This window comes from Arvicola amphibius, chromosome 2 (assembly GCF_903992535.2).
Source record: "Arvicola amphibius chromosome 2, mArvAmp1.2, whole genome shotgun sequence".
Classification (NCBI taxonomy): Eukaryota; Metazoa; Chordata; class Mammalia; order Rodentia; family Cricetidae; genus Arvicola; species Arvicola amphibius.
In genome coordinates this window covers 185378844-185439791 of record NC_052048.2, presented here as the reverse complement: position 1 = coordinate 185439791, position 60948 = coordinate 185378844, and the positions used below count along the sequence as shown (strand labels likewise).

Genomic DNA, 60948 nt, shown 5'->3' with positions numbered 1-60948 from the left:
TATATATCTATGAAAAGGTTATCTGTTCATACACTTATCTGAGAGAAGCCTCCAGTTGAAATGCTTCTCGTCAGAATTCTTCAGGATCTTTTAAGTGTGCATTAATGTTTTGCCTGCATGTGTCTGTGTGAGGGTGTCAGATCTTGGAGTTACAGACAGTTGTTAGCTGCCATGAGGGTGTTGGGAATTGAGCCCGGGTCTTCTGAAAGAGCTGAACCATCTCTCCAGCGCCTCCCCTCAGAATTCTTAAGGCACTGTAATACATTTGTAGAGCTGCAATTGAGATGCCCAGTGTCATCTACTAATCTGTTCATTTGTTACAGTCACTGCCCGCCAGACCCTTGAGTTTCCATTGTCTCTCGTGTTCTGTAGTCTCTTTTGTTCTGTTGACACCCTGGACGGATGCTAGGCAGAATTTCAGTCTCTGAATGGTATTTGTCCTCACACAGAGAGCAAAATACTTAAAACCTAGATTCTTGTTTTTGAATCAACATTTAAACATTTATTATTGTGTGTGAGAGATTCATACATGTGAGTTTGTGCATGCCACATATGCATGCGAAGTTGGGAGCACAACTGTTGTCAGTCCAGTGCTTCCACCTTCACATGGGTTCCAGGGATGGAACACAGGTCACTACAGACTATAGAGAAGCAGTTCTCAACCTGTGGGTCACGACCCCCATTCAAAGGAGTCACCTAAGACTGTTAGAAAACACAGGTAGTTACATTACAATTCAAAATAGTAGCAAAATTACAGTTAGGAAGTAGCAACAAAAATGCTTTTATGGTTGGGGTCAGCACAGCAGGAGGAACTGTATTAATGGCTGCAGCATTAGGAAGGTGGAGAGCCACTGCTTTAGAGGCTAGCACTTTTACCTGTGGTGCCATCTTGCCCCAAGCTTCCTGTTTAAAAATAAATACATTATGCCAGGTGGCAATGGCACCCACCCTTAATCCCAACACTCAGGAGGCAAAGACAGGCAGATCTCTGAATTTGAGGCCAGCCTTATCTATATAATAAGTTCCAGAACAGCCAGAGTTACACAGAGAAACCCTGTCTTGAAAAACCAAAAGAACAAAAAAAAAAAAAATAACTTCATTATATGCCCCCAAACCCCTTATTATAAATATAATTCTACGAGATTTGATAAATGTGCAGGCATGGTGACTAACATATACATGTTCCTTAACGTCCAGCCATTTTTCATAATGGCTTGTAGTCACTTATTCAGGTGATAGTAACATATTAGGTCATACTCAATGGTCTTGTGAACTGTGAGGCACGGGGTCTTCATTGACACTACTTGAGTGTCTTCATGGCCTTCTGTTGGACTTGGAAGGACAATTAGTAACTACAGTAACTACACTGCACTCAAACCCAGCTAATAGTCACATCACTACCATTGAGTCTATACCCATAACTGCCTACTTCTGTCTTTTGTTTGTCAAACAGAAACAACAGCAAAAGCTCTTCCAGTTCAGAAACTATTAGAGGGGTAATGTTTGGCCTTGTTTTATTTTTTAACATGGGTTCTCATGTGGCCCAAGCTAGCCTTAAACTCACTAAGTAGCTAAGGATGACCTTGACTTATCTTTCTGCCTCCACCTCCCAAGAGTACTGGTATTAGAGAGTTAACCGCTGTGCCCCAGTTTGTACAGGGCTGGGGGGATGGATCCTGGGGTCTCATGCATGTTTGGTGAGCGCTCTTCCAACCGAGTTACATCCCTAGCTCCTAACAGAGACATATTAGCAAAAGTCCAAATTGAACTGCATAGGCACTGCTCTTGAAGTCTGTACACATACATGTCAATACACACGAACGGAGCCATACTTTTGTGTTGTGCTGTTGTATACAATTGGAGACTTGGTAGATTGCAAATACGGAAATAACAGAAACACGTTTTCTCATAGCTCAGGGTTCCAAATTCAAAACAAGGTGCCTGTTTCTGGGGTGTTTTTGCTAGCCTCCTGCCCCACCTTTGGTTCTTTTTTTTTTTTTTTTTTTGACAAGGTTTCTCTGTAGCTTTGGTGCCTGTCTCGGGACTAGCTCTTGTAGACTAGTCTGGCCTTGAAATCAGAGATCCACCTGCCTCTGCCTCCCAAGTGCTGGTATTAAAGGCATGCACCACCACCACCTGGCTGGTTCATGTTTTTTGAGAAAGGTTTTTGCTATATAGCCCTGACTGGCCTAGAACTTTCGCTGTGTAGACCAGGCTGGCCCTTGAACTCACAGAAAATCCACCCATCTCCTCTCAGTGGCTGGAATGAAAGGCACGTGTCACCACACCTAGCTCCCTTTGGCTTTAAAGACAAGGTTTTCACGGGCTGCAGAGATGGCTCAGCAGTTATGCACTGTTTTTGCAGAGGACTCAAGTTTGGCTCCCAGCACCTATAGCGAGCGACTCATAACTGCTTGCAGTTGCATCCCCAGGGGATTGACGCCTTCCTCTTACCCTGGAGGGAACCTTACTCACTTGTACAAACCAACACAGACACACATGTATGCACATAACTTAAAAGAAGACTGAAATCTTTAAGGGCAGGGTCATGTAGTCACGGCTGTCCTCAAACTTGTTACATAACTGAAACTATCCCTGAGCCCCTTATTTTCCTGCCTCTAGCTCCAAAGTGCTAGGATCGAAGTGTGTGCCACCATGCCCTGTGGCTTCTTCTTTTTTTTTTTTCTCATGGTTTTTTTTTTATATTTAAAATTTCCAATCTCCTATCCCTCCTCCTCCCCCTTCCTCCCCTCCTCCTCCCCCTTCCCTCCCCTCCTTCTCCCCCTTCCCTCCCCTCCCCTCCACCCATACCTCCCCTCCCTCCCTCTCAAGGCCAAGGAGCCATCAGGGTTCCCCACTCTATGCTAAGACCAAGCCCTGTGGCTTCTTGCTGGTCCTTATTTGGTGAAGGACAGAAGAGTAGGCTCTGTTCATAGCACCCTCGTCCCATCCTTAGGATATATTACCACATAAACACAGGAAAAGGGAACTAATCTAGGAGTTTCCAGGGATACATTCAAACAGGGACAACATCAAATGGTATTTTTGTAACCCATTTTTTCTACTTAGCAATGTGGCCTGGAATTATTTCAATAGTGTGCTAGTTTCTCGAGGCTGCTGACAAATTAGAGGCCACTGACTAAAAGCAACAATCTTACAAAGTCAGAAGTCTGAAAAGAGGCCTAATTGGGCTAAAGTCCTTGGCAGGGTGGTAGCCCTGTCTGGAAGCTACAGAGGAAGCACCAGCTTCTAGAGACCTTCAGCCCTTGGCTCCTAGCTCTCTTCCTCCATCTGCAGAGCCATCAGCATTGGCTGAGATATCCTTAAGCTGCCACCGTGGACTCCCACTTCTACCCCCCCTTTGTTTTCAAGGTAGGGTTTCTCTATGTAGCCCTGGCTATCCTCGAACTCTCTCTGTAGACCAGGCTGGCTTCCAACTCACAGAGGTCCATCTGCCCCTGTCTCCTGAGTGCTGGAATTAAAGGTGCGTACCACTACCACCTGGCTCCCCACTTCCACTTTTAAGGACCTCTGTGATTACACCGGGTCCAGCAGAGAATCCTGATAGTTCCCTATGTTAAGGCTGGCTGACTAGTAATTTGTAGCATGAAAGTGTTTGGGACTCGCACACCTTTAATCCCAGCACTAGGGACGTGGAGACAGGAGCAATATGGCTGGGTGGAGAGAGGAGTGTAAAAGGGGAAGAGACAGGAACTCACAGGAGTGTGGAGGAATCCGAGGTTTGGTGGAGACACAGTGCAATCTAGGCAGTCTGAGGACACCTCTTCAGTCTGAGCATTGGTAGAGGTGAAAGGTCTCTACTGGCTGACTGCTCTGCTTCTCTGATCTTCAGCTTTAACCCCTGTATCTGACTCTGGGTTTTGATTAATTAAGACAACTAGAATTCATGCTACAGGAAGTCTTTTTTTTTTCTTCTGCAACCTTAACTCTGCTTGTGACTCAGCAGCCACAGGGAAACTAGAATTGGCTGCTAGCCTATGTGGCCTCTTCCCATGCCAGCTCCTGGCTCCATCTTGGTAACCTGTACTGACCTCTGTGCTCATCCTCCTGTTTCCTTTCCAGTATCCGTGTCCACTTTAATCATCTTTAACTTCAGGAAGGTTATTTCTGTAAAGCTCAGTATTGCTAGGTTCACTCTTACTGCTGCAGGCGCCTGTAATGTGTGCTGTATAGTATTCCACTGGGATGTCTCAGAGTTTATTCTCTCATCTTAGCCAGGGCTATGGGATTGTGTTCAGGCTGCTCCTGAGAATAGCAGTTCAAAGTAGCATTCTTGTGCATATTGTGATTGAATAGAATGTCTCTTGGGCAAGTAGCTAAAAAATGAAATTGCTAGGCTATCCTGTGAAAGCTAGTATGGAAGGGCATGCATGTTGTTTCTTCTTTCTTAGACCAGGCTGGCCTCAAGCTCAGAGATCCACCTGACTCTGCCTCCAGAGTGCTGGGATTAAAGGCATGAACCACCATGCCTGGCTCCACGTCGTGTCTTAAAGAACTCAAATGACCTGGAATGATGGATGGCCCATGCCTGTGATCCCAGCGCTTGGGAGGTGGAGGTAGAAGGATCATAAGTTCAAGTGCATCCTATCATGCACTTAAGGGTTGCATGAGACCCCTGTCTAAAAGTCAATTTAAAAAAATAAAAGAATTTAAATAAGCAGCTAATCATGGTGGCTTGCGCCTGTAATTTTAGCATTCAGGAGGTAAAACATGCAGATCTCTGTGAGTTCCAAGCTAGCCAGGGTTACAAAGGCCCTGTATATAAAATATAACGAATAAAGTATATCCACAGTCTATCTCCTCTCACCTGAGCTTAGCCTAAACCCCCGAGCAGCCTTTAGGTGTACATAAGACATTCAGATTTTTTTTTTTGTGTGTGTGTGTGTGTGTGTGTGTGTGGTTTTTCAATACAGGATTTCTCTGAGTAACAGTTCTGGCATCTGCTTTGTAGATCAGGCTGGCCTCAAACTCACAGAAATCTGCCAGACTGCCTCCCAAGTGCTAGGATTAAAGGCTTGCACCACCACCACCTGGCTGACATTAAGATTATATTTAAGAAGTTTCTGACGCTCACGTATTTGCAAACTTGTCTAATATGACACGTAAGACACAGGTAGGGAGTGGAGAGATGGTTCAGCAGTTAAGAGCATTGTCTGTTCTCCCTCAGGATCCGGGTTCATTTCCCAGCACCCACATGGCAGCTCACAGCTGTCTGTAACTCCAGTTCCAGGGAATCTGACACCCACACACAGACATACATGTATGCAAAAAATATCATGATGAGAACCATATAATAGGGCTGGGTAGATGGCTCAGTCAGCAAAGTGCTTGCTATGCATACATCTGAATTCAGGTCTCCAGCACCCACATAAGAACCAGGCATACCAGCATGTGCCCATAACCACAGCAGTCAGGGAGGAGAAGACAGCAGATAGGAGTAACCCAGCATCATGCTGGCTAGCCAGCACTGCCAATGAGCAAGTCCATTTTCAGTGAGAGACCCAGTTTCAAAATATAAGGTCAGGAGGCTAGAAGATGGCTCAGTGGTTAAGAGCAAATACTCTTGCAGAAGACTACAGTTTAGTTCCCAGCACTCATGGCAAGCAGCTCACAGAAACCTTAAGTCCAGCTCCAAAGGAACTATGTACTCTTCTGGCCTTTGTGGGCACCTGCATTCATGTGCACAAATCCACATACATACATATAATGAAAGCTAAATCTTTTAAAAATATAAGGTGGAAAGAGATAAGACACTCAACTTGACCTCTGACCTTGACATATGCAAGCACACCTATATAAACATAAACACACACGAAAAGAACCAAAAAATAAAATTTAATTTAAATATAGTACAATAGTATATAATTCTTTTGCAATACAAAAATAACTGTAAAAGGTTTTTTTCCATTTCTAAGTATGCACTACAGATTTTAAATAGTACATTGATGTTATAGACTGTGCACATTATACATTCCCCATCCTGGAGCCTTTCTCCCCTGGGCTGTCATCTGTGAGAGAACATAGCCATGAAGCCTGGGAACCTGTTCAAACAATCAGAAGCAATTATCCCTCCTAACAGAATTACATGTTGACTCGCTTTAACTAGCCTTCATGTTTCTGTCTCAAGCCTGTAGATTAAAAACTTTAAAAACTAAAGTTCTGCTGTTGGGGGAATAGACATCCTTCCCTCAAGACTGAAAAATGTCAGACTACTGAGTAATAAACTCAAAAAACCTCACTGGGAAGTACATCAGCATGAATGAAGAGCTAGACCTGAACAGCAGTTCACTGCAAAATGCCCATAGCCCCCAGGAGTGGCATCTGCCCTCCCACTACTCTGCTTCCTTTTGAGTAACTAAGTTTACAAGAATGTTTCACACGAACTATACCAAGTTCAGCACCCATCTGACCCACCTAATATCCTTGACAGTGAGAACCAGCTATTATGGAAAAGTAGGAACAACAAACAAGAAAACAAGACGCTCTGGCATAAAACGGCTTTGTTTCCTGGAGTTCTTTTAGACCAGAACGTGATTTGTGCTCTGTACTGATCAGATCTGGACCTATGTAAAAGATGGCATACTGGCCCTCTTCTAGAGCAGAGCTCCAGACCACCTTGGGGCTGGCCAGAGGGGAAGGCCTGTGTTCACTGCTCCGTTGCTTTGCGCTTGTCTCTCTGAACGGGCTCCCCTCTTCTAGCTGTTCAGCATTATGCCACCTGCAGCAGGAGGCCATGGCGCAAGGAAGAACCAGTGCTGCTTCCAGAAACTCCTCCATTCTCCCCGCCCACTCTCTGCTCCCTGAGGATGAGTCTGCGTTGTTCTAGCCATGACACTGCACCTCAGACTTACAGAAGAACATTATAGGGCATAGAAACCAAGGTGATCTGATATAGGAAAAGATGTGTCTGTTCTCTGAAAGTGGGACATAGACCCAAGAATACTTGGTTGTAGAATGACGAGGGTTACGTAATGACAGCTCAGAGACATGAGGCTGAGATATAATGGAGATGTTAGCCATTAGGAGTTTTCGTCCAGGGACCCTTGTTTTTAACTGTATTAATCTATTATGTGTGCATGTGTGATAATTTGCCGGGTGATAGTGGTGCACGCCTTTAGTCCCAGCACTTGGGAGGCAGAGGCAGGTAGATCTCCAAGTTCGAGGCCAGCCTGGTCTACAAAGTGAGTTCCAGGACAACCAGGACTACAGAGAGAAACCCTGTTTCAAACGACCCAAATCAAAAAACATATACATATATTTTATGAAAACCTTTGCAGCCCTATGTTCAAACTGCTGTTTGTTCAACTGATATATGAAGAAGTTTGCCCTGGTTTGTTTCCTAAATACAAGGCAGTAGCAACTTGAGATTGGTATGCCTTTAGAGATGCCACATTTTTCTTTTCCCTCGCCTTTAAAGAATTTACACTACTCAACTCGCCTCACTGTAACAAGCTATAGTGGGAGTTCACTTACTGAGTGATCTCTAAGCCTATTCTCTGCTGTTGACCGCACAGTGTGGTAGAGAGTCTCACGGCCATCCTTAGAATCACACAGCTGGGAAGACTTCTCCCGGGACTCAGAGATGTATTCTTCATGGATGAGCTAATGTACAAGATGATGGAAGATTGATCAAATGACAGTAATTCTTTAGTATGAAAGTACTTGTCACTGCAGCTAGGAGAAAATGTCCTGAAATGCTAACAGAAAAAGAAAAAACTATTATCTACTCTTAAAAGCCAGGATATTATATGAGTATTCTGAGTGATTTTGGAAGAAAGGCACCGGGGAAGTTCAAAATCCTTTCATGTTAGATTACATGGGTAAAGAGCAGGGAAATCTGTGCCGCCGGATGTAAGTCCACACATACCAGCCACTCATCCTGATGTGCTAACAGCAAGGAACAAATGTCAGTCAAACAGGGTCCTGGACCACATATTCAAGTACAGGAAACAGTTCCAATGTGATGTGAGAGGAAACTGGTCCCTGGCCTGGGGCTCAGCTGTTCAGATAGGCACTCTGTTCTCCTTGGCCCACTTCTTCATGATCCTGATGATATACTCCACTTGGGTGTTTCCCGTGCTTCTCAGTAAGTGTAGCACTTCTCGGAGGGTCTCTCTGGGGAAAGGGTTTGAAAGACACTGTCTCAGTAGAGAAGGAAGCTGGCAGTCTCTCACTGTTACACTGTATCCGAGTGAGGCATCCCTGTTCACCGGAGCTCCACTGAGCATAAACCAATTACAAAGTTGCTAGTTTTCTAACCCATAGCCAAGGGTGGCTTCGTCAACAGATTTGTTTAGAAAGGGTTCACAAATATTAAAAATATAGATAAGAATAGCAGTAAGGACTGAAAATTGGTGAATGCACAGCATTTACACTTTAATTAAAATATCTTAACTTGCCGGGCAGTGGTGGCGCATGCCTTCAATCCCAGCACTCGGGAGACAGAGGCAGGTGGATCTTTGTGAGTTAGAGGCCATCCTGGTCTACAAGACCAGTCCCTTTGTGTAGGTCTGTGTGAGTGTATTTGCACATGTATGCAGGTGCCTGAGAAGGACAGAAGAGTGTCCTCCTTGGAGCTGAAGTTACAGGCATTTGTGAGCTGCCTGACATATGTGCTGGGATTTGAACTCCAGTCCTCATGACTAAGCGGCAAGTGTTCTTAACCGCGAGCCATCTTGAGCTCCAAATTCATTAAAATTAAGGCTTGGATTTTAGGTGAGGTGGGCTGAAGCTTCCCTGCTGTCTCATCAGAAGTTGGCAACTGATTCTGGGTGGCTCCCCTTGTAGTCTTGTTTTCTATCCTGTTCTCTCTGAGGAACCTCCTGCACCTAAGTGCTTTTATTTGGTATTGTAAATAGACACATGCAGGAGGTAAATTTTGATAATTTTGATTTTCGACACAGGGTTTCTCAGGTGTAATAGCCCTAGCTATCCTGGAACTAGCTCTTGTAGACAAGGCTGGCCTCGAACTCACAGAGCCTCTGCCTCCCGAGTGCTGGGATTAAAGGCGTGTTCCACCACCACCCAGCAAATTTTAGTAATTTGCTTAAAAAGAGTATTACATTTCTCTATGTATGCAGTAAGCAATGAATATATTGTGTAGAGTTATTTTTAGAGCACTGAACTAATGAATGAATTTTAGCAGAGGCTAGCCGTTCTGGACTTGAGCCCACAATTCTGCTTCAGAATCCCATGTGCTAGGAATTTATTTTTAAAAATTTTAATTTTTAATCACACAGAAATATAAGCATCTTAGTTTTACATAATCAAATACCTCTGCATTTCTTAGAATATGAGAAGGCAGAAGCAAAAACAGAATTATCAACCACGTCTACTCTGTTCCTATTTCTCTGAGGCCTAAATTAGACAACAGAAGGAAAAGCCAATAGGCGGAGAAGAGAGTGGAGACATGAATGACATTTGTTTATGGAAATAGCTGTTCATCAGATGTACATCTTGCCCTGGATTTGGAGGCTCTCGTATGCTTAGTGTCCCCAGTATGTGTGACTTATAATCATTTGATTCCATAAAAAATAAGACATTTCTGGAAGAAATGATCATACCAAAAGTATTGCCATCTCAACGTTTCTCTCCCTACACTTTCCCCGGGCACCCCGTCACAGGCGTGCCTGAACAGAGCGCCTCCATCTATTTGTGTACTTACTTGGGTTCTCTCCCAGCCAAAATCATCTGGAAAATGCCCACACAGGCACCCCTTTTGCCTTCCCAGTATTCAGGGTTGGGATCCAGCCTCTCTAGGACATCAAAAGCTTTGGCTGAATAGTAGAACTGGCCCATCTGCACAAAACAAAGCATGGTGGTAGCACTAACATTTAGACAAGAGGTGGAACAGAATGGAATATACAAAGTAAAGAATAAGAACAGAACAGGATGAAACAAATGCACACACACACACACACACACACACACACCATTTTGAGGTAGCAACTTAGGTGCATTTCAATTCCTGTCCAAAATAAGAGGACCACAGTTTAAGTGTATAGGTTAGTTTAAAGCCACATGCCCTTTCTTTCAGCAATAGAACATTTTGTCTATATACTGTTGAATTACAATGCCATCAAGACAGTTGTTATTTCTTCTCATTCTAGTCTGCTCTTGTGAGAAACCAATAGCTGTTTTTGTTTTGTTTTTAGGTATTTTTAAGTCTTTTCAGTACATTACTCTGATCATATGCAACTCAAAAGACTGATCTTTTCCCAAGTACCCTAAATGCTTAGAATTTCTGGGCAGTGACAAGTCCAAATACAAAAATCTCTTAATTCAATTCGACAGACATCTTTTCCAAAGACATGACACATTCCCTTGGCCTCAGGGACATGCTGAGCACAACTGAGCTGGCTCTTAAGGCTCCTAGTTGCTGGGTGATCCTACTCACTGTTGATGTGGTTATCCCTCCAGCCTCCTTCTCAGCCATAGACCAGTCCTTAAGTCTATACTGCAATTCTTGGGATTTATTTATTTATTATTTACTTTGGTTTTTCAAGACAGGGTTTCTCTGTAGCTTTGGAGCCTGTCCTGGAACTAGCTCTTGTAGACCAGGCTGGCCTTGAACTCATAGAGACCTGCCTGCCTCTGCTGGGATTAAAGGTGTGCGCCACCATTGTCCTGCTAATATTGATTTTTTTTTGTTAATTGTTTTTTGTTTGTTTGTTTGTTTTGTTTTTGATACAGGGCTTCTTTGTGTAGCTTTGGTGCTTGCCCTGGAACTAGCTCTTGTAGACCAGGCTAGCTTCAAACTCATAGAGATCTGCTGCCTCAGCCTCATGGCAAATTCTCGGCTTTTATATACGACAAAGAAAGCAAACTTTCTCCCCACAGAACAAATTAACCCTTCCCTTGTCCCATCTTTCTTCCTGTGTTGCAAACAAGTGTTCTTCCTCTTCTCAGGCTAACCTTTCTGTCTTCACAATATGTTAGATAACCAGGTAGAGCCATGTGGAGACAGGTACAACTTACTATGTGTGAACACAAGCGGACCATCACCGAGGTCACGGGATGTGGAAACAAGACCTTTAGCATATCACCTGACAATGATCCTTGGCTTCTTCATTACTAAGCAACAATTGCTATTCCCACTTCCGTTGCTCAATCCTTAGACTTTCTTTATACTTTTATCTTCTACCTCTGCATCTTTTTAAATGATTTTTAAGTTTTGTGTTGGGGGAATATGTGTGCTTTACTTATTTATATGTGTGGACGTCAGAGGAAAACTTGTGGTAGCCAGTTCTTTCCTTCCATGTGGGTCCCAGGTATCAAACTGAGATTCGCTATGCTTAGAAGCTAGTAATTTTAAATGCTGAGTCATCTCACTGACCCTCTTTGCATTTTTAAATGATATCATCAAATTTTGCCTCTCAGGATTTTATCTATATGAAATACGTTGTCTTGAATTTGACTCACAATTTTAACATCCATCTATATTATAACATATAGTACTAATTATTTACTTTTCTAAGGTTATTTTATTTGTATGTTTTTATTTCATTGTTTGTTTACCCTGCACACATGTCATGCAAACATGGAGGCCAGAGGACAACTTTGGGAGTGTTTCTCTCTTTCTGCCATGGGGTCCCAGGCAATCACAACTAGGCTGTCAGGGTGGGCATCAGGTGCCTTACCCACAGAATGATCTCATTGGCCAAGTTTTAGCTTTATTTTACATGTAGGGTTGTTTGGTCCACATTCATGTCTGTGGACAGTGTGGATGCCTGGTGCCCCCTGGTGCCCATGAATGTCCAAAGGAGGCATCAGATCCTGAGACTGAAGCTGCAGGTGGCTGTGAACCACCAAGGCAATCAAAATCTGGGTCCTCCGGAAGAGCAGCAAGTTGCTCTAACTGCTGAGCCATCTCTCCAGCCATTAACACCCCAGTTTTATTGTGAAATAGTTACAGATCTATAGGAGCTGCACAGACAGGATGGTGTCTCCTGAGCCTCTCACAGTTTCTTTCTCCCAGTGCCTATCGCTTCTATAGCTACAGTGAGAAGACCGGAACCAGGAAGCTTACGTGTGCGCTGCTTGAGGTGACGGTCCTCCACTACCAAGATCCAGATTCCTCCCTCCCCAGAGATTTCCCCTTGTTTCCAGGCCACAGTGACTTCAAGCCTTCCCTGTTTACTGAGCATCCCTAACACCCCAGCCCACCAATCTTTCTTGATAATATTGTCATTGATAATGTTATAATTGCAAGTAATGTTTTATATATGTTATAAAACACAAAAAGTTTTCTTTAATCAGCATAATGTATATGATATTCCTTATTCATTTGGGAACCAATTGTTTTTACTATGATCAGCATACAAAAGTGGGGATCCTCCCAAATTTGGCTTGGATGTTTTGAGATCGATGATGGCCCTCCCTATAAGGAGTATGAAAAATGTTTTCTTATCTGTAGAACTGAGATCAATAAATTAATTTCTTTATTGTGGCACTGTGGTTGAACTCAGGGTCTGGAGCATGGTTTAGGTAAATGCTCTACCAACTCATCTTCTATGTTCCCAGCTTCACAAACTCCAAAGGGAGGGAGAGACACAGGCATTGAGAAGGCAGGAAAGGTGTGTGTCTGCCTGTGTGTGCGTGAGTGCCCGTGTACAACGTGTGTGGCGTGTGTGAGAGTGGCCCGTGTACCACAGTGTGGTGCGTTGGGTGAGAGTGCCCGTGTACCAGCAGTGTGTGCTTGTGTGAGAGTGCCCGTGTACCACAGTGTGTGCGTGTGTGTGAGTGCCCGTGTACCACAGTGTGTGTTTGCCCATGTGTGTGTGAGTGCCCATCTACCACAGTGTGTGTGCCCGTGTGTGAGTGCCCGTGTACCACAGTGTGTGCATGTGTCTGTGTGTGTGCCCATGTACCACAGTGTGTGTGTGTGCCCGTGTGCCACAGTATGTGCATGTGTGTCTTTGTGTGTGTGCCACAGTGTGTGCGTGTGTGTATGAGTGCCTGTGTGCCACAGTGCTCATCTGGAGGTCAGAGGAGAACTCCCAGGAACTGGTCTCTCCTTTCACCATGTGGGTTTCAGGGACTTTACTCACATCATCAGGTGTCTTGGTGGCAGGTGCTTTTAAACAATAAGTCATCTTGCCAGCTCATAATCTCACTCATTCTGAGGGCTCCATTTTTCTCTTTCTCTGAAACAGGATCTTTTTAGGTAGACCTGGTTGGTCTTGAAACTAGGCTGCCTCCAAACTTGTAGTGACCCTCCTGCCTCTCCTTTCCAAGTGCTGAGATCAGAGGTATGTGCCACCACACCTAGCTAATCAGAACGTAAATGCTGATGGTGAGTCCTAATCTGTTTCCAGATGACATGTTTCTCAAGTTTCAGAACCAAATTTCTGTCCATCAGCTGAATATTTCTACCTAGATACCAGCTGAGCTTTCATGGCCTTAGAAATCAGAGACCTCCTTCTAAACATTGTTCATATGCACATGAAACTCTGGAATACTAGCCTATCCCTGAGTTCATGTAATTCATAAAAAGGGTGGCAATCTCTCACCAATGGCTAGTCAGTCTCTAGGACTAACGTTTAGCTGAGGAATCGTGACACTGATCCTGTTCCCCTTCCCGTCACACAAGCTCACCTTGTAACAGTCATTGGCAATGAGCTGTAGGAGGCTGAAGGACTCGCCGGAGGTTTCCATCTTGAGATAAAGTTCCCAAGCTAGTCTCGGTTTTTTGTTCATGATATCTACAAAAGGAAACAAGTATATTATTTATATTATGACAATGTCTCAAGATATTACCTAAGCTGTTGCTCAACTCGAGCCTCCAGCCTCAGCCTTGAGCCTCTCAAGTGATGGGGTTTTATAGGAGTATGCCACCTTGTTTGTTAAAATTTGTGTGTGTGTGTGTTTGTGTATGTGTGGTGTGTGTGTGTGTGTGTGTGTTGTGTACCATTGGAGGCCAGAAAAGGGCACTGGATGCCCTGGAGCTGGTAGTAACAGAAGGTTGCCAGCTGATTGGGTGCTGGAACCTGAATTCTGTTCCCTTTGCAAGATCAGCAAGCACTCTTAGCCACGGAGCCATCACTTGGCCCCCAGGCTTTTTGACGTTTTAAGAACAAACCTCCTCACTGCGGCTTGTCCTGTGGACTGGATTTATAACCCAAACACAAAATGGTGATTATTGCCATCTAACTGGCTCCTTACCAGAATTAGAATCAAACTTAAATACTTAAGGCTTAATTCCTCCTTTATACTGAGTTGGCTTCTAGAAATGTCCACTTCGCAAAGACAAGTCGTGATTCATCCATGCCCACTCACAGTTTTCGCCCATCGACAGAACCTGGGCTGACTAGGGGTGGTGGCCATGCCTTGTAATGCCAAGTTTTTAGAGACTAAAGCAAGGGAGCAGAGTTTAAGGCTGTCCTGTGGATACAGAGAATTAAGAAACGGTTGCCTCAAAAGACTACTCCTAGCACAGGCCGGGCAGTGGGTGGCGCACGCCTTTAATCTTAGCACTCGTGGGAGGCAAGAAAGCAGGGCGGATCTCTGTGAGTTCGAGGGCCAGCCTGTCTACAAGAGGCTAGTTCCAGGACAAGGTTCTAAAGCTGCAGAGAAACCCTGTCTCAGAAAAAAAAAAAAAATCTCCCCACTCCTAGCACCACCAACAAAAAGAAATATGATATTGCTAAAAGTCTCCTGTGACTACAAAACTGAATATTGTCATGTGGTCCGGTGTTTGCGTTTGGGGTTGAGGGGCACATGCCAGGACACATGTATGACAGTCAGAAGACAAACCTGTCAGTTCTCTTCTTCCACCGTTTACGTGGGTTTCAGAAAACAAGCATCCACCTACTGAGTCATCTCAGTGGCCCTGGGTGCCTATTTTTAAATCTGAACTGAATGGTAACAATGGCTATGCAAGAGACTATATAGACACAGGCCTGACACTTGGCCCAAATAAGGCACCACAGACTCTGAACTCCCACTGAGTTCTCTTTCCTTCACTCTGTGCTTCCCTATTTAATATTTATTTTAACTTAGTAGACTACCTCTGTTGTGCACTGTTTATTTCTTATTTTTTTAAAATTTTGCTTTTTAATTTTATTTTAAAGGTTTATGTTTTATTCAGGGACTGGAGTTTATATGCCCTGTGAGCAGTCTGATGTGGATGCAGTGATCCAGTCAAGTCCTCTGGAAGAGCAGTGAGCCCTCTACCAAAGGGCTACTAAACCATCTCTCTAGTCCAGATTAGCTATTAAAAAAAAAAAAAAGATTTCACAGCTGGGCGGTGGTAGTGCACACCTTTAATCACAGCACTTGGGAGACAGAGGCAGGAGGATCACTGTGAGTTCGAGGCCAGCCTGGTCTACAGAGCTAGTTCCAGGACAGCTGGGTGTTTACAAGGAGAAACCATGTCTTGAAAACAAAATAAAACAAAAAACACAAAAGATTTCTTCTGTAGCCCTGGAGGGCTAGAACTCTAGGTAGACCAGGATGGCTTTGAACTCACAAAAGATCTGTCTCCCTCTGTCTCCCAAACAGCTTTATTTTATTTTTTTAGACAAGATCTGGTGTATCCCAGGTTGACTACAACTCATCTTGTAGCTAAGGATGACTCCTGAACTTCTGATTTTTCTGACCCCCCTTAAGTATGCTGGATTTTTTGTTTGTTTTATTCTTGTTTTGATTTTTTTAATTGGCATCTCAAAGAACATAAGTAGACCTATAACTGTGGGTCTCCTGGTTTAAGTATCTGATATGATTCCATTCTCCTCTCAGCTGAGATGACTTATCTCCTCTATTTTTATTGTTCACCCTTTCTATTTACTTTTCTCTCTTACTTTTTTCTATTGCTCAAACTAATTATTAGGCTTATGCAGTTTATTTCCCTTCTATCCCTACCATTAATAACTAATATCATATACCATTAATAACTAATATCATAGCATACAATGTACTGTCCTTGCTCCTTTACTCTCCTAAGATTATTAAAATTGAAAAGGCAGCTGCTTTTAATTAACTGTTGCTGCATTTTCTTCTTTTTTCTTTGTTTTTTAATTTAACTTCATTTTATGTTCATTGGCATCCTCTGGAACTGGAGTTACAGACAGTTGTGGGTGCTGGGAATTGAACCCTGTGTCCTCTGGAAGAGCAGGCAATGCTCTTAACCACTAGGCCATCTCTCCAGTGCCCTCTGTTGCTGCATTTTCATGGTAGATGCAGTCATAGAATTGTTAATACTGCTCAGTTAATATTCTACTCTCAGGGCAGAGCTGCATATTGGGCCTGGTGCTCTGGGCACATAGGCTGAGGTTTTACTGCTGAGCTACACTCTATGATCAGAAGGGAGCAACCTACATTAACACTAAAATACTTTCACTGAAAGAATACAAGTGACTGAAAGACAAAATCCAGCCAAAAACACAATTCCAGATGTGAAAAACCCAATGCAGAGCCAGGTGTGGACAGCACTTGGGAGGTAGAAGCAGATGGATCTTGGTGAGTTTGAGGCCAGCCTGGGTCATATAGTGAGTTCCAGGACAACTAGAGCTACATGGTGAGACCCTGTCTTGAAAAAACAAAACAAAAATCAAAAACAGGTCCCAATTCACAAACGTAAAAATCATGAAAAATAAAGATAATACAACTACTCTAAAAATTCATAATTTCACAGTAATGGAGCTCAGTGAGAGTGAAAATGAGTTGGGTGTAATCCCAGACAAAGACGGCAAAGAGTGAACAGGAGATCATTCGTTGAAATCAAGCTAGCTCAGTGGTTAAGAGCATTGGCTGCTCTTCCAGAAGACTCAGATTCTGGTTCTCTGACCCACAGATGACCCACAACTGTCTATAACTCCAGTTCCAATGCTCCCTTCTGGCCTCCACAAACACTGCATGAAGACTGTACACATTCATGCACATAAAATGTTTAAAAAGATAATTGTTAAAATAATTAAAAATTCAAAATAAGATATAAAAGATGAATTCATAAGAAGAAATACTAGAAAAACTTAACTTGAAATTTTGTAAGTGAAAATTCAGTAAGCGATACAAACTTCAGCGGGAGTCCCTCGCCAGTAGAATGATCCAGTGGAAGACAGTATCAGGACATGGGGAGAGAGGGTATGGATACGATAGCTAATCTTGGCTATGTATCAGAATCAACTAAAACTCAAGATTCTGGACATGCCTGTGGGGGTCTTCTTAATTATTTAAGGCCAAAGCACCCGCCCTAACATTTGGGAAAAGGAAGCTTTTGCTATCTACCTGCTTGCCCTCACTCTCACTGACAAGGCCACCCGCCCTGCTGCTTGATACACCCCTTTGCCTCTACTAGAGCTAATCTCTCCAGGAATCCCCTACGACTCCAGTGCCAGACTGGGAGACTGGTGAGACAATCCATCCTGGGGACCGAATAACTACCAGATTGTCACCTTTCCATCATCAGACAGCTATTGTTGGACTGTCTGGACCCTAGCTTGGAAGCCAGTATAGCAAATTATATATATATATATATATATATATATATATATATATATATATGTGTGTGTGTGTGTGTGTGTGTGTGTGTGTGTGTGTGTGTGTGTGTGTGTGTATGTGTGTGTGTATGCATTAAGTGTGTGTGTGTGTGTGTGTAACAGTCTCTGTTTTATTACGTTAGAGATTAATACCATGATTAGAAAAGTCATATAGCAATAAAAATAAAGTATTAATGGAAGATGAAGAAATGAGATATATGAATGATTAAAAGATTAATATATGATTCATGGGCATAGAACAGAGAGACTTGAAGACAAAGGCACAGACATATATTCAATAAGATCCTAGTAGGAAAATGTGAAGGTCTAGGGAAAGAGATACCCATGCAGACACAGGAGGCCTTTAGAATGCCAAGAAGATAGGACCAGAAAAGAACTTCCCATGCAATCGTTAAAACACTAAACATGTAGGGCCCAAAAGAACATTAGAAGCTTCAAGGGATAGGCATGAAGCCATATGTAAAGACAACTCCATCAAACAAGAGTAAGTTTTGCAACAGAAAACTTTAAAAGTTTATGGAATGACATATATCAAATTCTCAAGGACTATTGTCGATTATTATCGCCAACCCAGGTTAGTATATTCAGCAAAGCCATGCTTCATACTGAAGAAAGAAAAACTTGTCATGATAAACACAAACTAAAAAGAATTGTGGGAGGAACATACACACTGAAGGAGACAAACATATCCATGGAGGCATAGGAGAAATTAACACAGCAGATGGTAAATAAGCAAGAGAGAAAAACCTTGGGGAAACTCAGACTTTCCACCAAAACCCAGAATGATACAAAGGTGTCTATTTTCTCCACCCCTTAAAATATTTTCAAGTTTTAAAACTTTTCTCTACTCTTATTCTTTGAAGTTTTAACTAGAGCAATATGACAAGAGAAACAAATAACACAGAAATAAGAAAGAAGTCAAATTATCCCTACTTGCAGGTATGAACTTACACACTGGAAACTCTGAAAAATTCTACCAGAAAACTTTAAAACCTGATTACACTTTCTACCAGTATATAAAAATCAACCAGAAAGAAAAAACAGTAGGTTTTTTTTTAATATACCAATTACACACTTGCCAAGAAAGAAATCAGGGAAACAGTCCCATTTATAATAGCTTTAAAGACACATAATAGCAACTGGGAATAAACTTAACCAAGGAAGTAAGAGACCCAAACAATGGAATTTTAAGCACTAAAGAAAAAAAAAAGACACTAGAAAAATAAAAGAGCCCCTGTGGTATTGAGTCAGCAAAAATAAAAATGGCTATATTACCAAAAGCAATATGTAATCTTGAATTGCCACAAAAATTCCAATGTCATTCTTCACAGTAACAAAAAAGGGAAAAAATGCTAAAGTTCACATGGACATACAAAAGAGGTACAGGCACAAAGGCAAACATATAACTCAATGGAACAGAATAAAGAACTCACAATTAAATCTACACAGTTATGGCCACCTGAGTCTAACAAGAGTTTCAAAACATAAATTGGGGAAAATATATTGAAAATATATATTCAACAAATGGTGCTGGGGAGTGGACATCCACATGCAGAGGAATGAAATTAGATCCCTATTATTGGATAGGGATCTACTTAAAATGTGGATCAGAGACCTTGACCTACAGTAAGCTGAAACGCTAAAACTGTTAGAGAAAATACTCCCAGATAGAGGCATAAGCAGGTCTTTCTCAAAAGCACACTAATAGCTTAATAATGAGGTCAGGACTTAACAAATGGGACTTCACGAATTAAGAAGCTTCTGTGTGGCCAAAGAAACACCTGAGTGATGCAGCAGCCAACAGAAAGGGCAAAAATACTATTTAGCAATGTATCTGATGTAAAGAGCTCCAAAAACTCAAATACCACAAGTCTAAATAACCCAGCCAACAAATGGGCTAAAAAATTAACAGTTCTGAAAATAGAAAATAAAATGGCCTGTAAGCATATGAAAAATGTTCACCAACCTTAGCAATCAGAGAATGAAAATTAAAACCATATGAGATTCCATTTCATCCCGTCAGAATGGCCATCAAACAAAACAAGTATGGAGAGCGTGAAGAGAAGAGACGATATCTGCTGGTGGGACTATAAATTAGTTCAGCAGGTTCAAAAGTTTGTTATCAAAGGTCCTCAGAATCTCACAATGGGGGGCTGGGTTAGAGCAGAACAGCACCAGCCTGTCACACAAGGACCAAGACTGATCCCTGCCTAGAACAAAACTACACTAGGATTCCAGGTCTTTCTATCTCAGGCACCTGGACAGCTATGTTTATTTCAGCACTATTCATAATGGCCATGCTGGGGAAACAGCCCAGGTGCCCACCAGCAGATGAACAGATAAAATAAAGTATACACACACAATACAAAGAACAATGAAATTATGTCATGTTTTAGGAAACATACAATTTAAGAACATCATATTAACATATGAAAACTCAGGCAAATAAATGTTTTCTCTCAATTGTAAATCCTAGATTTAATACAGATCCAAAAGACCATTTCTCCATAGGACATGAAAGCAGAGGAGATGGGGAGTGGAGGAAACTATGGGAGGGTATGTGGGGTGGATATGGTCAGAGTGTGTGATATACTTGAAGTTGTTTGATGAAACCTGGCACTGTATAGTGACTATATGCAAAAAAATCTAAGAAAAGAGATCTGAGAGACTACTTACAGGTGAGCAATGGACAGAAATTGCATTTTGACATGTTGCCACTTTTCAGGCTTGACAAATGAAAAGGTAAAACCAGCGTGACAGCACCATTTCTCTAATGGCACTGAGCACAAAGCCTGCAAGCTTGAACAGAGCTGAAAGAACCTGACATTTGCTGCACTAGCGGCGGTACGCCAGTGTAGGATGGGGAGCTAATCACATCACAGTCACATGGCAGCTCCCACCAAACAGCCTTTCATTCCAGCATCTACTCACTCTACACAACACAAAAGTGGAGAAAATGCTTGACGTGATTTTCCAGATTACTTAATGGAAAAGAAAAGAGGATCCTTGTTGTAATGTTGAGAGAGATGACTCACAGCAGCGAGCTAGCCAACTGAGGTAAATGTAATCATTTTTCAACTTCTCGCTTTGGATCAAAAGGAAGACCTATGAGAGAAAAGAAAGGGAGTAAACATGAGGCCGGGTAAACAATAACAATGGACACAATTAACTAGACCAGGCCTTATTGTTTACTAGAAAAACTGAAGTTAAAGGAAAACATTAATTATTATAAAATCTATATGTTGTTCAACACTGTATTTTTAAGGCTTATTATTTATATGTATGCATGTGAGCCCACTTGAATTTATGCACACCATAAACATGCAAGAACCCACAGAAGAAGAAGAAGAAGAAGAAGAAGAAGAAGAAGAAGAAGAAGAAGAAGAAGAAGAAGAAGAAGAAGAAGAAGAAGAAAGAAGAAGAAGGTATCAGATCCCCTGGAATTTGGATTACAGGCAGTTGTAAGCTACCATATAGGTGCTGGGAACTAAACCCTGGTCTTCTGCAAAGGCAGTAAGTGCTCTTAATGGTTGAGCCATCTCTCTAGCCTGATACTGTACTTTTTAATGTAAACCATAATGAAACAAATTATTTACTCTGTGTATGTTTGTGTGTGTGCTTGTGCACATAGGAGTATGTGGTGCATGTTTAACATGATAAGCACATGGAGGTCAGAGAACAACTTTCAGAAGCTTGTTCTTATTTCCCACCCTGCTGAAGCAGGGCCTTTCATTTTCTGTTGTAAGTGCTGCACATCAGGCTGGCTGCAAGCTTCCAGGTAGTTCTCCTGCTTCTGCCTCCCCTCTACAAGAATGCTGCCACAGCCAGCTTTCGTTTGTGGGTGCCAGGGATAAACTTGGGTCAGCAAGCTTGCATAGCTACTTTCTTGGCCCACTGAGCCATCTCTCTGAAGTGTTTTGGTTTTTTGAGGTAGGGTCTTGCTATGTAGTTCAGGATCCTATGCTACTAAGTGCTGGGTTTATAGGAATGGGGTATCAGTCCCTAGCTAAATCAACCTATAATAGTCCTTTACCCTTGGCCATTTTATTTTAGTCAGAAGAAGCTAAGAATTCTTTCAGATATGATCATTCAAAACCTTTTCAAAGCAGGCACCTGAATAAGTGTCATCACTTATTGATTTTGTTTTTGTTTTCCTGGACAGGGTCTCTCTCTCTCTCTCTCTCTCTCTCTCTCTCTCTCTCTCTCTCTCTCTCTCTCTCTCTCTCTCTCTCTCTCTCTCTCCTCTCTCCTCTCTCTTCTTTCTTCTTTCTCTTTTTTCTTTTCTTTCTTTTTTTCTTGAGATAGGGTTTCTCTGTAGCTTTGGAGCTTGTCCTGGAACTCGCTCTGTAGACCAGGCTGGCCTTGCACTCACAGAGTTACCTAAAGGTGTGTGCCACCCGGACCATATAAAGAGAACAAAAGCAGGTACTTACCTCTTCACCCTCACTGGTGTTGCCTGTTGCAGCTTTGGCTTGGGCATAATTAAAGTTAAAGATGTCATCATTGTAGAAGTAACTCTGCAAATGTGCCAACAACAGGACACACTGAGTATCAATATGGAAAATACAAAATCACTGGCTATACTGACTAGTAAAATAATGACTAATAATGAATAATCATCAGCTATTCTAACTAAAAAAAATAATCTTCTTAAAGTTTATTATTGCTGGGCATGGTGCCACACATCTTTAATCCCAACACTTAGGAGGCAGAGGCAGACAGCGCTCTGTGAGTTTGAAGCCAGCCTGGGCTATCTGATGAATTCCAAGCCAGCCAGAGTGACACAGTGCAACTATGTCTCAAAAGAGAAAACAATTGTGTGTGTGTTGGTGGTAGTGGGGTAATGTGTGTGCCACGTGGAGGTCAAAGGACAATTTGGAGGTGTCGGTTCTAGCTCTTTCCTTCTATCTTTACATGAGTTCTGGGAATTGAACTCAGGTCACCAAACTTTCAAAGCAACTTTGCTGCCCAAAAGAAATAATCTTACAGAATGAAGCAAGGTGTGGTGGCACACAACTCTAATCCTCGAAATTGGAAGGCAAAAACAGGTAGATCTCTGGGTTAAAAGCCAGCCAGATCTACAGAGCAAATTCCAGGACTACACAGAGAAACTGTCTCAAAAACAACCAACCAGGGGGGCTGAAGAGATGGCTCAGTTAAGAGCACTGTCTGCTCTTCCAAAAGTCCTGAGTTCAATTCCCAGCAACCACATGATAGCTCACAACCATCTGTAATGAGGTCTGGTGCCCTCTTCTGGCCTGCAGGCATACATGTAGACAGAATATTGTATACATAATAAATAAATAAATAAATAGATAGATAGATAGATAGATAGATAGATAAATATTAAAAAAAACAACAACCAACCAAATAAAAACCCAACAAAACCAACCAAACAAACAAAGGATTATATTAATTCCTTGATGTTATCAACACCATCAGAGAAAGGGGCTAGCAACAAAAGTATAACTTCATGGGGATGGGGCTGTGATTGTCCTTGAACTCCTTTTTTGTTGTTGTTTTGAGACAGGGTCTCATTGTGTAACCTTGACTGTCCTGGAACTCGCTCCATAGACTTGGCTGGCCAATAACAGAGATCCACCTACCTCTGTCTCCTGAGTGCTGGGATTAAAGGTGTGCACCACCATACCCAATTTGGCTTTGAACTCTTAATTCTCCTGCCTCAGTCACCATTCCCATCTAACACAGCATGTAAAGTGCTTCATACACAAAGGCACATACATAGATAATTCATACTGACCTTAAAGGAGTTGAGGTAAATCAAGACATCATCAAATTGCTTAAGCAGGAAGAAACAGGAAGCCATGCACTGCCTCCCTGGTATTGTATCTAAAATTAGGTTAGGGGAAGGGAGAAGAAACCATAGACATTCATGAAACCACAAGTTGTCTTTAGTTAAAATTTGAGTTTTGTAGAATTTAGAAATAGGAGCCAGGCAGCGGTGGCACATGCCTTTAATTCCAGCACTCAGGAGCAGAGGCAGGTGGATCTCTTTGAATTTGAGTCCATTCTGATCTATAGAGTGAGTTCCAGGACAGGCTACAAAGCTACAGAGAAACCCTGTCTTGAAAAAACAAAAATTAAAAAAATTGAAAAATTAAAAAAAAAAAAAAAAGAAATGGGAATGCAGCAGGATGTGGTGGGGCACGCCTTTAATCCCAGCACCAGGAGGCAGACAGAAGCAAGTGAATTTCTGTGAATTCAAGGCCAGCCTGGTCTATACAGAGAGTTCTAGGACAGCCAGGTATACAGAATGAAACCCTGTCTAAAATAAAATAAAGAATGAATCCCAGGACCTCTTTCTAATTCCTGATTTTGAAATTGAAGATTCTGCTGAACCCAGGCTCCCAGAGCCCACAAGAAACACATCCCCCGCAAGTATACTGGTTTTGGTATTCCCTAAACTGCCTTTATGAGGATTTGGTTTATGCAACTGGTATTTACCTCAACTCAACAGTATGGTCCAATCTCCACAGTGATCTGTCCAACACAACCCGGCACCTCCGAACTGAAGCAGAGGAATAACGTGCCGTGGAGCTACCTGATTCTGATCTGGTCCAGCATGCTGGTATGACACCCCCAGCCACACCATGGCATTTCAAAGATTCCATGCTGCTCAACGTTTGTTATAGGCTGCTATGTTCCATAATCTATATCTGCAAATGTACAAGGTCTGCCTGTCCCACTGGAATGCAAGCCTCACAAAAGCAGGGGTCCTTGTTTTATTTCCTACTACATCCCCAATGCTTCAGTCAGTTTTTGTTGTACAAATCAAAAAGTGAAATAGGGAGAAGAAATACTAGTCAATAAATAGTGTTGGAGAATCATTTGTGACTCTCCAGGGGCATTTTTTTTTTAAGTTAACAATTGGTTCAGCAAGCACATTTTTTTGCTCTGTAGACCAGGCTGGCCTGGAACTCAGAGACCCATCGCCTCTGCCTCCAGAGTGCTGGGACTAAAGACACCATTCTAAGCAGATTTAAACTTTTTAACGGGGAGTGAGGGGACGGACTCAGTGTAATAACATATATCTGTAATACCAGTACTTAAAAATCTATTTATTTACTCTCTCTCAGATTTATTATTTATTATGTATGCATATATGTCTGCACATTGATCTCATTACAGATGACTAAACCACCATGTGGTTGCTGGGAATTGAACTCGGGACCTCGGGAAGAGAGCAGTCTTAACAACTGAGCCATCTCTTCAGCCTTCCTCTCTCTAAAATCTTTAAGATTTTATTTTTATTTATGTGTATGTATACGTATTCAGGCATGTGTGTGCAGATGCCCACAGAAGCCAGGGAAAGGTATCAAATTCCCTGGAGTTAGAGTTATAGACAGTTAACTGTGAGCGGCCCAACATGAGTGCTGGGAACAAGACTCCAGTCCTCTGCAAGAGTAATAAATGCTCTTAACCACTGAGCCCTCTCTCTCTCTCTCTCTCTCTCTCTCTCTCTCTCTCTCTCTCTCTCTCTCTCTCTCTCTCTTTCTCTCTCTCTCTTAATGGACTCTTATTATATTTTAACATTCTGAACTGTGTGTATGTGAGTGTGGCCATGAACCTGCCATGGTGAGCATGCTGAGGTCAGAGGACAAGTTGTTTCTCTCCTACCACGTAGGTTTTGATGAACAAACTCAGGTTGTTAGATTTGGTGGCAAATGTCTTAACCCACCAGTCAGCTCATTGGCCTTTATTTTTCAATTTTTCTTTTTCATGTGTGTGACAAATGTGTTTATGTGCACGATGTGTATGCATGTTTGTCTGTGTATGCACCACAGCATTCCTGGGGGTGGGGTGAGAGGGCAACTTCACACGCTGCTCCTTGCCTTCTAGCTTGTTTGAGTCGGGCTATCTTGTAGCTGGACTGTATATGCCAGGCTAACTGCCAGGCAAGCTTCCAGGGATTCCCCACTCTCCACCTCCCAGCTGACAGCAGGAGCACTGGGATTGCAGATGCCCACCACCCTGTCATCACTTCCGTGGGTGCTGGCAACCCAGACTCAGGACCGCATGCTTGTATTACAAGTGCTTTACTCCGGAGCCATCTGCTCAGTCTGGGGTTATTTTTATAAGCAACAAAATATGCTCTGAAGGTAGGTTTGCTGGATGTGGTGGTGCCTGCCAGTAATTGCAGCACTTGGGAGGCAGAGGCAGGATGATCATAAATTCAAAGCCAACCTGGTCTACATAGTGAGTTCCAGGCCATACAAGACTGTCTAATGAGACCTTGTCTCAAAAAACAAAAAAAAAAAAAAATGAGATTTAAAGGCAAATGACCCATGGGGGAGGCATGAATCTACAACATGCCAGAAAATTAATATATTAGGAACTGCTAAAAATTCTTTCAGAATAGTTCATATTAAAACTAATTTAGTGCTGGGCAGTGGTGGTGCATGCCTTTAATCTCAGCACTTGGGAGGCAGAGGCAGGAGGATCTCTGTGAGTTCGAGGCCAGCCTGATCTACAAGAGCTAGTTCCAGGACAGGCACCAAAGCTACAGAGAAACCTTGTCTCAAAAAAAAAGAAAAGAAAAACTAACATTTTTTTTCATTTAGTCAGATATAACTTGATAAAATAAAATCTACCCAAAATTGGGATTGGGAAAGGGTTTTGTTTCTGTCTTTTTAGGAGAATAAAGGTCTCAGCTAAGGAATCCAAAGACCACTGGACAAATGAGACATGTGAAGAAAAAGGGCAAATCACCCAGAAAAAAAGTCTCAAGAAAAAGAGTAAATTGGCCTATTACATTTCCAACATGACAAAATTTCATAACTCTTCCCAAATGTTTCTTTCTGCTGTTCTCTACAGACATATAATCCAAATAGTCCTTTTGTAGTCCCTGTCCAGTTAAAGATTAAAGCTGGCTTTGGAGTTGGCTTCTTTAAAGCCAAGATTGCTTATTAAAGTGAAATCCAAAATCTCTGTCTTATGTCAGAAGAGCCACCTGATATGGGACACAAGAAAAACAAATATTTATGGACTATTATATTGCCACTAATCTCATAATCCTTTGTCTTTATACTGACCCTTTAACAGCTTTTCTTACAGTATAATATTTATAAAATGAAGCCAGGTGGTGGTGGTGCACGCCTTTAATCCCAGCACTTGGGAGGCAGAGGCAGGCGGATCTCTGTGGGTTTGAGGCCAGCCTGGTCTACAAGAGCTAGTTCCAGGACACACTCCAAAGCTACAGAGAAACCCTGTCTCAGAAAGCCAAAAACAAAACAAAACAAAAGTAATAATATATGTGTGTGTGTGTGTGTGTGTGTGTGTGTGTGTATGTATATATATATATTAAACATTTTGTCATGAAATTAATGGTCATATAGAGTACTAACTAATTCTAGAAAAAGGTTTCATCTACCTTCCTGTACATGATTTCAGGTTTGGGTCTCTATAGTTTTCTACAAAGAATCATGAGCATGCCTAACAGTGACCTTGGAAGTCTTCATAAGGAGAATAGGGCCCCACAAGGGCACTCCCCCCAGGACTATGATAACACCACTAAGCTGAAAAACACCACCTAAGGATTGGTTTTGGACTACAAACTGCTCAGAACAATTTTGAGGTGACTACCTAAGATGATACAGCCTCACAGAGTACTCTAGCCAGGACTCGAGACAAGCCCTGAACTTTCCCATTATGCAGAGACTGAACAACAAATGATACAGCTGCCTCTACCAGGACTTGACATTCAGGATCCCCTAGAGATGCCATCACCCCCAGACAGCAGGAAGTAAATTTAAGAATACAATATCCACATTCCCAAAAGGTGGGATGGGTGGTTTTTGGTCATTCAGTGGGTTATGGGTATTTGTCATTGTTTAGGGTGGGTTGGTTACAAGTTGTTATTGGTTATGGCCAGGAGGAAATTTGAATAAAGGAAATTAGATTCAAGGTTCTTGTTTTGAAAAGAAAAAAGGGGGGATATAGATACGATAAGACAAAAAGTTAGATTATTGAATCTACTTTTAAAAAGCAACTACTAGTTTTAAATGTTTTACATTGGATTGGATGTTTGTATATTGTATATGAATTTTGTATATTGATATAAATTTGAGATTAATTTTGTTAGAACATACTGTACATACATTTCTTTTTTTTAGATTTATTTATTATGTATACAGTATTCTGTCTGCATGAATGTCTATAGGCCAGAAGAAGGCACCATATCTCATTATATGATGGTTGTGAGCTACCATGTGGTTACTGGGAATTGAACTCAGGACCTCTGGAAGAACAGCCAGTGCTCTTAACCTCTGAGCCATCTCTCCAGCCCCCTGTACATACATTTCTACTATTGTTCAAGGTATTGTACCTATACAACTCATTTAACATGTAATGCAAATGGCTAGTCCATGAAAATTATTATTACCAACTGTTTAGAATAACAAGGAAATGCAGGTTAGTAATTAATCACCTATACAATCGAACTTGTAGTCACATTAGGTATGTTTTCAAGGGCAAACAAAGATATATTTTAGATAGACAGGTCATCTTCAAACACTTCAGAGATCTACAGAATGTGCCATTTAAGATGTTTTAATAACACAGGTTCTTTTCTCTTTTTTATGATAATGAAACATGTATGCTCCTGGCAGCACCAATTTACTTCAGAGAAGATGATGGGCACTGCAGAAACTCCACATGGAGTTTACTTTCTTTGTGGCAAAAGTAAGCCACTTGCCTCAACTGTTGACAGTATACTGTCCTAATTGGACAAGCAGGACACAAAAGAAAGTGACCGCCAAACATTGTCTAGACAAGGAGGGAGAGCCCTTCATAATATCATGCTTCACAGAAAAGTTTGTTGGATATGCTAGGCCTGTAGGCCAAAGATGGATGCCCCAGGGTTACAGAGGAACTTTGGATGACTGTCCAGGCAGCCAACTGTTTCTGTCATTTCTCACATTTTTTTTGGAAGTCACTTGCTGGCATTTCCCGCTTACTCAGTTAATATTACTTCCTGTTGGGTCTCTGAGGGAACTGAAGATTAGACAGTTATAGTTTTCCTTGTTTACCAGATGCAAAAATCATGTTATGATAGAAAGTAAATTAGGTACAAGACTTTGGACTCACCTACATAAGATAAATATGGGATATTTTCTCTGAATTTGTCAAATGCAAATGCTAGATATTGTTGATGTATTTATTGCCTGTATTTATTATATATAGTTATTGTACTTGTTGTATATAATTTTTCTTATATTAGTTATAGCCAGCCTTCTTTTTTATTTTAGATAAAAGGGGAAATATAGTAGTATATTCTTTGTTTTTTAATATTTATTTATTATGTATACAATATTCTGTCTGTATGTATGTCTGCAGGCCAGAAGAGGGCACCAGACCTCATTACAGATGTTTGTGAGCCACCTTGTGGTTGCCGGGAATTAAACTCAGGACCTTTGGAAGGGCAGGCAATGCTCTTAACCACTGAGCCATCTCTCCAGCCCCTCTTTGTGTTTTAATAAATAAAGTTTGCCTGAAGAACAGAGTGCAAAGCAGCCATACTAGTGAGCCATACAGGCCAAGGGAGTGGTTGCACATACCTTTGATCCCAGGACTCCACAGACAAAGACAGGCAGATGGATCTCTGTGAGTTCAAGACCACCCTGGGCCAAGATTGAATCTATCTAAAAGAGAACAGAGCTCACACAAAGGTGATTCCAGCATTTGGGTCACACGCCTTTAATCCCAGCATTAGGGCGGTGGAGATAGGAGCGATATAGCTGGGCAGAGAGGACTATGAGAGAGACGGGAACTCAGTGGAGTCTTCAGGATTTATGGAGACAGGATCTTGCCCATTTTTGGTCTGAGGTAGAGGGAAGAGCCAGTGGTTGACTGTTTTCCTTTTTTGATCTTCAGGTTGAATCCCAATATTTATCTCTGGGTTCTTATTATTTGTGCTACATTCCTGTTTTTTTAATTTATTCTTACTTTTTTTTATATTTGTACTTATTTTTTATGTGTATGAGTGTTTTGCCTAAACGTATGTCTGTGGATCATATATGTGTTCCTGGTTCCCATAGAGGGCAGAAAAGGATATTCTGGGACTGGAATTACAGTCGTGAGTTGTCATGTGGGTATTGAGAATTGAATTCAGATCTTCTGTAAGAACCAGACAGTGCTCTTAACTGATGGGCTATTTCTCTAACCCATAACCTTTATTCCCCCAAGACAGGGTTTCTCTGTGTAGCCCTCCCTTACTGTCCTGGAACTCACTCTGTAGGTCAGGCTGGCCTCAAACTCACAGAGATCTCCTGAGAACTAGGATTAAAGGCATGCACCACCACTGCCTAGCCGACCCCCCCCCCCTTTTTAAACTAACCTACTTGTTTTTAATTATGTGCACGTGGGTGGGTATGTGCACATGTGCGTGCAGATACCTATGATGTCCAGAAAGGAATAATGAATCCTTTGGAGCTGGAGTTACAGGCAGTTGTGAACCACCTGAGTGGGTGCTGGGAATTAAACTTGAATCCTCTGTAATAGCAGCAAATGTTCTTAACCACTAGCATGTTCAAAGGAGATGATTTTTTTTTTTTTTTTAGAGACAGGGTTTCTCTGTAGCTTTGCATCCTGTCCTGGAACTAGCTCTTGTAGACCAGGCTGGCCTCAAACTCACAGAGATCCGGGCATGTGCCACCACCATCCAGCTAAAGGGGATAATTCTAATATTTTCTTTTATTGTTGTGTTTATTTGTGTGTGTGTGTCATTGTTGTAACAGTTTCTTATATACCAGGCTGGTTCTCACGGTGGAGCCAAGGTTTCCTTAAACTTCTGATCATCCTGTTTCTGTCTTCCGAGGGCTAGAATTACAGGTATCAGCTATCATGTGCACTTCATGTGGTGCTAGAGATCAAACCCAAGAGCTGTGAGTGCTAGGTGAGCATGCCACAAAATGAGCTACATCCTCAGCCTTCCTCTCTGGTTCCAACCCCTTGTTTCATATTGAGAAGCATGACATGTCCCTCAACAGTCAGACTCCACTAGTCAATCTCACCCAACTCCAATTATGAATTGTTTTCAAAAGGACAGATTGTGACCTACCGCATTCACTAGCTGATCCTCCCACCAACTGGAAAAACTGCTGGGCAATTTTCATATGATCCCTCTGCAAAACAGAACAGAACAGATAGAGAGGAAGCAGGCACAAATATTTTATTTATATTATACTTAAGATTACAATGCACTTTCTTGTATGTCATTTAACAAATATCCTTGTTTTAAATCATGCTCAAGTTCTTATTAGCTTATTATTACAAGCACCAAGAAATTTTGTGAAAACTTAAAGTCAATTAGAGAAGAAGAATCCAACCTTAAAATTTCACCCTAAATCCCTTGAATTAAATGAATTAATTAACACATTCAATAAATATGTAACACACTCTCTGACTGTGCCTGAACTTTGTAGAGAAGCCATAGGCATAACAAGGATCATTAGACTTATTTATGTATGCAATAAATATTTGCTGTCTACATGGAGAGATCTAGAGATGAAAGTCTTTATTGTATTCTTTGTTTCATAAAGAACTTAATATGCAACATTAACATGGATAGAAACTTTAGTTTATCTATCTGTCTGCCTACCTGCCTGTTGCTGAGAAAGGGCTGCACTATATAACTCAGGCTGTCCTTGAACTTGAGATTCTCTTGCCTTGGCCTCCCAAGTCTGTAGTTTTAGGTATCTGCCACCATGCCCAACAGCAGCCTAACTTTAGACTGCTTTCTTAGTTATATGAAGCTCTTTAGCTGGGCAGTGGCAGCACATGCCTTTAAGCCCAGTACTCCAGAAGCAGGGGGATCTCTGAGTTTGAGGCCAGCCTGGCCTCAGAGAGAGTCAGGACAAACCCTGTCAAGAAAAACAAAAAAAAATCCAAAACAGAAGAAGAAGAAGAGGAGGAGGAGGAGGAGGAGGAGGAGGAGGAGGAGGAGAAGAGGAGGAAGAGGAGGAGGAGGAGGAGGAGGAGGAAGAAGAAGAGGAGGAGGAGGAGGAGGAGGAGGAGGAGGAGAAGAAGAAGAAGAAGAAGAAGAAGAAGAAGAAGAAGAAGAAGAAGAAGAAGAAGAAGAAGAAGAAGAAGAAGAAGAAGAAGAAGAAGAAGAAGAAGAAGAAGAAGAGCAGCAGCAGCAGCAAAAGCTCTTTAAACTAAGCTTTGGGGAGGCTGAAGACTGAAGATTGGTATGAATTCAAGGCCGTCCTGGGCATATAGTATTTGAGACCCTGTCTCATAAAACCAAAAGACCCTGTGTCATGAAACCAAAATTAAAAAACAAAACAAAACAGCTCTTTTTTTTTTTTTTTTTTAGAAAAGATGGGGGTATATCCCCAGTACCTTAAAAGCTTTTCTAGAGAAGGAATTTTTCTTAATCCCAGCACTCGGGAGGCAGAGGCAGGCAGATCTCTGTGAGTTTGAGGCCAGCCTGGTCTATAAGAGCTAGTTTCAGGATAGGCTCCAAAGCTACAGAGAAACCTTGTCTCGAAAAACAAAACAAAACAAAAAACAAAAAAAAAATTCCCATTTTCTAGGTACCAAATCCATTTTCTGTGTTCATCAGTAAAGAGATGACCATATTACATTGGGGCTCTTTGAAACAAAATAGCAAGTTTTATGGACTAACGCTAAAAATCTCTACATAACAGAACTGTTTTTGCAGGGATCCTGGACTTGAGGGTTTAAAGAATTAAAAGGAACTGAAAGACCAAGGATATGGCTCAAAGCAAGTATATACCTAGCATAGGGTTTGCTTCCTAGCACCCCACCCCTAACAATAAAGTACAAGGACCTGCAGAAGAACCCAGTGATTGTAAGCTTGCCATTGGTTGCACATCCATTCCAGTTTTTACATAACCAGAACTTGGCAAAGTATGGATTGCTAATGACTTCATACTCACCGAACCCATTTCCTGGCCAAGGGCTGCGTTAACAACTCCCTTGAGAATGTACTCCTGGAAAACACAATCACACCATAAATCAATTGTGTGGGATTTCCTGGTGGCCCCTGACCAACTCTACTCTACATGCTATAAAATCCCTGTCCCTGCTCTACCCCTGGCTTCTGGAAGGAAGCAGAGTCCAGTTTGACTTCTAGCAGGCAAGTGCTCATAGAGCAGAGTTTATCATCGTAAAAGCTCAGTCCTAAGTAGAAACACATGGGAAATGGATCAGACAGCAAAGGACTTACCATGTAGCATGAGGACCCCAGTTCAATCCCCAGGCCCCATGGAAATTGTAATCCCAGTGCTGGAGAGATGAAAACAGGCAGATTCCTGGGGCTTGATAGGCAAGCCAGGCTCGCCTAATCAGTGAGCCCAGGCCAGTGAGAGACCTTGTCTCCAAGAACAGCAGAGACACTGCTTGTAGGAAAATGACTACTACATGTATGTCACCCCTCTCCAGTGTCACAGTAAGTACGCTTTGGCCCTTTCCCTGAACATCTGATACTTATAAGATACTTACTCTTTCCATGGCCTGTGGCCTCATCTGTACCCTATTTTTTTCAGTCTTGGCTCAATATTTTAATAATGCTTTCCTTAGAAATATCATTAGTTCATTAAGAGGGCTCACTGTAGGTAGTGAAAAGATACTGGAGCCTTTAGTTCCCTTGAGAAAAAGACTTGTTTAGGTTCTATCCAGGGGAAGTGTTTTATATTCAGGTTGTTTTCCTTTCTTTTGTTTCTTCTTTTTTTTAACATTTATTCAGTGTGTGTTGTGCACGTGTATGTTTATCGGTGTGTGTGCATGTACAGGCTATAGCATGCGTGTGGAGGTCAGAGTACAAGTGTGGGATTTGTCACTTTCCTTCTACCATGTGGATTCCAGGGACTGAACTCAGGCCGTCAGGCTTGATGGCAGGAGCTTTTACTCACTAAGCCATCTTGCTGGCCTCATGCAGTCTTGTACTCAGTGAAGGGATGCTTACTGTGTACTTAGCACACAGTGCTGGAGATGTGGTAGAGACAGAGTTCCCGACTGCAGGGAGTGACAGCTTACTGAGGGAAGAGAGACAAGCTGCAGACACCGATATTAGAGACAAGTTAGGAGTTGTTTATTCCATTAGTACTATAGATGTAAAGTTTTAAAACAGATTTTAATGTTTTCAAACTTTAGACCTTTTTAGAAATGAAACAGAGATTAAGGGACTTGAGCCACATTAAAAAAAAAAAACAAAGTCCACAACAATCATTTTCATCCTAAAGTCCCCCCAAGTCATTGATAGTCTCCCTGGACACTACAACGGGACTCTTCTCTGCTACACCTTACAGCTGTGGCCTGCAGTGCTGTTCTCCACAGCCCATGGCTAATGGAAGTGCATGGCACCTCCACTTACCTGAGGTGTTGTAGGCTCCAGATCCTTGATTAAGCTATAAGCTTCCTGTACGTCGTCTGCAATGTAAGGAGTCAGTCAGTCGTTAGATGAGCTTGTGCTATATGAGCTCGCTGCAGCAGTCCCTAGAGAACTGGAGTCTGCAGCATTCAGACAGTCATACAAAGTAGGGGACAGCTTAGGAATAGAGTGCTTTTACAACCTGTGTAAGGCCACACACGTGTGTGTACACACAAACACACACACAGAAAATGTGATGTTTTACCTGACCTTTAATTCTCTATCCAGTTGAAGGCTGTGTAGTTATCTTAAAGAAATGCAAATGTGTGTGAAGGCCAAAGGACAACCCAGCCTGGAGCCGGAACTCAGGGCCTCCTGGCTTTCAAAGTAAGCACTTTATGGACTGAGCTGTGCCCTGACCCAAGAAAACAATTATCTTTAGAAAACTCACACTGAACCACAAGACACCTAAAGAATGCTTAAATTAAGACTCTAGGCTGGGCCAGGCATGGTAGCACACACTTCTAATTCCAGTACTCAGGAGACAGAGGCAGACAGATCTGTGTGTTCAAGGCCAGCCTGGTCTACATAGAGTTCTAAGATAGCCAGAGCTGTTACACAGAGGAATCCTAGCTTCAAAAACAAAAAGTCCCCTTCCTTTTTTTCTAAAAGAAGTACGTATTCCATACACAGGAGTGAAATAGCAATGGCTATCCTGGAACTCACTGTGCAGAACAGGCTGGCCTTGAGTTCTCAAAGAGCCATCTGCTTCTGCCTTCAAAGTGGAGGGATCAAAGTCATGTGCCACCACCCCAGCATAAAAAGTATGTAATCTGGAGGCTTTGGAGGTTCTATAACTTGTTTTTGTTTATACTAGAAAATTTTCACAAAATAATTTGTAAAATATATTCACTTTTTCATTAATTCATATCTATAACCAAATTTCTTTTTGCTTATCTATCATATAGAGGGGACTGTTTGCAATACATGTTCCCACAAAATACACATTTTTCTCAGTAAGGAGGCATAAGTTGCCTGGTTTGCCTCTACCATGCACTGAAAAGGCCGCACTGCTGGTTTACGGCCCGTGGCCAAGCGCCCTTCTCTGCTAAGCTCTGAAGAGCTGCTCCAGGAACCAGGCACCTCTCATAGGATCCCTGACTCCAGAGCGGAGATGCAGCCACCGTGAGCAAATAGAAAAGCTGAGAGGTTTTTTTTTTTTTTTAACTTTTTTAAAAAACATTTTTATGGTCTATTTAATATTATTTTTATGTGCATTGTATCCCTGCAACTGGATCTTCAGACAGTTGTGAGCTGCCACGTGGGTGCTGGGAATTGAACCCAGGTCCGCTGGAAGAGAAGTCAGTGCTCTTAACCACTGAGCTATCTCTCCAGCCCCCCCAAAGCTGAGAGTTTTAAAGCAAACAAAAACACAAGAAAATGTGAATGTACATTTTCATAAAACGCAAACAAGAAAAATAAAATAAGAGGGAGAAAAACACTGACGACCCAACAACTTGATAGAGGGCAGGAGAGTAAAAAGAGCGGGGTGAGGAAGAAGAGGCACAACCCGTGAGTGCCATGAAATCTGTTCACGACACTGTTCCAAATACGTATTTGGAAGTGTTGTGTGTGTAAAATGTATACAACTGATTCAATCAGATTAAATATTCTAAAATATTTTTCTTCCTAAGTCAGAACACGACAAGTTTTCCTTACCTTGGCGAAGGTAGTAAATCACTAGGTTTAGCCTAGCTTCAGGAATGACGTCAACCAGGGGAGGTAAAACCTGCAAAGCCCCCTCGCCTCCTCGGAAAACAACCTGCATAGAGAGAGTGTACTGTAGCGGCACAGGCGCACACGGTCACCATAGAGACAGTGTACTGTAAAAGCACAGGCGCACAAAGTCACCACTGGAAACACTAAGGAGCCCAGGGGTGGTGACAGAAAGAGAAAACTAACACCCACAATAGTCTCCTGACTACCACATGCATGCCACGGTGCACATGCTTACTGTGCACACATGCACACACAATAAATCAGTTAATAAATATAGTTAAAAATTGATAAGAAAATGATAAGAAGACAGACAACTTGAGTTCAATCTCCTCCATGACTCCCGTTCTTTTTTCTTTTTTGGTTTTTTGAGACAGGGTTTCTCTGTGTTATCTCTGGCTGTCCTGGAACTCACTGTGTAGACCAGGCTGGTCTCAAACTCACAGAGATCCACCTGTCTCTGCTTCCCTGAGTGCTGAGATGAAAAGTGTGTACCACCACTGCCTGGCTAGTACCTACATTCTTAATCCCAGAAAGTTGTTCTCTGACCACCACAAGTTCACTTGTGCACCATGAAAACACATACCCATACATACACACAGAAATGCAATAAAACATTTAAAACAATTTGTTCACACAGCCTAGCAAATATTCAGAATGTGGTAAACTGTCCACAAATACACTGAAACTAAGGTTATCAGGAATGGACTACATAATTTTAACCTCAAAATATTCATGTTGATCATTTTTTCTGGTTCCTTTTCTGTCCCTTCCTTTAACAAGGGGACTTCATCTGCTCCCTTGATCCTATCGCTTCTCACTCCATCTGACTCCAGTTCTCCATTAACCTCTGTATCTTCAGACTTCCCAAGGCAGCAGCCCCACTTCTCAGCTTGAAGCACACACATACAAGGGTTTTTGTTCTTTTGTCAAATCTCTACTTGGTTCCTTTGTTCCCTCTGGAGAAGGCCCTTTTTCTCTTTCAATGATGAACTTCAAAATCTATGGTTACTGCTAATTTCTCTTACCCTGTCACTCCTCAGCCACCCCCAAATTTGTGTTTTGCTCCCAGCACCCTAGTGAAGTTTCTCTCAAGGGTCACAAATGTACCCCTTCAACTAAAGAACTTTTTGGTGTTCCATGTTTTTGTTGATCCATGCTTCTCTGTGGTTTGAGACTGCAGGCATTAAGAGGGTGGTAAAAATCACACCACCATTGGCAGTATTCCATCAGATGGTGGGGGTTAGCACAGAAAAGTTAAAAACAAGATGGCTCAGCAGGCAGGCTGGGCTCACTACACACTGAACACCCCTAAGACCTGGAATTTGGAGTGCTGCTGCTGGTGCTATGACCACAAACAATAGGCTTGGCTGAGTACGGTGACATATGCCTTTAATGTCAGCAGTGGAGAGGCAAAAACAGATGGCTGTCTATGAGTTCCAGGCCAGCTTGGTCTATGGCGAGTTCCAGGCCTGCCTTGGTGTACTGAAAGTTCCAAGCCAGCCTAGTCTAAACAGAGTTCCAAGGCCAGCCTGGTCTATATGGGGAGTTCCAGGTCAACCTGATCTATACAGAGTTCCAGGCCAGTTTGTTCTGTACAGAGTTCCAGGTCAGCTAGAGCTATGTAGTGAGATCTTGTCTCAGTAGGAAGAGGAGAAGGAAGAGGAAACAAAGTCACTAAAGAAGCTGTAGTTTTTGTTACCACTGTATTCAGACGAGGAAGCTGACTCATCATACAAAATCATTTGCTTAGTGCTCCAGGTACGTGGCTTGGGAGCACACAGTCTGCATCTCATTATGTTGCATGACTGGTAGAATACAACTTCATCTGAGCTTAGATTTATTTTAAGCAATGGTCATCATGATCTAGCCCTATACCATTGCTCATCTAGCTTTACCCTCCACTCCCTCTAAACTACTACTCTGGTACAATCATCCCTGGTCATCTTACACATGTCACACTTGCTCTAGATTCATACCCTATCTAGATTAGAATGAACCCTCGAAAACACAGCCAATCTTCAAGAATTAAGCAATTGTCCCCATTATTCTAACGCATGAGGATATATTCCTCTGGTCCCCCAAGGACAAGGGACATTTGGATCTGCCTTGCCTTGCTCTTCTTTCCAAACATTCTGCCCTCCTAATAAGAGGTTCCCCAAGGAAAGAGACTGGTGTTAGAAATTCACTTCATCCCTTTCACAGGAATGAGGCAGGCATTCCTTGGAGTAGTGCAATATTTGCTGGAGAATCTCTTTTTTTGTTGTTGTTGTTTTGGTTTGGTTTGGTTTGGTTTTTCGAGATAGGGTTTTTCTGTAGCTTTGAAGCCTGTCCTGGAACTACAAGAGTAGCCCAGGCTGGCCTCAAACTCACAGAGATCCGTCTGCCTCTGCCTCCCGAGTGCTGGGATTAAAGGCATGCATCACCACCACCCAGCTGGAATCTCCTTTTATTCATCTTTAATTGCTGTGATGTACCAAAATAAAATAGGACTCAAGTCAATCAAGATGGGAACCTTACTCACCAGATTGTGCCTGATGAGTTCTTTTGCAAATTCAAAGGGTGAAGAGGCATTGTCCATCAAACTTTTGAGTTCTGCCTGAAATATAAAAAGGAAGGACGTATCAAAGCAATAAGCAAAAAATAAGATTTACTTTGTTATTATATTTATTTATTTATTTTTAGTTCTCTCTATGCTGACTGTCCTAGAACTTACTATGTATACCAGCCTGAACTTGAATTTATAGAGATATGCCTGCCTCTGCCTCCTGATGCAAGGATTAAAGATGTGTGCCACCACACATAGCTTATTATTCTCTTAAATTATGTATATGTGTGTGCATCTCTGTGTTGATGTGTGCATGTGAGTATGGGTACTCCCTAAGGCCAGAGGTATCAGATACCTCTGGAGCTGGAGTTATATGTGGTTGTGAGTCATCCAACATGGGCTCTGGGAACTAAACTCAGGTCTTCTGCAAGAATGTTTTCAATCATTGGTCAATCTCTCCAGTCCCAAGGGTATAAGTTCTTATTTCACATATCTATATAATGCTTTATTGTTTACAAAGAGTATAACATGCTATTTTACTTGATCCTTGGGGCTCTCAGTCAATATAATTATTATTATCCACATTTTACAGATGACATCATTTATTTATTTGTTTGCTTGGTTGGTTTTGGTTTTTCGAGGCAGGGTTTCTCTGTAGCTTTGAAGCCTATCCTAAAGATTAAAGACATATACCACCACTTCCCGGCTGACATCGCTGACTCTTATAAATAAAAGTTAAGTGTTTTGGAGGCTGGGGTTGTAGCTCTGTAGCATGTTTGCCTAGCATGCAAGAAGCCCTGAGTTTGATCCTGAGCATAACTGAAAGTGTTGGTACACATCTGTAATCTCAGGACTCCAGAAATAGAAGCAGGAAGATCAGAAGTTCAAGGTCATCCTTGCCTACATAACAAATTTGAGGCTACCCTGGACTACATGGCATTCTAAAGTGTCTCGAGCCTCATACTCAGTAAGACATTTAAAAGTTGTGCAGGTTAGTTTTAAGACTCCTAGGGTTAATCTTTATTTTCAGTGTCAAAGACTTAGAAGTTAAGCCTTTGATTTTTCAGTCTTACCATTATTCTTATATTCTTTTTTTCTAATTTTATTATCTCTATTATTAAAAACTTGCAAAAATTCATATACCAGAATTAACCAGACTTAAAGTCTATACATCACAATGAACTTCTATACAGTTTGAATAGCAGTTCTGAATCCATAGAGCTTCACATTGGATTTTACACTTCCACCACCAAGTACATTTTTATGCACTTATTTGCTGTGAGATAATGCTCTTTACCTTGTAAAGATTTGTCACTCATATTGGTTTAATAAAATGCTGACTGGCCAGTAGTCAGGAAGCATAGGAAGGGTGACCAGACTAGGAGAATTCTGGGAAGAGTTCTCTGCAGTCACCAACCAGATACAGAGGAAGCAAGATGAGAATGCCTCACTGAGAAAAGGTACCAAGCCATATGGCTAAACATAGGCAAGAATTATGGATTAATTTAAGTTTTAAGAGCTAGTTAATAATAAATCTGAGCTAATAGTCTAAACAGTTTATAATTAATATAAGCCTCTGTGTGTTTCTTTGGGACTGAAGAGATGCAGGACTGGACAGGACAGAAATGTCCATCTAAAAATGGTACCCAAATGTTTGGCAAGAATTTCCACATAAAGCCTGAGAAAGTTTTTTTAAAAAAAAAAGATCTAGACAGACAAGAACAGAGTCAAACACAGCTTCTTGGCTTCTTGGTAACTGTCTTCTTTTCTCCTGTACGTTCTGTTAACAGAGGTCCATGTAGACCAGGCTGGCCTGGAACTCTCCATATTGATCAGGCTGAATTGGAACTCACAGAGGCAAAGGAAGGCAGATCTGTGTGTGGTCAAGACCAACATGGTCTACACAAGGAGTTGGAGGCCAACCAGAACTACATAGTGAGAACCTGTCTCAAAAAAAAAAAATGTTTATACACTTATTTGGTTATAGAATCACACTGGCAATGACCAAGGAGCATTGCTACAGAGCTATAAGTCCTAGAGATTATGGGCTAACCTGGGAACTGTTATAAAGTAATTCCCATTAGACCTGAGCTAATTAGAAACACACATCTACATGCCTACCTCAGCTGCTTTTCCATTGTAAAGGCGAAAGTGATTGCAAGCCTTAAGGTTGAGTGCGATGGTACTATCAGGAATTTGCTGAAGGTAAACAGCCAGAACTTCCTGGGAGACATCATAGTAATCCAATTTGTAGTAGCAGAGGGCCACATAAACATTGAGGGCCAGGTACTCCCTGTTAGCAGAAAGATTCAAACTGAAGTATATTTTACAGATGCTGATTCCTGATACTGCAATCATATGGTTTCCAAACGTCTTCCTTTATTAATAACAAATTCATTTGACTCTTTTCCAATTTTGATCTAGACTACTAACTATCACTTTATCAATTAAAGTTCATATAACAACTGGGTACATCTTCTACATACGGAAGTCACATGATAATAATAGGAATGGAAGGGACAGAAGATGCAACATATTTACAAAACAAAAGAAACTGTATATCCAACAACACATCTGATTTGGAAAGATACAGGGACACAATTCTCATGAGGGACTAAATGTTTATTATATAAATACTTCAGGAAATATATTTCATAAAGCTTTATAATTTTTTAGGAAGGAAAACAAATAAGTATGTTAAAAGAAGTTTGTTATTTAACATTCATATACTAAGTATATACATTCAGTTTGAATCAGATAGTTTTATAGATAGAAAACCCATCACACTGATTCTAATAACATTTAAGGAAAAGTAGAATCCAACTATTGTCTTATATTAAATGTCTAACTGCAAAGCTCAAATGAACAACAAGGCAAAAAACAGGGCAAGGATCTGCATTGGAGGAAGAAAGGAAGATATAATTAGTGTATTTTTTTTCTTTTGGAGTTATGTGTCTTTCAACTACATTTGATATAGTTCTCTTTTATAAAAGTTTTTATTAGCATGTATAATACATGCTAACTGGTTTGTGTCATTTTCAAATATACATATAATGTATTTTGAGCTATTCACCCACCCTTTATACTCTCTTATGCCCTTCCCACTCCCACTCATCCCTTCCTCTTCTCTACCAATCTCCCTTTTATATGTCTTCATATGTGTGTGTGAGCCAGTGAATTTAATTAGGGTTACTTATAGAGGCAAGGGTAAGGGGTTATTTATAGGAGCATGCCTTCCAGCGTGTACATAGCTGTAGAACATTCCTTTACACTGAGCGAATATATGTTGCTAAGACTGGTTTAATAAAGAAGTGGACTGGCCAACAGCTGAACAGGATAAGGTTAGGCGGGAGAGCTAAACTGAGAATGCTGGGAGGAAGAAGGATGGAGTCTAGAAGTCACCAGCGGAGACAGAGAGAAGCAAGATGGGCATGAGGTACCAAACCTCATGGCAAAGTAAAGGTAAGAAATATGGGTTAATTTAAATGTAAGAGTTAACTAGTAACAAGTCTGAGCTATTGGCCAAGCACTTATAATTAATATATGCCTAAGTATGTTCATTTGGGAGCTGCTGGTGGGACAGAAACTTCTGCCTACACATAACTACTGTAGAAAATGTCCCCCCTCTCCTGCCAGCACTATTAACTGCTTTTGTCTCCTCAGGTGAAGTCTCATAAGCCCCTCTTCCCCAGCAACCATTAACTGTCTATAAGTCCTCAGAGAAGGACAGGGTTTTATGAGCACCCCCTCTTCCTCCCTGGAATGATAAATGGCCCAATCTTGTGCAGAGAATCAGAGTGCTAAGCATTCAAGAGTGCCCAGAAGGCAGTGTTCTTCAGCTATCACCCTTTCCTCTTATATTCTTTCCATTCCCTCTTCCTTAATGCTCTCTGAGCCTTTGAGAAAGTGATAAAGATGTTTCACTTAGAGAAAACCTTTTTGACTTGCTATGAGTATCTATAGTTAATGCCACTACAAGGAGTTTTTGGCCAAGCTGACAGTAGCACTTAATCTATGGCTATAAACATAAATATTTAGAAGGCAACTTAAGAGGTGCATCATGTCCCTTTAGAAAAACAGCAGTAGCTTTTCTACTAGGGCCAATGACTTTTATAGTAATGAGTTTTTATTTTAAGATGTATTTATTTATTTATTATATACTTAGTGTTCTGCCTGCATGTATGACTGCATGCCAGAAGAAAGCACCAGATCTCATCACAGATGGTTTTAAGCTACCATGTAGGTGTTGAGAGTTGAACTCAGGACCTCTAGAAGAGCAGCCAGTTATAATAACTGCTGAGCCATCTCTCCAGCCCCTAATAATGGGATTTTAACCAGTTTTATAGTACTAGAAATGAATTCCCCCTAAGAAACAGGCTTCAAATCCAATCAGAAAGCAGGTGGTTGCCCCCTAACATTTAAACCACTATTGCCATAGTAGGCAATCTTGCCTAGCATGCTAGTAGTCTAATAGGATTAAAGTAGTATGCTGTCATGGCCAGCCTTAAATAATGTATTCTTTTGTTACTATATTATAAATTATTATTAAATTTTAAATATAGCATACAAAGTAACAGATTTCATTATGGCATTGACATATATATGAATCCTTATATTTTTTATAATTTTTCTTCCTCCAAGGCCATAATTTTTCAAAAACAGCATTATCATTTCCAGTAGGTAGAAATTGATTCTTATGAGAGGGTGAAAAAGCACTCAATTTATATAAAACCATACTCATTTTATATAAACACACACAAAGTTATCAGTAAATATGTCAGTATATAAATGCTCTGGAAAATTGAGAGGGAAAAATTTCAAAACAGGTTCAATACAAAGAAGGAATGGTATTAAAAAAAGGTAGAGCCAAGCATGCTGGCACACGCCTTTAATCCTATAGTACTTGGAAGGAAGAAGCAGGTGGTTCTCTGTAAACTCAAGGCAAACCTGGCCTACACAAGCGGTCCAGGACAGCTACAAAGTGAGAAACTGTCTTGAAAAACAAAGGGCTGGAGAGAAGGCCCAATGGTTAAGAGCACGGGCTCCTCTCCCAGAGAACCCAAATTTAGTTCTCAGCACCCACACGGTAGCTCACAGTCACATGTAACGCCTCCACAGATACCAGACACATATTTGGTGTACAAACTGGCAGGCGAAACACACCTACACATAAAATATTAAATTAAAAATGAAGGCAACAAAAGAAAAAGGGTGGAGACAGTCTGATGTGAACAATATCCAAGGAGGTTTTAACCTTGTCAGATTAGCAACAAAAGAGCGTTGAGTACGTGGTGGTACTAGGTCCAGAGGACACTAGGTTCTTAACCAAATTAGACACAAAAGAAACTAATAAAACGGCAGAGATTTCAAGGGGGCAGGAAAGAGCACAGACCTGTTATCCAGCAGTATCCGCTTGTATATATCAATAGCTTCTTGGTAATGGGATCGCATATAGTGGATTGAGGCCAAACTAAGCTGGTCTTCTTTAATATCCTGAAGATTCTGATGAAAGTTCATCAATTTCTTCTCATCATTAAACTACGATGGTGAGAAAAGACATGCACAGAGTCACACTCACGTGAGAGAGGATCTCAGTGACAGAGGCCTCAAGTCCTCTCTGCCTCTGTGTCTCTACTTCCTCCTTCTCCTAGCTCCTGTCTCTTTGGTCCTGTTATAGGGAAAGGATATGAGTCATCTCTGGAGATAGAATCTTGGCAGTGGAAAGGTCCTAAGTTACAGTTACGACTTATTACTTAATATCAACACCCTACTCATTTCTTCTCCTTATATTTCTGCCTTATATTTCTTTGCCCTCACCCCTTAACAATTCTTTCCCATTCTTTGGTTTTTCAAGACAGGGTTTTTCTGTATCTTTGGAGCCTACCTTGAACTAGCTCTTGTACATCAGGCTGGCCTCGAACTCACATAGATCTGCCTGCCTCTACCTCCTAAGTGCGGGAATTAAAGGCGTATGCCACCACTGCCCGGTTGTATTTCTTTTTCTTTGGTAAACAGTATGTAATCAAAATGTATTTGTCATGTAACTTCATGAGTACAATATTTAATTTTCTGTTTTATTGTCTCTTCAGTTACCATATGTGGTTATTGTTTCAGGCTATCAGAATTCAACTTTTATGCTCATTTTATTAAAAGGTAGCTATAAATAACAACTGCCTTTGTTTATAAATAGGATCAAACTGATACATTTGTAAGTAACTCTTGATACAGACTATTCTTCACTCCTTCCTGATGATTCAAATCTTTTTATTTTCTTAAAAAGATATATTTATCTTAATTTTAAATGTATAGGTGTTCCCCAGAATATATGTATGTGCCTCCAGCGCCATGGAGGACAAAAGAGGACGCTGGATCCTCTGGATCTAGAGTTATGAACTGTAACTGTGAGCTGCCACATGGGTTCTGGGAACTAAACACAGGCCCTCTGCAACCAGTGTTCTTAACAGCTCTACCATCTCTCCTGCTTCCTTAACTCTTTCCTTTAAAGGATCTGTCTCAAAAACCAAGGATTAAAGAGAACTGCCCTCAGTGGGTGTGGTGGTCTGAATGAGAGTGGCCCCCACAGGCTCAAGTTTGAATGCTTAGTCCCCCACTTGGTGAAACTGTTTGGGATGGAATAGGAGGTGTGGCCTTTTAGGAGCGGGTGTGACTTTGGAGTGGGTGTGTCACTAGGGGTGAGCTTCCAGGTTTCACAAGCCTGAGCCAGGTCTTTGCCTGCCTGCCAGCCTGCTGTCTCTGATCAGGATGTAAAGCTCTCAATACACTGCAGTGCCATGCCTGCCTGCCTGCCTTCACCATGACGATCACAAACTAACCTTGTGACACTGCAGAAACCCCCCACAAAAATGCTGTCTTTTCTAAGAGTTTCCTTGGTCATAACGTCAAAAGAAGAGAAAGGTTTCTTATCAAACTTTAGACACACTGTGATGCCACTCTAAGTCTCTCCTTTGAGAAGCCTGCACTTGTTCTATAGGAAGTACATTTTATGCTTATGTTTTCTTTCTCTCTCCCTTTGTTTCTGCGCTTAATAAACCCAACTTTGTCTCAAAAAATATTACATTCTGGCCAGGCAGTGGTGTCGCACACCTTTAATCTCAGCACTCGGGAGCCAGAAGGCAGAGGCAGGTGGATCTCTGTGAGTTCAAGGTCAACGTGGTCTAAAGATCAAGTTCCAGGGCACCCAGTGCTACACAGAAAGACCATCTGAAAAAAAGCAAAAAAAGTAAATAAATTCTGAAATGGATTTGAAGTTTGATCACAGATATACTATAGGTATGTGTTGTATGTATGTACATTTGTAGACACACGTGCTTATTTGATACTGGAGAACAAAGTCTGGGCTTCATGCATGCCAGATAAATGCTCTATCACAACCAAAATTAAGAACTAAGTAGATGTTTGCTGATGATATGGTAGTTTACATAAGTGATCCCAAAAATTCTACCAAGGAACTTCTACAACTCATAAACACCTTCAGCAATGTAGCAGGATACAAGATTAACTCAAAAAAATCAGTAGCCCACCTGTACACAGATGATAAAAGGGCTGGGGAAGAAATCAGAGAATCAACACCCTTCACAATAGCCACAAATAGCATAAAATATCTCGGAGTAACTCTAACCAAACAAATGGAAGACTTGTATGACAAGAACTTTAAATCTTTGAAGAAAGAAATTGAAGAAGATTTCCACAAAGTGGAAAGACCTCAAATGCTCTTGGGTAGGCAGAATTAACATAGTAAAAATGGCAATCTTACCAAAAGCAATCTACATATTCAACACAATGCCCATCAAACCCAGCAAAGTTCTTCAAAGACCTCGAAAGAACAATAACCCAGAATAGCCAAAACAATCCTGTACAATAAAAGAACTTCTGGAGGCATCACAATCCCTGACTTCAAACTCTACTACAGAGCTACAGTACTGAAAACAGACTGGTACTGGCATAAGGAGGACCAATGGAACTGAATAGAAGACCCGGATATCAATCCACACATCTTTGAACACCTGATCTTTGATAAAGAAGCAAAAAATATCAAATGGAAAAAAGAAAACATATTTAACAAGTGGTGCTGGCATAACTGGATATCAACATGCAGAAGAATGAAAATAGACCCATATCTATCACCATGCACAAAACTCAAGTCCAAATGGATCAAAGACCTCAACATAAAGCCAGCCACACTGAACCTTATAGAAGAGAAAGTGGTAAGTATACCTGAATGCATTGGCAAAGGGAACCACTTCCTAAATATAATCCCAGCAGCACAGACACTGAGAGAAACAATTAATAAATGGGACCTCCTGAAACTGAAAAGCAAACTGTAAAGCAAAGGACATGGTCAACTAGACAAAATGACAGCCTACAGAATGGGAAAAGATCTTCACTAACCCCACATCAGACATCCAAAATATACAAAGAACTCAAGAAATTGGACACCAAAAGATCACATAATCCAATAAAAAAAAATGGAGTACAGACCTAAACAGAGAACTCTCAACAGAGGAATCTAAAATGGCTGAAAGACACTTAAGAAAATGTTCAACATCCTTAGTCATCAGAGAAATACAAATCAAAACAACTCTGAGATTCCATCTAACACCTGTAAGAATGTCCAAGATCAAAAACACTGATGACAACTTATGCTGGAGAGGTTGTGGGGGAAAGGGAACACTCCTGTATTGCTGGTGGGAATGCAAGCTGGTACAACCCCTTTGGATGTCAGTGTGGCGATTTCTCAGAAAATTAGGAAACAGCCTTCCTCAAGACCCAGTAATACCACTTTTGGGTATATATCCAAAGGATGCTCAATCGTGCCACAAGGACATGTGCTCAACTATGTTCATAGCAGCTTTGTTTGACATAGCGAGAACCTGGAAGCAACCTAAATGCCCCTCAATCAAAGAATGGATAAGGAAAACGTGGTACATTTACACAATGGAGTACTACACAGCAGAAAAAAATAATGACAGCTTGACTTTTGCAGGAAAATGGATGGAGCTAGAAAACATTATTTTGAGTGAGGTAACCCAGACACAGAAAGACAATTATCACATGTACTCACTCATAGGTGGTTTTTGAACATAAAGCAAAGAAAGCCAGCCTACAAACCACAATCCCAGAGAACTTAGACAACAATGAGGACACTAAGAGAGACTTACATAGATCTAATCTACATGGGAAGTAGAAAAAGACAAGATTTCCTGAGTAAATTGGGAGCATGGGGACCTTGGGGAGGATTAAAGGGGGTAGGGGAGAGGCAGGGAGGGGGGCAGAGAGAAACGTAGAGCTCAATAAGTATCAATTAAAAAAAGAACTAAGTAGATGGATTTAATAAATGAGTAGACATGGCTACAGGAAAATTAATTAGAAATTTTCTCTCCAAAATGGTGGTGGAGCACACCTTTAATCCCAGCACTTGGGAGGCAGAGGTAGGCAGATGTCTGTGAGTTCGAGGTCAGCCTGGGCTACAAGAGCTAGTTCCAAGACAGGCTCCAAAGCTACAAAGAAATTTTGTCTCAAAAAAAGAAAAAGAAAAAGAAAAAAGAAAAGAAAAGAAGGGAAAGGAAAAGAAAAAAAGGAAAAAAATAGAAATTTCCTCAAAAAATAATATAGGCTGGGTGGTGATGGCACACACCTTTAATCCCAGCACTCAGGAAGCAGAGACAGGTGGGTCTAGAGTTTGAGGCCAATCTGATCTACAAAATGAGTTCCAGGGCTACACAGAGAAACCTTGTATTGAAAAACACAAACAAAAACAAAAGAAAACCCTCAACAACCAAAAGAACTTCAATAAATGACATATGCTATAGTAACTGCTAAGGTACTATAAAATATGCATAGTAGCAAGCTAACAGAGGACAAATATGGAATTTTTAAAAATCAATACAAGACCAATACAAGAAAGGCGAGAAGACAGAATTCTGGTCGTTTGGGACAAATGGAAACAAGCAGTCAGACGCAGCTCTGGCCCTGGGTGTGGTGGTACGTGCCTCTAACCCCAGCAGCTGGGAGGCTAAGGCAGGAGGCCTACATGTGAGATCATCTTGAGCTTTGCAGCAAGTTTCAGTCCAGCCTGTACAACATTGCAACACTTTGTCTCAAAAAGCCAAGGGCACTGGATATTGCTCAGTGGCAGAGCATTTGCCTAACATGCACAAGACCCTGGGTTTAATTCTTTTTGTTTTTGTTGTTGTTGATTTTTTGAGACAGGGTTTCTCTGTATAATAGCCCTGAACATCCTAGAACTCACTTTGTAGACCAGGCTGGCCTCACAGAGAGATCCGCCTGCCTCTGCCTCCCAAGTGCTGGGATTAAAGGTGTGCGCCACCACATTCGGGCCCTGAGTTTCATTCTTAACACTGTAAGATAATAATAACAAAAATTATATTGTGAAATTTTTAAATGAACTGAATATATTTTTATGCTACTTGTCTATGACTTGATTAACTTTCTGTAAGACAATTTAGTAACATCAACAGAAATGTCTATTAAAATTTTCCATCACTGTTGGCAAAGGAAGAAAAAGGAAACTGATTTTAAAGCAAGCGGTGTGAAGTGAGAATATGAATACCTTGTGGGCCAGATGGAACAACAGGCGGTTTTGGAGCCGGCTTTTTGGAGCTGAAAAAGAAAAAAAAAAAAAAGAAGAAGCATGTTTGGTAAAGAATCCCATAGTTTGTAGTCTGTCCCACTTAGTCCTGCAACTGTTCAGTCCCAAAGAAACATACAGAGGCTTATATTAATTATAAACTGTTAGGTTTATTAGCTCAGGCTTATTATTAAATAGCTCTTACAATTTAAATTAACCCATAATTCTTATTCATTTTTAGTCATATGACTTGGTACTTTTTCTCAATGCAGCATTTTCTTTTTCTTTTTTAAAAAAAAAAGAAAACAAACTATCTTTTTTCATTTTTATTTTACATACCAATCCCAGTTCCCACTCCCTCACCTCCTCCCATCCCATCCACTCCTCAGAGAGGGTAAGGCACATTGCTTTAAGGAAGGACCAAGGCCCTCCCTACTATATCTAGGCTGCACAAGGTATCCATCCAAAGAGAATGGGTTCCAAAATGCCAATACCGGCAGGAGGGACAAATCCTGGTGCCACTGCCAGTGGTCCTGCACAGTATAGCATTTTCATCTTGCATCCTCTGCATCTGGGTAACAACTGCAGACTGAACCTTTCCTCTTCCCAGAATTCTCCTAGTCTGGTAGCCCAGCCTCTACTTGCTGCCTGGCTACTGGCTAATCAACATTTTATTAAACCAATATTAGTGACGAATCATTACAGGATACAAGAGCATTATCCCACAGCAATATAAGAGATGACTCAGAGGTTAAGAGCATTTGCTGCTCTTGCAGAGGATCCAGGTTCAGTTCCAAGCGTTCACAAGTTTACAGACTCCTGTTTCAGGGGATCTTGGGCTCTCTTCTGAGTACTAAGAGCCCATTCAAGCAAAGCACTCACATAAAAATAAAAACTAAATCAATAGTCTATGAAAGTTAGTCCCTTGCCGGAATAAGATGAGGCTCAGGTGGGCCACCACAAATCCTTCTCTACCTGTATGTGTTTGTTAGAATAAACAGTCTGGCCCACCTGCAGGCAAGTCGCCACAGGAGAGCCAGGAGAGGCTTGTCCTAAGGTTCTGATCTCTACTTCTACTGATACTGCTGTGTCCCACAGCACAAGGTTTCACACACCCACACAGTGCAGCCCACCTCTGTGCTGTCCACACACTGCGTGTCACCTCAGAGCACACGTGCACCACCTCTGTGCTGTCCACACACTGCGTGTCACCTCAGAGCACACGTGCACCACCTCTGTGCTGTCCACACACTGCGTGTCACCTCAGAGCACACGTGCACCACCTCTGTGCTGTCCACACACACTGTCACCTCAGAGCACACGTGCACCACCTCTGTGCTGTCCACACACACTGTCACCTCAGAGCACACATGCACCACTTCTGTGCTGTCCACACACTGACCCACACACTGCGTGTCACCTGAGCACACATGCAGCCACCCACAGTTTTCTGCTCACCCCAGTGTTCTTTCTCAATTCCTCCTGAAATCTCCTTTCCCAAAATTGCACTCCCACATTTTCCTAATTCTGGAATTATACTGTCACGTTTTCCTAGATACCAATCCTCTCTACTCCAGGGACTTCTACCACAGTTAAGTGCCACCCTTAAACAGGGATCCAAGAAAAAAGGCTGGAACCTTCCAAATTCCAAGGTCTTTTTTTTTTTTTTTTTTTTGAGACAGGGTTTCTCTGTAGCTTTGGGCTTGTCCTGGAACTAGCTCTTGTAGACGAGGCTCCACCTGAATGCTGGGATTAAAGGCTTGTGACACCACCTCCACCTTCCTAACAGGATGTTAATCAATATTCCCTTGCCCACTTTTTCTATATTTCCTTATATTCCATTTGATTTGTGTTCTTATTATCCTTTTTTTTTCTTCTATGCCCCTCAGACAAGTTTCTAAGGTCAAAGCGAAGCCTGCTGGACTCTTCAGGTGAGGATCTTTAGGCCAGCTTTCTCACTGTGAGCAATAAACCCTATAACCCAGCAGCTTGACCTGAGGGTCCTAAACACACCTTCACCTCAAGTCCACCTGTGGAGCCTTGTAAGACACCTTGCTCCCTTTTTTCCCCCACGCCACAAGAGGGCGCAGGCAGGCACTCGGGACAGACTGCCCACGGCAGCTGTTACAGAATCGAACTTGGGACAGACAGCCCACGCTGCTCTGTGACAGGAATCGGACTCAGGAATCAAACTCGGGACCTCGGGACTGCCACTGAGCCACCGCTCAGCTCGGTTCCTTGCTCCCTTTCTTATCTCGTCTGCTTGTCTCTCGTGTTGGGGCAAGGGAAAGGGTGAGAATAAGGTAACTAACTCTCTTTAAAGACAGAACTGATCAAATCCACTACTTGAGACGTTCTGAATAGCTCTCAAATCTAGTGTTGGGGTTGAAGTTTAGTTCTGTGGTAGAGTATTTGGCCAACAAGCACTGGGTCAGTCTGGGCTAAGCCTCCAGCACCCAGAAAAAAAAAAAGCAAAACAGAGATTGTCAGATTGGAATTAAAAATAAAACAAAGCTTCAGCTGTAAATTAAAATATCTATAAGACACACGCTTTAGAACCAAAAATAAGCACATGGCAAACCCTGATCATAGAAAGAGTAGGAGATGTAACAACAGACAGAGATATTTTGGCAAAAATGAATATTGAAAAGCTCATTTTACCTTTAAACCCAGCAGTTTCTGCTTGTTTATACATCCCAAGAAAAAAGTAGGTGCAGGCCAAGTTTACCCACACGTCTGGATTGCAGTTTTCCTCCTTCGTTGCGTTTTCATATTCCTGAAACAGACAGCAGGTGACGGCCTCGCCTGACAGTAAAGCAACTATCCACTTTCTACAATGAAGGAGGGGCTCTCACAGAGAGAGTTTGAGGATCCACATCTCCTCCCCTGTCCCCTGCCAGAAGAGGTTAGGCTCTGTGTGATTCCACCCAGCAGGGCTCTTGTACAAAGAACTTAAGCTTTGTTTCCTCCTCATTGTTAATATGTCTTAGAACCCTTCAGAAATTAAAACAACTGCAATAGTTTTGCTAACTTAAAAAGACATACAGATGGGGCTTCTGGAGAGAAGACTAAGAGAATTGGCTGTTCTTGCAGAGGGCCCAGGTTCGATTTCCAGAACCCACAAGATGGCTTAAAATCAGCTGTAACTCCAGTTCCAGGAGATCCAGCGTCCCCTTCTGGACTCTGCAGGTTCCAAGCATGTGCCTGGTTCACATACACGCATGCAAGCAAAATACTCACACCCATAAAATAAAGTAAATAAATCAAAAAAAAAATTTTAAAGAAGTAAGAAATACTCAAAGGCAAAATGCCCACCTGGCAGGTGAGGGCCCTGAGTCCAGTCTCATGCTAATACTGGTCTCTAGCACACATATAAAAGTGAAGGGAAAGTAAGATACAGACTCACATGCCAGACCACATAGGGAGAGTCTTTCTCCTTTTTATAAAGTTATTTTTGGAGTTTAATCAAAACTATTTCATAATAATAACTTCCATTATACAAAAATAATACTAACAAATATATTAAATACTCAGACATTATATTGGAATGCTACCCATGTTCTTTGTTTTGTGGGCTTTATACAAGCATTTTAGTTTATATATTATATATCTATAAATATCTGTCTCTTTATTGTTTAAAAAAATGGGGGGGGGTTGAGACAGGGCTTCTCTGTGTAAAAGCCCTGGATGTCTTGGAACTCACTCTGTAGACCAGGCTGACTTCAAACTCACAGAGATCCACCTGCCTCTGCCTCCCAAGTGCTGGGATTAAAATTGTGCACCACCACCGCCCAGGTTATCTTTAAAAAAAAAAAAAAACAAACATTTATTTACTTGTTATGTACACAGTGTTCTGCCTGTGTGTATCCCTGCAAAGCTAGAAGAGGGCACCAGATCTCATTACAGATGGTTGTGAGCCACCATGGGAATTGAACTCAGGACCTCTGGAAGAGCAGATCTCTCTTAACCTCCAAGCCATCTCTCCAGCCCCAAATTATCTTTTTAAATTAAGTTACAAACTAGCAGGTTTCCCTACAGCATGTTCATTGATCCTTTTGATTGAGCCCCATATCCTCCTCCAGCTACCTTCTGACTTCCCACTGCACACCCTCTAAACACTCCCACCCACAGACATTTTCCCTTAAACATTCATATTGAAGTAGAATAAGTTAGAGAAGATCATTTATCTTATTTATTTAGTGATCTACTTAAAGCATGGCTTGTGCTGCCATCTGCCACACACGACTTCATTGCACACTGAAATCATGGGCTGTTGTTGCCCCTAACAACCTGCTGACGGCCGCTGACTGCCATCGCAGTATCTGTGAAACTTGCTCGCTTGCCTGCACCCTAACGATTTTGGAGTATGAAACGAGAATGCACACTGGACCTGCAATGGAAGCCTCTCCAAAGTGTTCTGCTTCAGTCTGCCAGTGACATTCCCTCACTGGTGTCAGAGTGCTTCTTCCAGAAAGACTCCCACAACCGTACCGCATGAGTGCTGTTACCGTCCCTGCCCCTCTGAGTCTGCTCCTTACAAAGGGCCAGTGAAGTTTTAATTAAAAGACGTAGGACTGCGGAAGGCAGATAGGCCGATTTCTTTCTTTTCCCCGTTTCCACCTGCATTCTTTCCTTCTGCTGTTACTATGCGAATGTACCGTATAATGTCATCTGAGACACCATTTGACTTTGTCTTCACTGACCTCCAAAGCTCTCTTGTAGTCACCCAGGTGAAAAGCACAGTATCCAATCCACAAGTTAGTGTCGTCTTCTTGCTCCCCGACATGGCGTTTGAACTTCACATTAAAATGTCATGAAAAAAATCAGGAAAAACATTTTAATAATAAATGTTTTGGCTTTTACTTATTTATTTGTTTTGGCTTTTTGAGACAGGGTTTCTCTGTATAACAGCTCTAGCTCTCCTGGAATTTACTCTCTAGAGCAGGTTGGCTTCAAACTCACCTGCCTCTGCCTCCCGAGTGCTGGGATTAAAGGCGTGTGCCACCACCACCTGGCTTGTTTTTATTTTTTAAAGGTATGCTGAGTGACTGATAAACAAGTAAAATGCTAAACAACAGAAGCTGGACCATACGCAGGTCAATGATGCCTCCACTGACAGGTGTCAGCTGTCACCTACTTGTCACAGAAGCCTTCTGATTCAGATGTGTTTGATTTGTTCTTCTGTGTTTGCTAGCATCTTATTCCAGAAAGTTTGAGTTATCTAATAATTCTGGATGATGTTCAAGAATTACGTAAAACATTTAAAGCAAGCAGGGCAGTGGTGGTGCACGCCTTCAATTCTAACATTTGGGAGACAGAGGCATGAGGATCTCTGTGAGTTTGAGGCCAGCATGGTCTACAGAGTGAGTTCCAGGGAAGCCAGGGCTACACAGAGAGATCCTGTCTCAAAAAACAAAGACAAACAAAAAAACATTTAAAGCCAAATAACTGAAGGTTAGAAGCCAAGCAATGGTTCTCTGATGGCACTGTCAGCCTCTGTCCCTGTGAGAATGGGGACTAAAATTCACATCTGCCTCCAAAGCTCAGGCTCCCACCACTGGGTTCTACTGTATTCAATATTACACATTCATCTTATCCTATTAGCACACATGCATATTAATTAATAGCTCCTAATGTAAAGCATCCTATTATCTCGATCAGGTTAGTTTACAGATCAGATGAGTTAAAGGTGTACAGAGATAGTCTTCTTTGTGTCCACTAAAAAAACTTAAGAATTCCTCACCTAACAAAAAAAAAAGGAGTTTTACTGCAGAGGAAAGAATTGAGAAGGATTCTCAATTACCACGTGCCCTACTTTCATTTCCATTGCTGTGATAAAGACCCTGAGCAAAGCAATGTAGGGAGCTGGGCATGGTGGTAAATGCTCAGCTGGGTGTGGTGGCACATGTCCTTAATTCCAGCACTTAGGAGGCAGAGGCAGGTGGAACTCTATGAGTTCAAAACCAGCCTGCTCTATTGTTTAAGGCCATCCTGGTCTACGTAGAGACTTTGTCTCAAAACAACAACAACAACAGCAACAACAAGAAAAAAAAAACAAAACCAAAATACAGTGCTTCTTTGGTTGAAAACTGAGTTCCTTGGACAGAGTTAATACTGTATAGAATTGCAAGCAGGCCTGACTTCAAATTTCTACCGGGCCTTCTCTCAGTATGGGCTGTCACCTGGAATTATAAGCCAAAAAACCTCTTCCTCCTCTAAGGTTTTATGTTTTGTATTGTTTTGGTTTTGCTTTGTTTTCCTCTTTAGTCAGCCCCGATATTTTTATTTTGAATTATGTGTACTATGCCATTGCTGGTCTCCTAGAGGACCGAAGTTCAGTTCCCAGCACCCTCATAAGGCAGTTCACAACTTTCTGTAACTCTAGCTCCAGGGGATCCAGTTTTGGCCTCTGTGGGGAGCTGCATTCAGGCACACATACCCACACAGAGACACAAACTACATATCATTTTATAAATTCTTAAAAAATTAATAGACATGTAGCTGAGGAGAGGGTGCACGCCTTTAATTCCAGCATGTGGGAGGCAGCAACACGAGGATCTCTGAGTTCAAGGCCAGCCTGGTCTACAGAAACTCTGTCTCGAAGAAAAAAAAGAGAGAGAGAGACATGTATATGATATTCAGTCCTCTGACTTGCACTGCTAGATCCTTCCAAGTCCTACTGCAAAAGATGAGAGTTGACGCAAGAAAGCCAAACAACTGGACTCAATATCAAAGCACTAGTAAGATAAATGGGATTTTTTTTTGGTATGGAATACTGAGAAATATACATAAAGCTAATCAGAAAATTACTCTGGACAGTTTCAGAGATGCATAACTACAGATTTACATGAAAGGACCAGTAGAAAATGCAGTACAATAGACTGCAGCACAGCACAAGCAGACCATGCTGTCAGGACACTTCATCCTTTGGTGCACCCTTCACTCTTCACTGCTGTGCTTTCCACACGTGGTTTCTCCAATTTCAGTCTCCTAGGACAGTTTATGTCGGAAGGACTTCTTAGACTATATACCCAGAATGCAGCTTCCTGAGCACAACTGCAGACCTAGTGAATTCAAATAACACAGGAGCCTAGGTCTAGAAAAATCTAAGTAACTATCCTTGGCACCTCCAGTGCATATTAAAAGGTGAAGTCTACATGCTGGGGCTGGGCTGGGGGGTGGGGGGTAGAACCACGACAGAATGCTTACTTGAGGCCCTGAATTTGACCCTCAGCATTGATTCCAAAAGAAGATAAGAAGATGACACTGACATACAGGGTTAAAATGCTTCATGAGTTTACAATATTTTTAAAATAAATATGGTACGATCACAATTTATTTCTTTTCTTTTCATTCTTTTTTTTTTATTTGTTTTGTTTGGGTTTTGGTTTTGGTTTTTTGAAACAGGTTTTCTCTGTAGCCTTGGAGCATCCCCGAAACTTGCTCTGTAGACCAGGCTGACCTCGAACTCACAGAGATCCTGCCTCCCTGTCTACCTCTCCAGTGCTGGGATTAAAAGGTTTGCCCCATAACTACCTGGCCCAATGATCACTTAATTTTTATAAGCAAAATACTATTATAGGAAGAAGTTATAAGTCACTCAGGAATTAAGATAAACAACGTGTGAATTGACCCTGTATTCAGGTAATGTTGTATTTTTAGATTAGATTTACCATCTGTGGGACTAGAGAAAAATAGTTGTAAGTGTATGAGTGTTTTGTCTTCATCTATTTCTATTCACCATCTGTATTCCTGGCGCTGAAGGAGATCAGAACGCCTTAGAGCCCCTGGAGTTACTAATGGTTGTGAGCAGACATGTGGGTGCTGGGAATCCAGGTCCTCTAGAAGAGCAGCCAATGCCCTTAACTGTCAAGCCATCTCTCCAGTCCAAAAGCTTTTCTGTTTTTATCAAGTTTATAGTTAACTCGGAGTCTGAAACACGTGTCTGGTTGTATTTACTTGGATTTCCCCAGAACGTACCCGCCTATTCCAAGAGCATAGTAACCGACATTCACCAGATTTAACCCTTCTTTGACATTACCTCCAAAAGGGTAATAGCGCCCGTGAAATCTCTTTGCGAAAGCAGATCTTCTAGTTTTGGAATCTTCCTACCTTTCTTCTTTCTTTTGTCAGTGTGCGGTGATTCCCCGCCCACAGCGGGTTTGGCTCTTGAAAGCATCTGTAAAACAAACAGCAAAGACGGTTCAACTCAAAAGTCATTTTTAAACTGAGCTCTGTGATTTACAAGTCAAATCCTTACCAACAAATACTAGTAACTCTATTCTGATTCTTTTTAAACACGCATTTTATTAAAAGAGCCATCACCTTCTACTGAAGGGGAGCCAAATAATTACTCCTAACTACTTATCCACAACCATCTACTTATCCACAAGAGACGAACAATTCTCGCAGCTTCTACCATCTCTGTCTTCCCTGGCTCCTTTTCCACTCCACAAGCAGATTTGGTGTCGGGAAATGGAGAAGCAGAAGGGAAAGAGAGCATCGGGGTATTTTTCTTTGCATCCCTCGCTATTCCCGGTGGAAACACTGGAAGGATAAAGGGATCGGCCCCTGGAGACACACCTAGATTCTATCCAATAGTGTTGGGGGCTCTAAGCCCGGGTAAAAACCTATTTGAAGTTCCCCCTTACTATTCAAAGCTACTAACCATCTTGGCGTCGGTCCCGTGAGCCCCTGCCGCAGATAGTCAGCAAAGGCTGTGTCTCGGCGAGTTGCCACATCTACACAGCGAGCTCTGTCTCCACGGCAACGCTGCCTGGGGGCTGGTCCTTCGATGAGAAGAGCTCGCCCGAGAACTAGTGCCCGCGGCTTCTTGGTTCCGTGCGTTTCCACGGCTAGATGATACGTTCCTCTTAAGGGAGCAGATCCTTGTTTGTGCTGAAGACGAAAATGTGGTTGTGTCTCTGCTTAGGAATGTAATTTAGGGAAAGGCGACTTAGAATCACTATTGCAATTAGGAAGTATATTTCATATGCAAGTTTCTTGGGAAGATAATTTTCAAGAACCACTTCCGTTTTGTCTAGGTTCAGTTATATAGCTACCGGCTGTCTGGCTTTTTGTCTTTGTGTTCCGCTGGTACCCGCTGAACCGAAGAGTAGTTTGGAGGCAGAAGCAACACCAAAACATTTCCTAAAGACACTGTTAATCCCAAAGATGGGAGGAGAAAGACCACGACCCAAACCTTCGCAGCCAAATTAACTAAAGCAAGTTTATTCGTATACACGGGCTAACTCCCCCTAAGGTGGGCTCCAAGAGGTCAGCATTAGATGTGAGGAAAACACGTTTTTTATAGAGCTCAGGGGTAAGGGTTTCCAAATTCGGAATTTGGTGGGCAAAATAGGCGGGTTTACAGGAGCAGCACATAAGTATAACGAGTTAGCCATAACGACCTCCTGAAAGAAACAGTTGAAAGGTGGGCATAACAGGTAGTCATAACAAGATGGTCATTATAGCCTTTGAAACAAAGGTAGGTTGCAAGACAGTTATATACAACTTTTTGAAACAGACATGATTGCAAATCCTGAAACACAGTACAAAGCCATTCGTAGTTAAGGTTACAGGTGGGGAATAGTCTAATAGTCTAATTTTTTGTTTGTTCTTATTTTCATTTTTCGAGACAGGGTTTCTCTGTGTAACAGAACTGGTTGTCCTGGAACTCGTTTTGTAGACCTGACTGGCCTCAAACTCACAGAGATCTGACACCACCGCCCGGCTATAGCCCAATCTTTGAGAAACAAAGGTTTAATGATAAATAGGAATGAATCTAGTTTGTCTTTATTATAAGATGGCTTTTAGCCGGGCTTGGTGGTGCACACCTTTAATACCAACACTGGGGAGGCATAAACAGGAGGATCTCTGTGAGTTCAAGGCCAGTTTGGTTTACAGAGTGAGTTCCAGGACAGTCTCCAAAGCTATAGAAAGGCCCCATCTTGAAAAACTAAAATAAATAAATAATAATTGGTTTTTAAATCTAAAATGAAGGCCGACTAGTCCTTCAACACACTTACATACAATTAGAAACTGTAAAAATGCATGTTGACTGGATTGACTCCAGAACACAGTGTTCATATGACTGCAAAAAATATTTTTAAATGACAGAGTCATGGAATGTTGGATCTAGAAGGAACCTTAGAGAACATCCAATCAAATTTTCTAAATTAGCAGATCCTCTAAAGCCTAAAATCTTATTAACAATTTAGGAGAAGTGAAATTACACAGTTGAATTACTTTGCATACCACCCTGATCAGCCCTACAGAGAGAGACTCACGTATACCATAAATGTCTAGAAGGCCGGTATGACTTCTTAGATTCCTTTGCATCATCATCTCAATCCAGTTTCTCTTCTCACAACTGCAATCTGCTGGAGAATGAATGACTTTTGTCTTTAGGTACACTTTTTTTTTTTGTTTGTTTTTTGTTTTTCGAGACAGGGTTTCCCTATAGTTTCTAGAGCCTGTCCTGGAGCTAGCTCTTTTTTTTTTTTTTTTTTAATTTATTTATTTATTTATTGTGTATACAGTATTCTGTCTGTGTGTATGCCCGCAAGCCAGAAGAGGGCACCAGACCCCATTACAGATGGCTGTGAGCCACCATGTGGTTGCCGGGAATTGAACTCAGGACCTTTGGAAGAGCAGGCAATGCTCTTAACCGCTGAGCCATCTCTCCAGCCCCTGGAGCTAGCTCTTGTAGACCAGGCTGGCCTCGAACTCAGAGATCCGCCTGCCTCTGCCTCCCGAGTGCTGGGATTAAAGGCGTGCGCCACCACCGCCCGGCAGGTACACACTTTTATATATACACAAACCAATCGATATCCAGAGCTACACACCAAAAGGCAAACACATACACTCCAGAGATGCACAGATTCACCAGCACTCCACTTAAAATTCTTTTGTTTACAGAATTTGGAAATGTTTTGATTTTCAGAAAAAAAAAGCTCAACAAAATTATTTTTAGATATTTTTTGTGGTGTGATATAGATGACAGATACTTTAGCTGAAATAGTCAGATAACTATAAAATTCATCTTTTAAAAGCACACCTCAGTAGACTTTAGTGTATTCCTAACTGTGCATCCTTTACCAGTCTTAAATTCTCGATCACCCCAGGAGGGAACCTACAAGTACAGCATTCAGTCATCATTTGCTCTCTCTTAGCCTCCGTCAGCCGCTCATCTGTTTTCTGTCCCTGTGAATTTGCCTATTCTGAACATTTAGGAGAAATGAAATCAAACAAGGAAGAACCGTATTCCACATGCCTAAATATTGAAAAATTCAAAATCAGCACAGGAAATTATTAACTAAAATGTTTTATTATTCTACCTTAACAAATAAAACATCTAGACATTTGGGCTCCAGTTTAGAATTCTCAGACTTGTTGACGGGTGTGGCAGTCCAGTAAGATCTAACCCCAGTTCTCAGCCTTCAATCCCTTCTCCCCCTCAGGCCTTTAACCTACACTGAAAGGGCTTTGGGCATCACTGTGGACCCTTAGTCTACAAATCCAAGCTTTAGGCACCCACTTATCCTGGAATTTGTCACATTCTATGGACCTAAAGGGAAAACAGTCAGAGCAGAGCCCCACTCAAGTGTGCAAACAGACTAGGTTGGTTGGGTACAGATTCACTACTCTAAACATCATGGTATAAAGAAGAGAGTACGAGAACTCAGTCCTGTAGATCCTGTTTAACATAGTTTAACATACAGTTTAACATACAGTTGGTGTAGAACGCAGAGCAGAGGGCTCTCTTACTATGGTCTAAAGTCAGTGTCACTGATAATGCTGTATGCCACCCCACTGATGTTACTAAATCAGTTGAAATGGTCCCTTATGTCTCTGAATCCTTGCAGAGGCTGTTTGAGACTTACTGTAGATACAAAGGACAGACTATGGCCCTGAGTGTGCTTGAGAAGTTCTTCCCGACAACAGCTTGAAAAATCACACCTAGTTATAAAGCACATGATAACATCAGCATTGGAGCACTGGCTGCTGGGGTGACAGACAAAGCTGGGACTTTGATGCGGGAGAGTCTTCTGTTTGTGTTGATTTCATTCTTTAATAAAGAAACTGCCTTGGCCCATTTAATAGACCAGCCCTTAGGTGGGTGGAGTAGACAGAACAGGAA

The 60948-nt window shown here is 41.7% G+C and overlaps 1 protein-coding gene across 1 annotated transcript; it reads right to left on the bottom strand.

The window, feature by feature from the left end:
- Window positions 1–5840: 5840 nt before the first annotated feature.
- Ttc26 (tetratricopeptide repeat domain 26) lies at window positions 5841–57585 on the bottom strand. The gene is made up of 18 exons (XM_038320828.1): window positions 57475–57585; window positions 56848–56985; window positions 53510–53602; window positions 51468–51582; window positions 48789–48838; window positions 43590–43735; window positions 40319–40490; window positions 38174–38248; window positions 35593–35695; window positions 33877–33932; window positions 32441–32494; window positions 30598–30661; window positions 23281–23369; window positions 21953–22036; window positions 20555–20624; window positions 13618–13724; window positions 9686–9819; window positions 5841–8136 (listed from the first exon to the last, which is right to left on the bottom strand). Exons 1-18 carry the CDS (start codon window positions 57475–57477, stop codon window positions 8025–8027), a joined length of 1665 nt encoding a protein of 554 aa, XP_038176756.1. The 5' UTR covers window positions 57478–57585; the 3' UTR covers window positions 5841–8024.
- Between the last annotated feature and the right edge of the window lie 3363 nt (window positions 57586–60948).

What these genes read in the sequence shown, in the direction of transcription:
- Ttc26 (XM_038320828.1), bottom strand. An exon ending in CGGATACTGCTGGATAACAG is followed by an intron (nt 40,491 to 43,589) that starts GTCTGTGCTCTT and finishes TTCTGCTAACAG; the next exon opens with GGAGTACCTGGCCCTCAATG. An exon ending in TTGCCAATGACTGTTACAAG is followed by an intron (nt 9,820 to 13,617) that starts GTGAGCTTGTGT and finishes TGTTTTGTGCAG; the next exon opens with ATGGGCCAGTTCTACTATTC.